Raw genomic sequence first — 72,089 nt, 5'->3', positions numbered from 1 at the left:
TTGGAAAATGCTCCCTTTTCATCACAGTGGGGATACTATTTGTCCTATAATTTTTGTTGAACAGTTGAGTTAAGTATTTGGCCCAGAAAGAAATGTATGTTGTTTTTAAAGAGGGTGTTTGGCAGACCATTTGGACCAGGTGTCCCATCTAATTTCAACTTCTTCAGTATTTTTTCCAAGTGCTTGTCATCTGTTAGGGGCACCTCTTTGTTTGGTCAGATAGACTGTGGTCAGTACGACCCCATGGCTACCTTTCTACGATTTTAATGGCATTGTTTGTCATCCTGAGGACTGGTCTCCAATTATAAGGACACAGACTTTCCTTCTGTTGTTTTTTTTCTCTCCCTTTGGAGCAGTGTTGGGTTGCGTGTACATTGTGTAGATGTGCGACGTCCAGCCTTCCTGTGAGATCCCTGCATTATAATGATGGTCTGAGTCCAGGCTCAGCCTGTCTATCAGACCCCAGAATTCTCTGCTGTTTGTGTCCTTGTTGGACTGGAGTAATTTATTCCATGTTTCCTCTCCCTTTACCTTTTTTGCTTTCCAACATTCTTTACTATATAAAGACCTGATCTGTCGAAGTCCTGTTTTGTCATACTTCTGTTCTTGTTTAGCCTGAGTTGTGATTTTTCTTACTTCTCTTGCTATTTGTTTTTTAAATCCCACAGCTCTTTTGTATACCAGCTCTCCCCTGCCTTGCCTCCTTTTTAAGGGCCTCCGCCCCTCTTGGGATAGACTAAGGGGGTCATTCTGACCCTGGCGGTCACCAACGACCGCGGAAGCACCGCCAACAGGCTGGCGGTGCTTCCTGGGCCATTCTGACCGCGGCGGTAAAGCCGCGGTCAGAAAAGGGGAACCGGCGGTTTCCCAACGGTTTTCCCCTGGCCCAGGGAATCCGCCATGGCGGCGCTGCTTGCAGCGCCGCCATGGGGATTCCGACCCCCTTCCCGCCATCCCGTTCCTGGCGGTTTCTACCGCCAGGAACAGGATGGCAGGAACGGGTGTCGTGGGGCCCCTGGGGGCCCCTGCACTGCCCATGCCACTGGCATGGGCAGTGCAGGGGCCTCCTAACAGGGCCCCATAATGATTTTCAGTGTCTGCTTTGCAGACACTGAAAATCGCGACGGGTGCCACTGCACCCATCGCACCCCAGCAACTCCGCCGGCTCCATTCGGAGCCGGCTTCATCGTTGCTGGGTCTTTCCCGCTGGGCCGGCGGGCGGCCTTTTGGCGGTCGCCCGCCGGCCCAGCGGGAAAGTCAGAATGACCGCCGCGGTCATTTGACCGCCGTGGTCATTTGACCGCGGTGCGGTCTTTTGGCGGACTCCGCCCGGCGGGCGGCGCCCGCCGCCCGCCGGGGTCGGAATGACCCCCTAAATGTCTGGTCGGAAATGTAATAAGTAGCTTCCTTATTAAGTCTAGCGAGTTGTGTAGCTCAGCATCAGCCCCTATGTGTTTTCTACTTGAGTGTGGACCATTCTTCACTGCACCATTTAAGTTGCTTATTATTATAACCAACGGGCAAAGATGCAAGTCCTTTTGTTATGGTTCAGGGCTTGAGCTCGATTTTTAGTGGTTGAAGAAAGTGGTTACTTAGGTGGAGAAGGATGTTTTGGAAGGATTTGACCAAAGGGAGTGAATCTCTGCTAATAAATGTGTAATCGATATTTGAGCGCATCCTTCCAGTTGCGAAAGTTATGTTTGCCAGCTTCTCTTCCTTTACCCCCCTGGTTAGAATATTTAGACCTTGAACTTCCAGCTTCTGTTGTAAACTTAGATCTAGATCATAAGTTAAGTTAAGTTTTCATCTTTTCTGACTGACTGGGGAACAATGCATGCCTTTTGGTGCTAGATTAGATCGGAATCATAATTAGTTATGTTTTATCTGTTCTGACTAAATGCAGGACAATGCATGGTTTTTATACGAGTTTGATGCTGAAGTACCTTGTTACTATGAACCGTGTATCCATCCGGGTTGTGATTTTGCAATGATTTCATTAGACTTACCAAGGTTGTGCTCCTTTCAACCTTCCTAGATTTGCTTGGGTGGATGTAAACATTCGGAAGTAGCGCTTTTTGCCTTTTTATGATTATTTTGGTTCCATGCAGCCACTCTAATCCTAGACAAATATTTTCTTGTTTCAAGCTCAGTTTTGTAGAGATGAACGTGGAAAGCCCCCCTCTTTGGGATGAATGTCGTGTGACGTCCTTACTGCTGTAGTGTCGTGTTCTGTGTAATCTGTAACAGGCATATGATTCAGATTCCACGTTTCTTCTAATAAGGTGATGTTGAACTTCCGAAAGAAATCCATTGTGTCAATGCCATGGTGCATCCTGCCAAACCTGTGTACATTCCATTAGCAGATGTTGATGATATTTGGTTTGGAAAGACTTTCTGGTGTACATTTACTAATAGTAACACATAATATTTACCACGTGTGGGAATCGCATATTCACAGTAATTTAAGATGAATGAAAAAGTGACATACCTTCAGATATATGGAGCTTCCAAACCGGCTCCTGATTTAGGCTCTGATCTCACACTCCCAGGCTTTGTTAGGGCTGTTTTGTCCAGTAAGGAGTATCATGGTGAAGGGCACATGCAGAGCCCTGGGTCAGTACTGAGCGGCTGCTGCAAGTGAGTGGTGATGGTGTTAGCCCTCTCATGACTTCAGCTGGTGATGCACTCTTGTGCAATGGTCTATTGAGAGAACTGTAGCACTCTTCTGGTCACTTCTTGAGTGAGAGGGAAAGCGTGACTGGAGAGGTGTCAAGGTGGCATAACCAGAGCTACAGTCTATTGATGCAGTACTGAAGGCAGAATGGTGTAAACTGGGCAAACTGGAGAAGCACCAAAGACCCCTGGATTGGTTGGGGATTCTGCCTCATCCTCCAATGCTTGGCGTTGCTGCCGTAAGCCTGCTCTAAGGTAGCCCATTGTTTCTCATGTGGGCCCTGTGTGATGGAGCGTGGTGTGTTGTGCATCACCGTCGATGGATAGTGAGATGAATCCTAAAACTGCAGAGTAGGAATGCACTGTCCTTCCAGGGACGCAAAGTTGAGGGGAGCGGGAAACACACATTTTACAGCCTCCCTTTCTCTTTCGGATGAATCACAAAGGACACTGTTTGTATCAGAGAGACATCTCCGACTCGCAAAGTATTTTGATGGCACTGTAACTTCTGATTTTGTTACTGTAAAGATTGCTATTTTGTGAATCAAAGGTTGTCATAAAATCACTTTGTACATTCTGCCACTAAGTGCACAGCCAAACTGGGCACTTTACATAGCACAATTTTGAGTCCTCTAGATATTCAGACCAGTGAGTCTGGCAATAAAGAGCACTGATTGAAGCTAGCATACGCATCCAGAGTTTTAGTTGGCACACCAATATTCTGATGAGCCTTTTTCAGGTTTATAAGATAGATGCCCTAAAGTGAAATGCCTAATTAATATCTGATTCTTAGCTAATTATGACTTTAGTTTGCTTTGCATGTGTTCTTTGTGCTTATTTGACAGCATAGAGGCCCATTTAACTAGGGTGCATGCTTCCTAAAAAGGTGAATGCCATACAAAGCTGAATTCATAATGTGGGCAGTGTGTGCTATAAGGGGCCAACTTGTACCCCTTTGCCCGTAACAACAAGGCGGAGATGACTGTCATTTCCACTTCCACTAGGACATGGTTTGGCGCTTATTGCACTTGCTGGCGCCACAGCACCATAGTTGTTTATAATAACCCGTAAGAAATTAGTGAGGTGGCACCACTGGCCAACACCCCACTCTGAAAATCGTTCCAGCACCGCAGATGCTCTTTTCTTAGGTGGCCAGAGCTGTCACTAAACTGTGGGCTCTGCAGCATCAAGAAGTTGGAAGTACAACTATCTTGGAAAGAAACGCTAAGCATTGGGATCACTCTAACAGAACTGTAAAAGAAACATTGTGTACTTTTCTGCGAATAAATTATGTGTGTATATCAGACCAGATTCGTTTCAGGACAGATAGTGGGCATTATATCTTAAGAAAGACGCGCTAAGTGAGTGGATTTTTTTTTTTTGGACTAATTACAAATACCCCAGTTAATTGGAAGGCAGTGCTTAATTTGAGCCGGTGGTTGCTTTTCTGCATCAGGCATTTACCGAGAGCAAAAGACACATATGGTAAAGGCGGATGGAAGAGAAAGACCGAGAAGAGCACAAAGGGGGAAAGTTCAGAGTGAGCTGAAGGAACAGGGCGTGGCTGTATATGGATTAAAGAGGCCCGAGATAGCTTTAGGATTAGTCTGCCTCAGTATTACGTGCTCGCACATTTCAATGCAGCAGCCGCGTGTTTCAGAGGAAACCTCTGAGCACCGGCACGTTTTTAGTTACAAAGAAACCACTGTTGGAAGGTCTGTTTTTACTGCAGACAAAGAATGAAAAATAGTAAATAGAGCAACTTTTGTTAAAACCTCAAAAAGGCATACCTTTCTGTGCATAGATTTTAAGCGTCCATTTATTCTAATAGTAGTGCATTGATATGTTTTTTGCCATTTGACTGGCCACCATCTTGGAAAGGTATGCGTTCTATTGTGTAAAATCAGAGATGTTGCTAATACTGTCACTTATTCGATATTTCCAGTATTCTGGCTTGAAGTGATGCCACCTGCAGATGCACCACCACTGAAATGTTAAAGGCGTGCATGGACATGGCTGGCGTTTTGTCCCCTACCCATCTGCTCCTTGCCTATATTCTGCTCCCTCTCCCCTCCTTATGTCCAGTTATGACCTCTATCCCAAGGTATTTGCTTCCTGCCACACTCTATGGTAACTTACCATAACCAACTGTACATATTTCATACATTCCGATTCTTCTATTCCTTAGCGAGCTGATGAAAGTACCTTTTATTATGCACTTTAATGCAGCCCACAAATGCTGACCCGAATGCATTAAAACTTGGGTAGTGTCCGATGTGCACTTACCAAGGTCAGATATATTTTTTCAGTCTGATTAAATTACTCACGCTTGAAGGTACATCAAATGCCCAGATAATCAAACAGCATCAGTTGACTTCTTCAGTCTTGGCGTCCCTAATGCAAAAAAAGTATGAGCTCCTGTGTGTTGCCGACAAAAGATCATTAGTTTTGGCTTTTGGGTTCTAATTTCTTGTTTTTTTAGTTTGTATGAATTACACATGCCTTGAAACAGGTGAAGCAGCAAATTTTCTTTTCAGGCCAATAGCATAGCGCTGCATGTGGGAAGCAGTATCTCCTACATTCCGGAATAAGTAAAAATTCAGGTTTTTAATACCGAGATAGAAAAGGATGGGAGTCAGGACGGATCCCCTTCCCAGCTCTCGATCAAAAGTGACCAGCTTGGTACCTTCCCCTTTATACCATAATCAAGATTGAGTTGCTGTACACTGTACTATGAAAAGCTTAAGGTCATATTCATTCCTTCTAATGTAAGTCTCCTCAAACTATATTTTTACCTGCTGAATCGATCCCTCAGTATAAATTAAAAAAACTGCCTACATTTCCGTCTTTCTATTGTGGACATATTTCAAGGCTGGCAAGTGCAGGGCCCAATAATGGTCAGCAATAACCTCCCTGCTCCTAAAGCCAACAGAAGATGATCAATATTTCAGCCTCGTACAATCAATGTGCAATGTTCAATTTACAATGTTCAGTGTACAATTGGCAATCTTGTCCTCATGCGTCCAGTAATTAAACAGGTTAATAATTTGTCAGAAAAGACAAAGGTACACAGTTCCAAACAATGGGTTCTGTACAGGTTCAAGAAAGTGAACAATGGATCCTGAAAATCTATTTGATTTACAACAACTCACCAGATGGTGACATGTTTAATCATCGGGCTCTTGCTCCTCGTCAGGCCCCTCATGGGGGCTCTTTGCCGGGGATCTTTTAAATATAGAAACGCCGGTTGGTGAGTGTCAGAATATGGGATTGGTATACAGATGTGTGAGGATAAAAATGGCTAGAGGTCTAGAGAGGTAATTTTTAATTAAACAACGACCCCTGTCATGATTAAAAACCAAGTGTGGGTAATAATTAGAAATAATGTCTAATGCACCCTAAAAAAAACAAGAATTAAGGTAGAGTCAGCAGTCCCTAGATTCAGGGAAAGCGAAGAGAAAGTAAAGAAATCACTATACTACTCCTACAACGGTCAACATGTTTCTCGCAAATAATGTCAATTAAGATCAGTGCGATTCGTCAGGACCAAAACTTACCTAATCCACATGTTATAACCCAATTAGGAATCTAATCATGTCACAGGAACCCTCCTTGTATTAAAGGATGGGCCCCATCAGGATACCGGCGAGCATCAGTAGTCCAGGCTGGTATAATGAACCCGTGCTCTTGGACCACCAAGTGGTTCGGCACCTACCCCCTGCTCCGCATTCCAGGGCCCATCCTTTAATACAAGGGGGGTTCCTTTTCTATTGCAATGAAACCTCTGGCTGTGTGGACCAAGGTTGACTTCTTGATCCGGGGGCTCAAGTGGTACCCAGGTGCCGCTGACAGAATATCTGTACGCGGGCAATGTTCTTGTTTGTCTAGAGGACCCTCAGAAGTCTGGCTCTGTGATCCTCATGATACTCCAGGTTTTCAGTGGCTTTTCTGGCCTCAAGATCAACAAATCCATAATATACCCCATAAAGTGCCTGCAATCAGCCCTAGAATAGACAGTTGACATACAGATTCTCCCCAGTGGCTTCAAATACCTAGGAGTTTACATTACGACGAACTGCAAATGACATGGACTATGAATATACAACCCCAGTTAGATGCCATTATGCACAATTTAAAGTTCTGGGTGACTCTCCCATTGTCTATTCTAGGCTGGTCCATGATATACAAGATGGTGGTCTGGTCGCCTTCTCTACCACCAACAAAACCACCCCTTTCCTCTGATTCGTTTATTTTTCAATTGATTGGGCATGACTCTGCGGAGTTTCCTGTGGAACTACCAGTGACCCTGAATTACCCAGGCCATCTGCTTCAAATTGGCCTACAAACGGTAAACACCAGCACTGGGCCTCTGGTTATATTGCAGGGCCTCTCACCTAATCATTATCAACGAATGGTGGTTCAACTCCTCAGGTGACCTGGCGTTCACATCAGAGAGGTGGGCGATGGGAGACACATCACTGTTGCAGTTGCTCTATGGGAGGGTGCTCTGGAATCTTTCCCTCTGGCCACAAGGGTGGTGCTCAGAATCTGGAAAGAGGCAAACAGGGCTCAGGGATGGCAGGGGTGATTGACCAAGGAAGCTTTCCCTTTCGGCCACAACAGTATTTAAACAAGTGTCACCTCTACATGACTTTAAATTCTGTGGCACCATTGGCTTACCAAACTGGGTGAAGTCATATCAGGGGTAACAATGAAGTACTTTACAGATTTCCACACTGAATTTGACTCACCTCAGTCAACTCTATTGATATTTGTGGCTCAAGCATGCTCTGACACCATATTTGAAGAACCTGGTGGATCTGCAGGACTTTAGGCCCATGAAAGCTAAGGTACTAGTGAATCAGCTGACTTCACATAAGATATCAAACATGTATCACTCACTGATAAACAACTCAGAAGACATGTTTGATTGTCTGAGGGTTGCATGGTCAGAAGATCTGGGTTCATTGACAGATGATTAGTGAAGAGAGGCACAGGCCTCTCTCCCTCGAAGCAGCCATTGCCTTCCAGTTCTGAATCTTCCAACTGAAATATCTACAAATAATATACTACACAAGGGACAAACTGTGGAAAATGGGGATATAGACACACTGAACTGTCTGAAATGTAGGATTTCAAGGGGGAACTGACTGTTCAGTGTATGGGCATGCACAAGTTTGTGCCTTTTTGGGAGGGGGTGCTTTCATGCTTTGGGAGGGTCCTGGGGTGAAGAATCCCTAGTGACCTCCTCAAGCTAATTCTGCTATATGTGACAGTCGATACAGAATGCACACAATACCAAGCCACATTGCTTTGGTTGAGATTAGTGGTGGTGAAGAGGGACATAGCCAAGGATTAGGAAAAGCTGATCCCACATATACTAAAATGCTGGAGGAGAAGCTTAGACAGATGCATGACTCTGGGGTTTCCCAGTCTAAATGGCAAAGGGACTGCCCACACAAACATTTACAAATATCTGATTGGTACCACAACAGGGTTCCACATAGACCTGAGGGGTACTATCCCAAACCTCGGGTTAAGAGGTTAGAACATGTGATAACTAGACACCTGTGTGGGAGGGGACGAAGGGAACAATTGAATGCAGGTGAAAATAAAGTCAGTTATGCTGTGAACAAATTCTCATCTGATGGATACCGTTATATTATTATGGCTGAATTTAGGATTTTGTAAACTTTGATGCCTTGTTGACTGTTAAATCTGTAATAAAATCAATGAAATGTTAAAGGAAATTAGGTTACTGGTTGAGGGGGTGAAAGTCCCCTAAAGCAGCAACCACAGTTCTTGTCAGGGTGAAACACAAGCAAACCCCAAATTAACCTGTGCTTAACGCTCTGGTGGCTTGGCACAAAGCAGTCAGGATTAACTTAGAGGCAATATGTAAAGGATTTATGCAGCACTTCAAACCATAAGAAAGTGAAAATACAACACATGGAAAACCCCACTCCAAATTAGAAAGTGAGAGAAAAATATAACAAGTTATTTGAGACTAAAATGATAAAGATCCAAGCAGTAGAAACGGAGATATGCAATTTTTATTTTTGGGGAAACATAGTGCCTAGGAGCACAAAGCGCCAATGTGGTTACCTGTTCGCATTGTACCAGGACAAAGTCACGAGTTCAAGCTGACAGTGATAAAGCACGGGGTCCCATTCAGGTCAGCTGAAAAAAGTATCTTAAATCCAGGTTGCAGAGTGTTATGAGGTCCTGCGTCAGGGGCAGGGGCTGTTTTGAAGAAAGTGTGAGCTTGTGATACAAAATCCTACATTGCTGATGAAGATGCAGTTGATTTGGGCTTGTGATGCAAAGGTTTGCGTTGAGGATGTGTCGGGCTGCAGCCGTTTAGGGGAACCTACAGTCTGCCATGCAAAGTCCTATGTTGTTGTCGAGGATGCAGTCAACGAGGGGTTTGCAATGTGAAGGCCTGCGTCGAGGATGCATCTTGCAGCAGCAGTTCTGAGAAAGCTGTGAGCTGCAATGGGAGTTCCTGCCTCGGGGATACATCTTGCAGAGGCCGTTCCGATGAGGAGTTGTGAGGAGATCTGTTAGTTCTGCCCACAGGACCACAGCTGGGCTGGCAGAATACTGTCAGGCCCACTTCCAAGGTTCTAGGACTGGGTGGCAGCATTTTGTGGAGTAGGACTCCTAGCAAGCAGAGTCCAGGTGCAGGATTCAAGGTGTTTGGAGCCCTTTCTGTCCCTGGAGCCAGCTGATAAGGAGGCCAGTCGACTAGCCCTTGGTGTCACTCTGGTGGTCCTGGTTTCAAGATGCAGATCCAGTCTTTGTCACTCAGATGGCATGGCAGCAGGGCAACAGAGTACCAGTCCTTCTGGTAGAGCAGCACATTAGTTCTCCTGAGTCTTCCAGAGGTCTAAAGGCGTACTGAAGAGTTGAGTCTGAGGGTCCATTATTATTACCTGGTGCCTACTTTGAAGCAGGAGAATATCTGGAGGTTTCCACCCCCCAAGGATTTTTCTGTCTACCTTCTCTGGCCCCAGCTTGTCTCATGTCACAAAAGACCAGGGTTCGCCCTTTCGGAAAGTGCTTTAGCAGAACCTTTGTGATGTTTAAGTGTGGTAGGTGACAGCTCCTTACCCTCATCAAGTCAGAGATAGCCTATCCTGCCAACACCTTTCCCCTTTTTCTCACTATCTGGGAGCAATACACAAAGACCAACTGCCAGCTACACCATGACATGTGACCTAAGATACAGACTGCAGGCACCCAATGGTTAAGGCATTTTCAGAATTGTGACTTAAAACACAACTTTCCCATTAAAGACATTTTTAAATTACAGTTTTTTAGACACCAAACCCAAAATTTCTACATGCTCCCAATTTTAGCTCATATTAAATGTAATAACATAACCCAATATTGTCCTTGCACTAGTGAAAACAAATGGAAACGTTTTTCACTCTCAGGAATGTTTTTCACTACCATTCCAACTTTTTAAATATACTGTACCCTATCCTATGGGCTAATGGGGGTCTACCCTAGTGCCAAGTCGAAATGGCAGTTTAAAACTACATGCACAGACTGCAAACATAGGCCTGCAAAATGTTGTAAAGGCTTCTTAGGTGGGTGGCACAATTAGTGCCGCAGGCCCACTAGAATCCTTTAATTTACTGGCCCTGGGTACACGCAGTACCACTTTACTAAGGATTTACAAGTACATTAAATCAGGTGTAAGCCAATTTTACCATGTTTTAGAGAGAGAGCACAAGCACTTTAGCACTACTTAACAGTGGTAAAGTGTGCAGAGTCCTAAAACCAGCAAAAACAAAGTCAACAAACACTGGACAGAGGAAGACTAAGAGTTGAGGGCAAACCACACCAAAGATGTCAGGTCCAATAAATGTGTAATAAAAAAACATCCAAGCACTACTAAAAAACAACAGTTCAGGATAGACCGGGACCTAAGCAAAATTTCAAGCTGACCGCAAACGAGCGGAGATCAGATACTCCAAGCGGGTTTTCACAGTCAAAGGTTTATCTTCAGACTTAGGGCCTGATTTAAGATTTCAGCGGAGGAGTCACAACAGTGACAAATATCCCGTCTGCTGAAATCTACATCATATAGGAAACAAAGGGATTTTTATTTCGGCAGACAGGATATCAGTCATCATTGTGATGGAGTAACCCCTCTGCCGAAATCTAAATCACACCATTAGTCTCCAACTGCTGGGAAAGCCTATACTGTCAGATTAGTAGCCCCAGTTTCTTATGGCAGGCTTCTGTGTTCCGTGTCTCTTTCCATCTGGGCCTCCTGCAGTGTCTAATCCTCGTTAGTCAGCTGACCTCTTAGTGTCTGGAGTCCTTATGCATTTTGTGTCACTGAAGCAGGCAAACAGGAGACCAACAACTTAACCACTGGAGAGCAGTTCCAGTCTCTTGGTTCCAGCAGGATTCAGGGATCATTGAGTCCTAATGTGAGTCCTCTTGATCCAATAAGAGCCATGAGTTAGATGCCAGAATTTTACTTTCAGCAGGACTGTCTTCTTCAGATGTAGTCTTCCCAGGTCCACAAAAGTTCTGAGAACGTGATGGCGGTGCTGTCAGATTTATTCTGTGCACTAGCCAGTAATTGGAGAACTTCTACTACCCTATTCTCCCAATTATTTTGTAATTCGACACCTTTTTTGCAGCATTTCCTCTGCTTTACCTTAAAATTACCCAGAGGGCCTTGTTTCAAAATGGCAGGCTGTTGTGTTTCAGTTCTCTGTGCTATTCTAAAGAATGTATGTGTCTTGACATTCTGGAGGTGGCAGTTACTGGCTTCTCTCGGGTGTGGCTGGACACTAGGTCGTGTTGTCCCAATAAACTTGTACTTGGACATCTATACCTGGTGGATATCGTCTTTACTCACCACATTTTTGGCGAAGAGGAGTATAACAGCATGACCTAGGTCAGCCTGGAATACCTGATTCCTGTCATCTCCCAACGGATTCAGAGCGGATTGTGGACGGACCTCACAGCTGATGGTGGGGGCACTGTCGAGTGGTTCGAGATTGTCTTTTGTTTCCAGGCCTGCTCCCTTGTACGTTGGTGGAGAGTGGAGTGAGACAACATCGATTTGGCACCCGCTGCGCTCGTCTGGTGTTAGCTCTTTCACCTTACTAGCAGTGCGAGCGCACTTCTCTGAGAAGAGAAAGAGGCGGTGGCACCCGTTTGCTGCTGCGGTCGCTCCGGCGTTAGCGCTTTCACCTTACTGGCGGTGCCAGCGCACTTCCCTGAGAGGAGGAAGAGGCGGTGCTTTCAGTCTCTCTGCGCTCTGACTGGATAAGCGCTGCCTTCGGTCTCTTTGCGCTCTGACTGGATGAGCGTTGGGAGCCCATTTCTTCAGAAGGAGGAAGGGGGCGGTACAATTTCTCTGTTGCTCCAATGTCAACGCCCTGACTCGAAGGGCGTGGAGAGCGCGTTCTACTAGAGAGGAGGAAGGGGTGGTGCTGCTACAGCGACGGAGTGTTCACGCGCTGTTTTTTTTGTCCCTTCTCCTGGAGTAAAGGAGGGGCGTTTACTACGAAGTTCGTGTATTACTTTTTGGTGCCATTTGTCAGTTTCTGTACCGGCTATCTACGCACTCTCCTTTTGGGACTCACTATCAGTTATTCAATTCTTACTTTGTTCGTTTAGCAGTTTTTTTTTCTGTTGTATCATTCTGCTTTCTGTGCAGTTTAGTAGTACAAATTCAGACATTTCTCAGTGACTTATACAGTACTGTTACAATGGCTGCCCAGACCCACATTTCACCACCACCATAATTTTTACCACTTCCAGGAGCACCTACTCTTTCTTGGGAAGATTGGGTAGAGATGATTGATAATTATATAACTGCTTTGGATGGACAAGGTTTTCGTCACAAAGGAAAAAGGCTATCCTATTGAGCACTTTGGGGTGTGAGGGTCAACTAATTTTTAAATACTTACCTCCTGTTTTGGGGCCCAATGGTCAACCTATGGATGATGTATTCAAGGAAGCCATTAAGAGGTTGGAAAACAGATTTGCCAAAAAGACTAATCTTGTATTGGCTAGGTATAAATTTTATACTCAACCTCAGGACCATCATGAGTCCATTGACGACTGTGTCGAGGTTGAGGGAGTTGTCTGTCAAGTGTAGGTTTGGGACCATGACACAGGAATTAATCCGGGACCAACTCATTGTCCAGGTCAGCAATAGGAAGATTCAGGAGAGGTTATGGGCAGCAAAAAACCCTACGTTACAGGAAGCAGTTGACTTAGCAAAAGTGATTGAAGAATCACAACGCTGTATAAATGTATTTGAAAGGAAAGAAAAATCTGTGGATGTTATGGTTTTGTCAGAGGACTCTATGGGGTCTCACCAAGAAATAGTGATGGTATCAAAGAAAGGGTTGTCTGCAAAGAGAAAGGGGAAGGAGTGTTCTCATTGTGGGAGTGCTTATCATTCGGCGGACTCCAAGAAGTGTTTTGCCATTAATAAGGAGTGTTGCAAGTGCGGCCGAAGGGGGCATTATGCTTGTGTATGGAGGGAGATTGGGAAATGTACTAAAGATGTTAAATTGAGTATAAATATTGTAGGAGAATACTGTGAAGCCCCTTGTGAAGACAGGATACTTGTGGTGGGGGGTGGGCAAAGCATGATGGAGAATCAGAGTGAACGTAGATATTCTAGGCCTTCAGCTCTTTTCTCTATCGGTAAGGTTGAAATTAACCTTATGGCAAACTCTGGTTCATTATACACCATAATCCCTAGGAGCCTCTTTAGATGTCATTGGAAGAATGAGCAATTGTTTCCTAAGGGTATTTCCCTGGGTGGGTATCAAGGAGTGGAAATTCAGTTGCTGGGTTACATGCTTAAAGAAATTCAATTTGGTGACAGGAAAGTCTTTGGGAAAATGTATGTAGCAGTTGAGGGTCCACCTATTTTGGGATGGATGCATCAATTCGATCTCAACATAGTCATTAGTCCAAGAGCATCCAATCAAATTCTAGTGGTAGAAGATATGCAATTGGAGGACATTTTGGAGGGAGCCAAAGATGTTTTTAAAAAAACATTGGGATGCCTAAAGGGCTATGTGCATAAAATAATGTTGAGAGATGATGCTCACCCAAGTCAACGCAAAGTACGCAAGATACCATTTGTTGTGAAGGATGAGGTCAAAAGAGTAATCAACAATATGTTGTCCGAAGGTACTATTGAACCCATTGTGGTTTCTCCTTGGATTTCTTCTGTGGTCATTACACGCAAATCTGATGGGAAGGTGAGGTTATGTGTGGACTTGAGGTCTGTAAATCAAAATATTGTGGTGGACACTTACCCTCTTCCTAATATTAATGAGTTGTTAACTGCTGTAAAAAATGGTAGGTATTTCTCTAAATTAGATTTGAGGAATGCCTATCATCAGATTAGGCTCCATCCGGATTCTAAGCACATTACAGCATTTGTCACTCCAGAAGGCACCTTTCAATTTACCCGTATGCCTTTTGGTCTGGCATCTGCTGCAAGTGTTTTTCAACGTAAGATGGCAAAGATTTTTGGTGATCTTAAAGATGTGTTATTTTTTTAGGATGACATACTTGTTCTGGGTGAGACTGTTGCTGAACATAATGTCACACTGAGGAAGGTTCTCAAGGCCATTGGAGAAGCAAGGTTGAGTTCGAATCAAGAGAAATGCACCTTTTTGGTGGAGGAAATTGACTACTTAGGGTACTCCATTTCAGAGGGGAGCATTAAACCAAAAAAAAAAAAGTCTTTTAGAAGCCATTAGGTTGGCACCTGCACCAGTTGATAAGGAGCAACTAAGGTCCTTTTTGGGTCTGGTAGAATACTATTCCAAATTTGTGGACAAACTTGCAGGCAAAACAGAAGATTTACAGAAATTGTAGAGGAAGGGGAGTACATTTTGTTGGACTACTGAGCAATCTATTTGCTTTGACAAAATCAAGAATTAAATTTGTGACGCTGGAATTCTAACTGCTTTTGACATTAATTTGCATTCTATTCTAATAGTGGATGCGAGTGGTACTGGTTTAGGGGCAGTGTTATTGCAAATGCATGGCAGTCAAGAAAAAACTGTTGCATTTGCTTCTCGAACCTTGACTGACGGAATGCAACTATTCGGTAATTGAACGTAAAGCCTTAGCTGCTGTTTGGGGCGCAGAGTATTTCAGAACGTATTTGTGGGGTCTGGAGTTTGTATTGAGGAGCGATCATAAGCCTTTAATAAAGATATTGTCTGCTGGAGGTGCGGGTAAAGGGTCAGCAAGGTTAGCCAGACTTTCTGCAAGGTTACAGGAGTATGTGTATCATGTTGAGTATGTACAAGGTTGGAAGAATGTCCAAGCTGATTGTTTGTCAAGACTGGCCCTTGACTGGGAGAGGGTTGATGCTCAATCGGTAAAGAGTAGTGATTCAGGGGATGCTGTGGCGTCTGTTCTTGATGTGGTTGAGTGGGGTTTAGGAACACAGGAACAATGGGTGAGTGAGATGGTTGCGGATGCTTGTCTCAAGCATGTTTTTAAATTGGTATCTGAGGGAGCTAGAAGAGAGAGTTCTCTTCCATTGTCGGTGAGACTGTTTCTTGGTGTGTTGGTTGAATTGTCATGTTGTGGAGACAGTGTATTGATGCGGGGTGAACTGTTTATTCCACCCTGTGGGTTAAGGTTCAAATTGTTTTCTTTAGCACATGAATGTCATTTGGGTCAAGGGATGACGAGTAGGAGGTTAAAGGAGTTTTTTTGGTGGCCTGGTTTGGATGTTCAATTTAAAGGTTGGGTGGAACAGTGTAGACTGTGTAAGGAGAGTGAGAAAAGGTTGAAAGTTGGAGTAGGCAAGGTTGATGGCCACATTGAAGATCCTGGGAGGACCTGGAATACCATTTGTTTGGATTTTATTGGTCCTTTGTCAGAACTCCTGCTTCAGATGCGGTTTGCTGTAGTTCTGGTCGATGTGCATTCAAGATGGTGGGTGGTTACATTTGTGTGACATGTGACCACGAACACAACCATAAAGGTTTTAAAAGAGGTTTTTCTGGAGGAGGGCTTTCCTGCGGCTTTGATTACTGATAATGGTACCCAATTAACTTCAAGTGAGTTGTGTTCATTTAAAAAAAATTGTGGGGTGAGAAATTCAAGGACCTCTCTATATTATCCTCAAGGCAATGGAATTGTGGAGAGGATCAATAGATTGATCAAGGGGACAGTACAGTTGGCTCTTGCCAATCATTGTTGTGTGAGGAAAATGATGGTTGACATAGTGAAGGCCTATCGTACCACGATTCACAGTGTTACCGGAAAGTCTCCTTTTCAAGTGATGAGGGGACGATCAGTAGGTTCGAAGTTGATTCCCTCATGGCTTCAAGAGTGGGTTGTGTCTGGTTGTGAAAAGGTTGTGATCTTGCAGAATACTCATAAATTGAATGTAGGAGATGGTGTCAAGGTCAGGTCTGGAAGGGTCAAGGGGGGGGGGTCAAGATTTAGAGGACCCTTTCGTGTGAAGAAGGTGGGAAAGTTCCAGATTGAAATGGAAGGAGGGGAGAAGTGGAATGTGAGAAATGTGGCACTGTATCAGAGAGGTGGTGTGTGTGCCCGGAGGGAAGAGGTGGAAGGTTGTTCTGGTTTATTTTTTATGGGTGATGAGAGAAAACCGGACGTTGATGCCGGAACGTTTGATTCTGGTGCAAGTGAGGAAGCTCATGAAGTGTCTGGGGAAGATGAAGTGCAAGATGCACGCGCACTTCAGGTGGAGACAGTCCCACATAAACATCCTGTGAGGGTACACAAACTTCCGAATTACTTGGATGATTATGTTATGAAGTAACCTTCACGCTTAATTTTATTCTTTTTGTTTTTGTTCGTTTTATGTTCCATTTTCATGTCTGTTTCATCTATTTTATGTGAAGAGAAGAGGATATGTTGTGTTTCAGTTCTCTGTGCTATTCTAAAGAATGCATGTGTCTTGACATCCTGGAGGTGGCAGTTACTGGCTTCTCTCCGGTGTGGCTGGACGTTAGGTTGTGTTGTCCCGATTAACTTGTACTTGGACATCTATACCTGATGGATATTGTCTTTACTCACCACATTGGCCTAGAGCCCATCAAGGGCCCTGTCTTCAGCTCCTCAGTCACTTCCCTATCTGGCAAGGTCAAGCCCCCTATTCCTGCTACAGTAGCTGGAGTAGAACTGTCTAGGAGAGTCCTGGTGATGAATAGAAGAAGCCCTCTTTATTAATCTGTGTCAAAATAGGTTGTGCTAAATATATTTTTTGTTTTGCTACTGTTCCTTGTCAATCCATTTGGCTAACTCCTGCTAAGTGGTCAGCAGCTAACGCCCGTTGGCCTTTCTTGGATGCAAAGGCAAATCATTGTCTTCTGATCCACGGTGTTTAAATCTCCCAGCTAAATATGTGTACTCCAGCTATGGAGGTGTGATAATTGGCAGAACTGGTTTTCCCCTCTACTGCGAATGAAGAGGGGCTGTCTAGGAGGGTCCTGGGATTTAAAAAGAGAACCTTTCACCTGCAAATCCAAATCAAAAGAGGTCGTGATTATGCTTCTCTTTGCTCCAACAACTGTTAATGTCTACCCAGTATAGGTAATCCCTGTTACATTTTCAGCAATTATTTTTCCTGGACCCAGAGGCAATCATCCTCTCAGTCAGAGTTGTCAACTTTCCTAGTCAAGGATGTGTACTCCAGCTCTGAAGGTATGATGATTGACATAACTGGTTTTAAGCATGCTTTAGCCCAGGCAGCCTAAAATACTAGAGTAAAAGAGTTATTTTCTTAAGTTATTCACAATCTGATTTCACCATTAAGTCAGAATTTAAAAACTAAGCAGGTAATAACTTTGAAGCACTCTTCTAGCCATTTTCTATGTAAAGGTGAAAATAGGACTTAATGCCACCTAAGACTATTATGAAAAAAGTAATGCCAGGCCTACAAATTTTTGAAGTTTTATTTCAGTGTGAGTGCACACTAACTTTAATACATAGTGTGCCCTATTTTTATATATTTGCACCCTGCCCAGTAGGTTGATAAAGCAATTTTAGGGATGACTTATGCACATAAAGAAATAAGCTTATCTATATGACAAAGGGATTTCCCCCTGTCATGTGGCACAGCAGCACATTTAAACTACAACCTAGTTAAATATATTTTTATCATATATGTAGGTGGTGCAAATATACACTGCAGCCCACGTGATATTACATTTTTCATGCCATAGGTGCGCTAAAGACGCCATTTTCAATAGACGTACCAGGAAGTTAAATAGGCTAAATATGCAGTTCCAGAACACAGCACATGATTTAGAGGGAAGCACATGCATTTTACTACTGTTTGGCAGCAGTAAAGTGCTCAGAGTTCTAAAGCCAACGAAAATAGGGTACAGAAAAAGAGAAAAATCTCGAGTGACCGTGCAGAAAAGCTAAATTTGCTATAAGGCACATCACTCATGCAATCTGTAAACATATATGAAAATGTAACTCTTACAAAACCCAGTGCTCATTTCTGTGCCAGCAAAGCCTCCTCACTAATCTGCCACAAAATGTTGAGAGCCTGTTAAGGTAGTACACCCTGAGGCATGGCTTGGCGGCAGCCAAGATCGCCGCACTGTAGGAGCGCTCTGATCACCGCACATAATGAACCCCGCTATATCCGTACATGATTCGACAACATCAGCACTGAAGAACCTGCCCTAAAGCAGTAGAAGTGATGCCCCAGTAAACTCTGTGGGTGCGGGGTCCCGCTGGCTGGCCGGTGGCTGTGGAGGAGGAGCGGACTGGAGAGAAACAGCCGCTGGCGCAAGCGAGAGAGGGGTGCTGGCGAACCGTGGGCCCGCTGGAGGAAGACCGGAGGCGGTATCTGGCACCCGTGAGACAGGAGTGCTCATGAGCCACAGGCCCGCTGGAGGAAGACCAGGGGGGTGCCGACAAGTGAGGAGTGGGGGCCTGGGAGTGAGTCACTCGGCCCCCCGGGCAGCGTTTGCAGTGGCCGCTGAGGGGCGGGGTGCCCTCACAGCTGCACAGGAGGTCAACGGCCAGTCGGAGGGGCGTGGCATGCCTGGTGGGCCACTGGAAGGAGATTGGGAGGCAGCAGTTGGCACTGGACCGGAGCACGTGGTCTGGGTCAGGAGCCTGGGAGCACGTCGCTCATCTCTAGGGCTGAGCTAGCAGTGGCCGGTGAGGAGCAGGTCACCCTCGCAGCCGGGGTGAAAAAATAAAAAAACAAGAAGGGTCCAACAGCAGGCGAAGGAGGTGGGCCCCCCCAGATCCTTCTCCTCCCCCCAATGTGGTGTGTTGGGGGGGGAGGAATGCAAGGGGTGTACCATTGTAGCCCGGGGGCACAGCGAAGCCTATAAGACAGCACGGAGCACGAGCGGGCCGCGCTGGGAGAAAGGCCAGGCCCGCCAAGACAAGCGGCGAGCAATAGGAGGTAGGTCTGACTCACTGGGACGGGTAGTGCAGGTCGGACATCACGCCTCGGCCGAACTGTGGGCCTGGGAGGTAGAGGTAGCAGCATGGAGAATTAGCACATGGCGTGTGATGGTAGACCGCGGCTGGGCTTGAAGACAGAGAGAAGGCAAATAGGGAAACGTCGATCTCTTGGGCGGAACTGTGACAGCGACCAAAACCAGCGGGTGGGGCCCGATCCAGCGGGTGAGGCCTGATGGGAGACGGAGAGAGTGTCAAGCCGGGGGGACCGTTGTGGGGCAGCAGGAGGTGGAAAAATGGTGAAACCAAAGTGCCATCCCAATGCACAGTCAAATAAAATGGACAAGTATACGGTGGCGAAGCTACAGGCGACAAGTGAGGGGGATGGGGAGCAGCCTAGAGATGCAGAGCCCTCATTGGGAGCCATTATGGATTCCATTCGAGATTTCAAGAGCTCGCTACAACCAAAATTGGATGCTGTGACACTGGATGTAAATCTCCTGCGACCAAACAGCTGAAACACATATTCACCTATTGCAATCTACAACCAAAAAGTTGGAAGACCAGGTTCAATCCCTAACGAAACAACAGGCTCAAATGGCAGCCCAACTAGAAGATCAGGAAGGCAGGGTGAGGGGAAACAATATACGTGTGGTGGGGGGTCCCGGAGGGGCCAGCTGTGGACCTGTTTTTGGAGGACTTGATAACCAACCACCTACAACCGAAATGTTTCTCTATTGAGCGGGTGCACAGGGTGCTGGTGCCGCCGCTGCGGCCGGGGGCCCAGCTGAGAGCTATCATAGATCAAGTATTTAACCAAAGAGACAGAGATTCCATTCTGCAAACAGCCCGGTCTAAGGGGGACCTCCTATGCGAGGGCACCACTGTGAGGTTTTTCCCAGACTTTGCACTGCAAGTTCAACATCAGTGATGGAGCTTTGATGAGGTCAAGAAGGCCCTGAGAGCAAAAGACATCAAATACATGATGCTTATTCTGGCCATACTAAGGGTTGTGATGGAGGGCAAGTCTTGGTTCTTCGTTACGCCGGCAGAGGCCTGGGACTGGATCAGAGGCTGGCGCAAAGGGGGGAAACGTACCCCGAAAAGTGTTACATCAGCCAGGACCTCTGACCAACAAGCTAGGGTCGCGAGGGTGCATTCGGCACCGTCCACATCCGACCTGAACACCACGGAGGATCGGGAAAATCGCCGAGTTGGACAACAGGAAACAGAGATTGATCTGGCAGAAACTGAGTCACGACATGCGGGGGCCGAAGAGTGACTCTACGCTGAAGACAAGGCAGACGGTTTGAGACATAATTGGCTCGGGGTGGTGGTATGCAATGAGGGAGGATTGCCAGGGGGCAGGTCCCCTATTATGAGCAAATTGGTGATTATTTGGTAGTCAGGTAGAGCCAATGTTTGAATACTAAGGAGAACAAGGGGTATAGGGTTCGCGCACCCACTTTCTTAACTCCGATTAGTGCCACCAGCCAGTCCTTTACTAGTTAGATCGTTCTAGGGTGACAGGCGCTCTGCAAGTTGGGGAGGTGGGCAAGTTTGGGCCCACAATGCAGGGTAGCAGTGTGGGGGTATAGGGTGTGGGGGCAGGGTGGAGTTGGGGTGTGTTTCCCGGGACAGTTCCCGTCCCAGTAGAGGCCTATGGTTTTAGCTCAGAAACAAGACACTTACAGGGTAGAGGCAGGGTCAAGTCTCTGGAGGGGGCGATACACAGGAACACGACATGCCACAACAGACCAAAACAGAGGTCCAGATTATGACCTGGAAGGTCAATGGCCTTGGCAATAAAATTAAGTGCACTGTAGTCCTACAATACATTCGGCTCATTTGAAAGGGAACAGATACAAGGCACTAGATCGAATGGGCTACTCCCCGTTTGTACATGCAGGTTACACAACTAATTTGAGGGGGATTGGAATAATGGTCAGCGCAAAGGTGGCATATACTCCGGGTGACATGCGTGCAGACCCCTTAGGTAGGTTCGTACTGCAGACAGGCACCTGGGAGGTTCAAACGATAAACATCTGCTCACTTTATGTGCCTCCCGGGATGCAAAGGGACACGTTCCAAGAGTTGAGAGGAGAGTTACTGCGCCTGCCCAGGGGCATCCTGATCCTGGGTGGAGATATGAATGATATCATGGATGTGAGTAGGGACAGGCTGTCTGGGCCCAAGGGTGTGGGGAGAGAGTCCCCTTAGGAAGTTTGTGGAAGCATTGGGCCTGGTGGATCTCTGGAGGGAGCATAACCCGGTGGGGAACCAATATACGTACTTTTTCACAGCACACAACAGTTTCCACGAATAGACTACATTTTTACGCTCTATTCCTGGGGGGGCAGTTCAGTGGGGTGACTCATCTTGCAAGGGGGATTTTGGATCACTCCCCAGTGGCGGTGGTACTCTGGGGTCCGAAGAGGGTTCAGGGGCTGCCTCCGAGGTTGGACCATTGGCACTTCCTGGATCCGGAATTCAGGGATAAAGTGAGAGAATAGACCACTCTGTACTTCCAAGAAAATGACGGGTCGGTGGCATCACCAGTCACCCCATAGGAGGCGTACAAAGCAGTGATCCGGGGCCAGGTGCAGGCGCTGATAGGAGGAATGAAAAAGGAACAACAGATCAAAGTAGCGGGTCTGGAAGCAGAGATCAGGACACTCAAGAGGGTAGTTGTGCAGGCCGGTCAACCGTGTACGGAACAATGTCACCAACTTAGACTTCGCCAGCAAGAGTTGAGGGACTTGGCAGAAGGCAGGGAAAGGGCAAATGCGCTTGCAGGTCAGCAACGGCTCTACGATGTGGGAGATAAGGCCAGCAAATTAATAGCCTGGCTTGAAAGGAGACACATGAGGAGGAACTGGGTGGTGACAGTCCGAGATGCGGAGGGGCAGGAGTGCAGGACCAGTGGGGACATTGCTGAGGCCTTTGCTGACTATTATGAGCGGCTGTACGAGGCCAGGTTCGAGTACTCTGGAGGGGAATGTGCAGAGCTCCTGGAGGATGTGTCCCTGTGGACCATCACAACTGAGGACTGCGATGAGCTGGAGGGGGAGTAGTCGGAGGAGGAGGTCCGGAAAGGCCGCCAGGCCCAATGGTATCCCGGTCGAACTATACAAGTGTACAGTTAAAGAGGCGGCAAAATGGATGTGCAAATGTTCAGGACAGCAAGGATATCAGGGATCCTACCATGGGATCAGAGATTAGCCACTATAGTGGTAATCCCAAAGAAAGTGAAGACCCCGAGGCCTGCGGTTTCGTACAGGCTCATCTTGCTATTAAATGTGGAGATTAAGGTCTTGGCATAGATCCTGGCCAACAGGCTGTGGAAGGGGATTACAAAACCGATTCACCCGGATCAGGCAGGGTTTATGCCCCAGCGGGGGACTAAGCTCAACCTCCATCGCCTGTATGGGGTCCTGCACATGACCAATGAAGCAGACCATGAGGACGCGGTAGTGCTGGCGTTGGATGCCAGAATGGCATTTGACAGTTTAGAATGGCCATATTTATTTGTGTCCTTGGACAAGATGGGATTTGGCCCTGGATTTTGCGAATGGGTGCGGCTCCTATACCAGTCCCCCCTGGCACGGGTGAATGGGTCAATATCTCACCAGTTTGCCCTCTGCAGGGGGACGAGATAGGGATGTCCCTTGTCCCCTATGATTTTCGCACTGGGGCTAGAGCTGCTAGCGGTTTGGATACTGAAGGATTCTTTGGTATCTGGGATAGTAGGGAAGGGGGGATGGGAGGAGCCAATCTCCTTGTATGCAGACGATATTCTGCTCTATGCGTCGAGACCGAGAGTGATGGTGGACAGGCTGCTCCATATCTTCAAAATATTTGGTAGTTACTCGGGATACCAAATCAACTGGGACAACTCGTTGGTCTACCCACTCACGGGGGCGCCCGGGAGCTGCCTACGTGGTGTGTCACCCCAGTGGCGACGGAAGGGTGTCGTTACCTAGGTATTTATGTAATGCGCGATGTGCCCAGGTTCCTGGAGGAAAACCTGCTGGTACAGCTGAGGCACCTCCAGGCGGATGTCTTGCATAGGAGGGGGCCCCCAGTCTCTCTGATGGGACGTGCTGTGCTCCTCAAGACGATGGTCCTACTGCGGCTTCAGTATTGTCTGCAAAATACCCCATATGAGGTGCCACCCGGAGTGTTTCAGAATATTAACAGTGAATTGAGGAAGCTGCTGTGGGACGGGGGTAGCTCGCGCATCTCCCCAACTAAACTCCAGAGGCGAGTGTTCGAGGGAGGCATGGCGGTCCCGGATATACATACGTATTACTGGGCAGCTCAATTGTCCATGGTCAATGACTGGGTGTTCGCAGCAGGAGACGACCCAGCATTTCGGGTGGATAGAGAGGCAATGGGACCTCGGGGCTTTCATACGCTATTGTATGGGGCAAACGGTTGGGTCAACTGCCGTTTCATATGCAGTCAGTGGTTAAATCCTGGAGGGCGGGCAATAGATTTTTAGGATGGGAAGGGAAACTAAAAAATAGAAAGCCACTTTGGTCCAGTGCACTGTTGCAAGAGGTGGGGAAACTACAGGGATTTAAGAAGTGGGAGCTCATCGGGATAGAGTATCTGGGTTCTACACAGAGCATATCACTCCAGAACACTATTGCATAAGAAGGGTCGCACTGACTCCGACAGATGTGCCAGGGGATGCGACGCGGCAGGTTCCTTCTTCCACACATGTGGGGATGCCCAGTGATTCAGTAATATTGGGAGAGGGTGATTCAAATTTTGGGTACGGTAACTGGACTGCACACAACCCTAAAGGCAAAATGGTTGCTATTGGGCATTACGGGTGATAAGGGGTGGCCCAGACAAGTGAAGATTTGGCTAAAATTGGCAGCCAGAGTGGCTAAGCGAAATATTGCACGGGAATGGGGGCGAGGGACCCTCCACGAATTACAGCCAAAGAGTGGAAAAATGGATGTGTGAAGAAATATGAAAAAATATGGTCAAAATGGGAGGCATATAGAGACACAGTTAAATAGCTAGGAAGGCGGGATTATCTTCTGGGCTCTCAGGAAGGAAGGGGCAACAAGGGGGACTTGGTGTGACAGAAGAGATGATTTAAGATCAATGGTCACGTAATGTTGGTCAATGGCCGTATGTTATTGTATACCTTGATTGCGCTGCCATGCCTATGTAATTGATATAGGTTCCAATGTATGCTGAGCTTTGTTTACAATAAAAAGAGTATTAAAAAAATGATAGTACACACATGACCCCTACATTTTCCATAAAGGAAACACTCAAACAAGGCAACAGCACTGCAAAGGCATAACACTGGAAGTTGTGCAGTATAAAACACTACAACACTGGCAAGACTTTGATAAAAGGAAACTGGTAGGTGAATTATTACCTTGTTTATTTATAAAAATAAGTTATATAATGTTGAATGGGGATCTAGTGCATCATAGAACAACACCAAGAAGATTTGGGCACCTGTTAAGAAAGGCGGGGAAAAGGCTCACTCACAGTCATGAGACAGGATGTAATATAGAGTAGATAGTTATATTACAGTACAAGCATCCAGAACATGGTGTCCCTAAATTATTAGACACATATTTTAAAATCAAATTCCATAGATTTATTTAGTGGCATGATTTCTGTGAGCGTTAAGTTATTGCTTAATATATTAGTATGGGCTGCCTACTGCATTTTTCTGACCAAGATGTCTGAAGACACAGAGGACATTGTTCTATCATTTCCCAAAGAACATTTAGAACAAGACTGTATATGGTTATAATAAGGGGGAGTTTTTTTTAAAAAAATGTATCAATAAAGAACCAATAGTTCCCGATTTGAAAGAGAAGTGCGGCAGAGCCAGAGGGTGCATTGGATGGGTGCTGCCTTCTGGAGTTAGAGTGCCTTCTTGTGAAAGAAAATCAGTAGCTCTGAGTGTATGTGAATTCAAAATCATGTCCATAAAAGTAGATACAAGACATTGAAACTGAGATTCATGAAGGGAGTATCATCTTCTGAGCTAACTAGATTATGACTTTTTGCTTTAGAGTGCCAAGTAGAAAAGCGTGGCTGTCCACCTTGAAAACAGGAAGGCTTAAATAACTATGTATATCATAGGTGTACAAAATGGCTGTGCGTCAAACAACGTGGCAAATGCTCATATGATATAGAATAAACATAAAATAGCACAAAAAAATCACCAGGGTGTAGGCCAATGGTCTGCGTGGTGGTCTGGAGGAACTGTCAAGCACGACTGCAATGTGGAGTTGTAATGCTGAGGTGATAAAGTCCCCCTTGAGGTTGTGGTGAGAGGCATGCCCCCACAACAGTGTGAAAAGCAGCAGGGAAGGCAGCTCCATTACTAATGTGACTAGAGAAGATGGCAGATAGTGGTTTCGTCTAATGACAGATGTGAGAACAATGATGCTGGGCCTTGACTGTATTCTGCAAGGAACTTGGATCTCCTCGAGACTCGCATTCTGGCATACCTGAGACCAACATGAATTGTTGCAATGAAGACTGACCTACTGGGGTTAAGCCCGACTGCGGAACGACCCATGTGAGGTACTTATAAGATTGGTGAAGGATGACAAAGATTCATGATGCCTTATGAGGCCCTGAGGACCGCAGTGCAAGACAACTTTCCCAAAACAAAAGAGATACAGACATGAAGATGAGAGTCAAGACACCAATGTGATCAACCTGCTAAGGAGCATACAGAAATAACTGGGGCCCTAAACTCCAATATAAAAAATTGGAAAAGGTGGAGTGATCCACATCCGCAGTGGAGGCGCTTTCTCTGAAGATGAAATCCAGTATGGATGAAGTAGAAATGGCAACAACCTCACGTGGCACAAAGGGGCAGTATTTGGTAGGCAAAACATAAGCCATGGAGGATCAAGCCTAGAAGCATACATATTCAGGGACATGGAGGTAAATGCCATTATTGTCTTAGAAACCAAAAGGGAGGTACTAGAAAGTGCATGGAGTGCTTATGTTTGCTATGGCACCCTTATGGGCCCTGAAACATTGATTCTGTAAATAAAGGGTATATTTTCTGTGGGGGTGTTACATCTGAATATCGTGCTACCATATTATTGTGGCCAAAATAGTAATAACTAAAATATTGACAAGGTTTAAATGCCTATAGGTAATCTCAGGTTACATTACTTAACTCCATATCTATGTACCTTGGCTATTTATTTTTTTGTATCATCTATCACATTAGTTATATAAACTTTCCATCTCGATATTTTGTGCTTGATATTGTGGCCACAATATTATTATAGTTTGATGTTTCAGGAGCTGATAGTTTGGTGGAACACTTTATACAAATACCACATACATATAAACGTACATTCATATATATTCTTAGTATTACAGCCTACAGAAAGGGACTTTGGTCCAACCACCTTATGCCATTGCTCATCAAGCCTGTCATTGATGCTTTATTTTAGTCCTCAAGACATCATACGTTGAGTGGAAGATTGTCAGCCCCTTCAGCTATTGATGTGTTGACAATGTCAGGAGCATTTTGTATTAGCATAAATAGACTGAGATTCAGAGTATGGCTTGTCAGACAGTGAGAGTGGTAGAGTTTTGTCTGCTTACTGTTTGATTCTGCATCGAAGCCGAGACATAATTTTTAATTCCGCTCACAGAATTGGTGATATTTGATGAGTAATGCGTAGTTTCCTCAAAATTCCACCAATCGCCACATAGTGTCATTGTTTTTCATTTGAGCAGTGCAATGACAGTGGGAACAAAGTGAGGCTCTAGAATGGGAATTGGCAACAAGATATGGGTGGTCATTACAACCCTGGCGGACGGTGTTAAAGCGGCGGTAACACCGCCAACAGGCCGGCAGTAAAATTTTTGGAACTATGACCGTGGCGGAAACCGCCAACAAAGACAGCCACTTTAACACTCCGACCACCACGGCGGTACAGACAAACAGCGCGGCGGTCACCACCAACAGACAGGCGGAGGACAATGTACCGCCCACAGTATCACAACCTACCAATCCGCCACCTTTTCCGGGGCGGATTCACCGCGGATAAAAACACGGCGGAAACAGCCATTTTAAAGGGAAAACGCTCACCTCTACACATCCCATGAGGAATCAGGACACCATGGAGCCGGAACTCCATATTCTCCCTGGGATAGTCTTCCTGCTCCTATACGAGGATCATCAACGCCGGCGGCGAAGAGCACGGTGAGTACTGCACCTACGACATACGGGAGGGGGGAGGCAAAAACACAGGGATACACACAACCAACATCCCAACCCCCACCCCGACCCTCACCCACTATAACACATACACCAATGCTCATCTATACATAACAGTAACACCCCCAACCCGCCCAGAAGAATGCAAAGACAAAAGGAAATTAGTGGAACCATTGTAATATATCAAAATACAGTCAGCAAATATATACAGATATATATATACACATTAAACAAAATATACACCATGATTAGTAGTGCAGGTAATGCACCATTCATTGTCCGTGGACCACTGGGCCCAAAATGCATGGGCGAGGCCCACACAAGATACCTGATCAAAACGGAGAGAACACTGCTGGGGCATGAGATAGAAATACAACAGACACCTCAGGGGGAAAGTAAGGGGGGGCACCTCAGCCGGATGAGTGCACCACGCCAGATCCACGAGGGGGCTCCATGCCCATTGATGTATCCTGGGGAGTGCAAAGCCACAGTCTCTCGAGTCTCTACAGTGAGTGGGATGCCCACTGTTACATCCTGGGGAGTGCAAAGCCACAGTCTCTCAAGTCTCTACAGTGGGTGGGTTGCCCATTTTTCATTCCTGGGGAGTGCAAAGCCACAGTCTCTCAAGTCTCTACAGTGGGTGGGTTGCCCACTGTTCAATCCTGGGGAGTGCAAAGCCACAGTCTCTCAAGTGGATAACAGTCTCCACTGGTGCTGGAGGGGGACTGGTGCCCAGAGTGAAGATCACACCCCGTGACAGTCCCAATTGCGTCACTGCCCCTGCTGCAAATGGGCTAGCGGTGCATTCCATGGCGATCTTTGCCCTGTTCAGCGGTCCCTGGCCTGTTCAGTGGTGCTTGTGTTGCCAGTGTCAGACCTGTTCAGCGGTGCATTCCATGGCGGTCTTTGCCCTGTTCAGCGGTCCCTGACCTGTTCAGTGGTGCTTGAGTTGCCAGTGTCAGACCTGTTCAGCGGTGCATTTCATGGCGGTCTTTGCCCTGTTTAGCGGTACCTGGCCTGTTCAGCGGTGCTTGCGTTGCCAGTGTCAGACCTGTTCAGCGGTGCATTCCATGGCGGTATTTGCCCTGTTCAGCGGTCCCTGGCCTGTTCAGCGGTGCTTGCCAAGGCGGTCCTTCATTGCCCAGCAGGGCTGTGGCTGGCGGTCCTTCATGGGGTCAGCTGGGCTGCGGCTTGCGGGGCCCTCCTGGCCAGCTGGGCTGTGGCTGGCGGTGGCCTCCTGGCCAGTGACGATGGGGCTGGCCTCTTGGGCAGTGACTCTGGCGGTGGCCTCCTGGCCAGTGACGATGGGGCTGGCCTCCTGGGCAGTGACTCTGGCGGTGGCCTCCTGGCCAGTGACGATGGGGCTGGCCTCTTGGGCAGTGACTCTGGCGGTGGCCTCCTGGCCAGTGACGATGGGGCTGGCCTCCTGGGCAGTGATTCAGGCGCTGGCCTCCTGGGCAGTGACTCTGGCGGTGGCCTCCTGGGCAGTGACTCTGGCGGTGGCCTCCTGGCCAGTGACGATGGGGCTGGCCTCCTGCGCAGTGACTCTGGCGGTGGGCAGTGACTCTGGCGGTGGCCTCCTGGCCAGTGACGATGGGGCTGGCGGTGGTCTCCTGGGCAGCGGGGATGATGGCGGTCATCTCCGCCGTGCTGCTCCTCCTAGACTTTGGAGATTTCTTTTGCCACTTCCCCACCTTGGGAGGAGTCACAGCTGAGTCTACACTCCCCCTGGGACCCTTGTGAGCGGCTTTGCTGGCTGGAGTCTTCCCCCTCTCCCGCCAGGCACTGTCCAACTTCTGGTGCTTCACGGGGGGGACTGGCTGTGCTCTGGCTCCGTGCCACACTGGCTGGCCTGGTGGCCGTTGCACTCCACATACCTGTAACAACAGGCACCACTGGTCCCGGAGATTCCTTGGCTGAGGTGCTAGTACGGGACCTATGAGTTGGGGGGCAGTGGTGGTGGGAAATAGGTTAAGGGGGGGCCAGGAAAATTTTTGGGGAGACACTGGGACGGGTACATGGAGGGGGTTTGGGAGTGGAGGAAGGGGTGGTGGTTGTAGGAGGTGTACTTTTTGTGGATTTGGGTGTAGGTGCATGGGCTGGAGGCTGTCGTGAGGTGGATGGCTGTTGGGTGGGTGTGTGCCTGCGTTTGTGTATCTTCGAAGGGGGTATAACAGACACACTGGTAGAGGACACAGGGGACGTGTAAATGGTAGTGGGGGTGGTGAGTGCACGTGAGCGGGGTGTGGTGGTGGGTGTGCTGGTGCGGGACGTAGTGGCTGTAGTGGTAGTGCATGCAGGTGTGAATGCAGATGAGACTGGGAGGGAGGAGGGAGACAACGAGGAGGGGGACACAGTGGAGGCAGTGGATGTTGGTGTGTCTGTATGTGTGTGATGCTTTTGTGAGTGCCTGTGGGATGTGTGGTGCTCATGTTTGCCTGAGCTTCCCTTGTGTGGTGAGGTGTGTGCCGGCTGGTCTGATGGTGTGCTTGGGATAGGCAGAGGTACAGGGGATTGGCTCGGGTGGAGGAAGTTGGAGGGGGGAGGCTAGAGACAGGGACAGTGGCTCCCATCAGTGCTGAGGCCAGAGTTTGCAGGGTTCGATGAAGGGCAGCCTGACCAGAATGAATGCCCTCCAGGAATGCATTAGTGTGTTGCAATTCCCTTCCTACACCCTGGATGGCATTCAAAATGGTAGACTGCCCAACAGTGAGGAACCTGAGCAGGTCAATGGCCTCCTCACTGAGGGCAGCAGAGGTGACAGGGGCAGGGGCTGAGGTGCCTGGGGCGAAGGTGATGCCCACCCTCCTGGGTGAGCGGTCACGGGGCACACGCTGAGGGGCTGCTGGGAGGGCGGTGCTGGTAGGGGGGGTGGCGGCTGTATCTGTAGAAGTGGGGGGCACAGATGTTGCCACCACTACAAGGGAGCTCCCATCGGAGGACGAGTCCGTGATGCTGGTTGCAGATCTTGTGTCCGCCTTGGTGCACCCCTCGCCCTCCGTCCCACTGGTGTATTCTGAGTCCGTGGTGTGGCCCTCCATGGCCATGTGGGATGCAGCTCCCTCGTGCTCCGGTGCCACTGTACCTCCGCCAGATGATGCTGATGCACACAAGAACACGGAGACCACAAAAAGGGGGGGGACGACAGAAGAAAGACAGGTTGAGTGCATGGCTTACCGCTACCGTTGGCGGACAATACAGACACAGCAGCCCCTGCACTACGTCGCGCTGTTGGGCTCTACAGATGCAATTCCTGGGATACGGCCCACAAGGCTATGGATGACATCTGCACACATAGATGACACAGGGGCATGAATACCTGTACTTGCCACTCTACAGAGGTGGGGTGGGGTGCCACATGGCCTGCATTACGGAGGGGCCTAGCCTACGGAACTCGCCCTGGCATAGGGAAACCCACAGCCCTCCTCCCCCACCCAGACACCTTCACTGCGCGCAAAGTCCGCTGAATGATGTTGTACTCACCCCCTTGTGTCTGCTGTGATGCCCTCAAGCGCCCATTCAACTCCGGGTAGGCCACCGCCAGGATCCGGAACATCAGGGGGGTCATGGTTCGACGGGCACCCCTCCCACGTTGGAAGCCATCCCCAGCTGAGCCTCCGCCGTATTCTTGCTCCACCGGCGAATGTCCTCCCATCTCTTCCGGCAGTGGGTGCTCCGTCTGTGGTGGACCCCCAGGGTCCGGACGTCCTTGGCGATGGCACGACAAATATCTTTCTTCTGGTGGGCGCTGACCTACATGAAATGTACAGGGGAAGAAGAGAAGTCATTAACAACTGCCCCATCTAAGTGAGTGGCCCATATCCCTACCCATGCCATGTGGCACATGCATTCACATTCCATCATGCATGCAGAACTATGCCCCCTACCTTCTTACAACCATCCATCTCCACACAGGCATAGCCCATACAACATGCTCCCTGTGTACTTACCTGTTGGTCTGGAGGACCGTAGAGTAGCGTGTACTGGGGGAGGACCCCGTCCACGAGCTTCTCCAACTCCTCTGCAGTGAAGGCAGGGGCCCTTTCCCCAGACGCACGAGCCATTGTCTCTTCCAGACCGAGGTCACAGCAGCACTTGCAGTGTAGGTCCTCTCCTGTCGAGGATCAGGTATCGAGTGATTGAACAGATAGAAAATGGCGGTCACGTCCGCGGCTGTGCGTAACATCACCGTCGGCGTACTTCGTCATTGGCTCCTGGGACCCATAGGGTCCAATGTTAACCAATGCAGCATTGCGCCGCAGTCTTCGACCGCCTACCGCGACAGTGTACAACGCCAGCGCAGTTACCTCACATCCCATTGTCCCACTTTACAGGTCAGGCAGCCGCCATTTCAGGGGCCCACATGTCCTAATTACCGACTGCGTCACACATACCTAGGCCTTGTCGCACAACACAAATACAGGCCAGATTTTGTGTATGAATGGTGTTCTGTGTAGACTGTGGGTACATACCTCTGAGTTGTTTGACTCTGTGGTCGCTGTTGTCATCTCTAGGCACCGTCTGCTGGGACATGTGAGGAGATGGCGGAATCCTCCGGTGTACCGACTGCTGGTGGACCTGTCGACAATGGAGGAAAGACATTTGATCATCACCTACAGGTTTGACCGTGCCACTATCCAGGAACTGTGTGCCCAGTTGGAGCCTGACCTGATGTCAGCAATCCGCCATCCCACAGGGATCCCCCCTCAAGTGCAGGTGCTATCAGTGCTCCATTTCCTTGCAAGTGGGTCATTTCAAACAACAGTGGCCATGGCATCAGGGATGTCCCAGCCTATGTTTTCCAACGTGTTGTCCAGAGTGTTGTCTGCCCTTCTGAAACACATGCGGAGCTACATCGTTTTCCCTCAGGTGGTGGATTTGGCTACAGTTAAAGGTGACTTCTATGCCCTTGGACATATCCCCAACATCATCGGTGCCATTGATGGGACCCATGTAGCTCTGGTCCCCCCCCCCCCCCCCCCCACAGGAGTGAACAGGTGTACAGGAACTGGAAGAGTTATCATTCCATGAATGTACAGATGGTATTTTTGGCAGACCAGTACATCTCCCAGGTAAATGCTATGTTCCCTGGTTCAGTGCATGACGCCTACATCCTGCGGAATAGCAGCATCCCTTATGTGATTGGTCAACTCCAGAGGCACCGGGTGTGGCTATTAGGGGACTCTGGTTACCCCAACCTGTCATGGTTACTGACCCCAGTGAGGAATCCCAGGACAAGGGCAGAGGAACGCTACAATGAAGCACATGGGCGGACTAGGAGGGTGATCGAACTGACCTTCAGCCTCCTGAAGGCGAGGTTCAGGTGCCTCCATATGACAGGTGGTTCCCTATTCTACTCACCAAAGAAGGTGTGCCAGATCATCGTGGCCTGCTGTATGCTTCACAACTTGGCTTTGCGACGACAGGTGCCTTTTCTGCAGGAGGATGGTCCAGATGACGGTGTTGTTGCAGCTGTGGGGGCTGTGGACAGTGATGAGGAGGAAGCAGAGGAAGAAGACATTGACAACAGGGACTCAGTTATCCAGCAATATTTCCAGTGACACACAGGTGAGAACACATTCCTGCCTACTACAAGTACTTTCACACTTCTACCTCTATCCTGTCTGTCGATTTCTACCAGTATATGGTAACTGAGTTGTACATTTCCCTTACGGTTCCATAGGTGTGGTTTCCAACGTGTGTCAACTGCTTACATTCCTCAAGGACTTGAGATGTGTGACATAGGTATGTTGACATTACATTTGAAAGAGCATTTTGCCACTGTAATTGCTAATACACATTTTCGAAATCACAGACTGACTCCAGATTGTTTTGTGATTCAAGGGTGTTTATTTAAATACAAAATATTGGAAGGGGTAGTGAAATGGTGAGGGGTGATGGTGGAGGAATGTCCATGGCAGAGTCCAGTCTATTAGTCTCACAGGTGCATTGCCCATATGGGCATATGAAGTGGAGCTGGGGCAGTTTAAATATGGACAGGGTTACAAAGTGGGACAGTGGAATGACAATCAGGGTGGTCTCATTTCTTGGCGGGGGTCTTGGCATCGTGCTCTGTCCTGTTCCTGGATCTCAGGGACTGTTTGCGGGGTGGATCTCCATCTGCAGGGGGTGGGGTGCTGGTGTGGTGGTCCTGTGGCGGTGCCTTCTGTCCACTAGCGCCGGCGGAGATGGTGGGCAGTTCATCGTCCATGCTAGTGTCAGGGGCCCCTTGGAGTGCCAGAGTGTCCCTCCTGGTGTTAAGTATTTCCTTCAGCACCCCAACGATGGTGCCCAGGGCGGAGCTGATGGTTCTGAGTTCCTCCCTGAACCCCAAATACTGTTCCTCCTGCATGCGCTTGGTCTCCTGAAACTTGGCCAGGACCGTTGCCATCGTCTCCTGGGAGTGGTGGTATGCTCCCATGATGGAGGAGAGGTCCTCGTGGAGAGTGGGTTCCCTTGGCCTGTCCGCCCCCTGTCGCACAGCAGCCCTCCCAGTTCCCCTGTGTTCCTGGGCCTCCGTCCCCTGGACCGTGTGCCCACTACCACTGCCCCCAGGTCCCTGTTGTTGTTGGGGTGTTGGGTTATTCTGGGTTCCCTGTAGTGCTGGACACACAGCTGATTGACATGTCCTGGTGACGAAGGTATGGGCCTGCTGGGTGGGTGCTGTGCTGGAGTTACCAGAGGGTGGAAGGTCTGTGGTGGCTTGTGACTGGGTGTGGGTAAACGACTGTCCCGAGGTCCACGATCGTCCAGGCTGGTCATCTGGATCCAGTTGGACAGAGCTGCTGTCATCACTGTTGTCCTCTTCAGTGGGTGGGGTGGAGATGTCTGGACCCTCCTGTCTGGTGACGTTGGGTAGTGGTCCTGCAGGGGTGTAAAAGCATGATTATTGCATCTGTGTGTGTCATGGTGTTCAATGGGTGGGTGACCGTGTACCCCAGTGCTAGCATTCCTGTGGGGGGGCTTGTGTGATGATGGTTGAGGGGGGTGTTATGGGTATGTGCAGTGCCATGCTTTAGGGATGGGTGTCCATGCTGTGTTGCTGCATGCAGGGCTTGGTGTTGGGATGTGTGGTTTGTGATGTTGGGTCATTTGTGAGGAGTTGGAGTGATAGGGGAGGGGGTGAGGGTGGGGATCTGTGATAGCATGCAGGTAGGTTGGGGGATATGAAAGTTAAGATTTGACTTACCAGAGTCCATTCCTCCACCGACTCCTGCGAGGCCCTCAGGATGCAGAATCTCCAAGACCTGCACCTCCCATGTTGTTAGTCGTGGGGGAGGAGGTGGGGGTCCGCCGCCAGTCCGCTGTACCGCGATGTGGTGTCTTGAGACCACGGAACGCACCCTCCCCTGTAGGTCGTTACACCTCTTCCTGATGTCGTCCCGATTTCTTGGGTGCTGTCCCACTGCGTTGACCCTGTCGACTATTTTTCTCCATAGCCCCATCTTCCTTGCAATTGAGGTGTGCTGCACCTGTTCTCCAAATAGCTGTGGCTCTACCCGGACGATTTCCTCCACCATGACCCTGAGCTCCTCCTCCGAGAACCTGGGGTGTCTTTGCCGTGCCATGGGGTGGTGTAGGTGATGTGTGGGGTGGTGTATGTGGTGATAAGTGTGGTGATGTGTAGTGGTGTGTGGTGTTTTGTGCGTGGAAGTAGTGTGGGTGATGGTGTTGAGTGCCTGTGGCTGCTAGTTTGTGGATGGTGGTGTCTCTCTCTGGCCTTCTTTCTGAATTTTTGGTCGTGGGGGTTTGTGGGTGATGTGGGTGTGTGTTTTATATTGTAATGGGTGTGTGGGAGTGGTGTGTGTATATGTATCAGCTGTGTGTATTTCGAATTGTCCAATGTGGTGGTGTTTTGGAGATGTGTGTGTATTTTGAGCGCGGCGGTGTGTACCGCCAATGGAATACCGTGGTTGAAAGACCGCCGTGTGGATTCGTGGGTCTTGATAGTGTGGGCGTATTTCTGTTGGCGTGACGGTGGAGGTTTGGGTTTCGCCAGTTTATCACTGACCTTTGGTGTGGCGGTCTTGTGTGGGTGTCTGGATTTTGTCGGATTCCGAGCTGTGGGTCATAATAGCTGTGGCGGAATTCCGCGGACACAGCGGTGTGTTGGCGGTCTTCTACACGGCGGTAAGTGGCTTTTACCACCAATGTTGTAATGACCCCCTTGGTGTCCTCAGCATGATTTCCGGATGCTAGGAGGACTGCGTGACTTATAATACAGGGAGTTGCAGTCAGAGGGCTGCTTTCTACATGAAAAGCTGCAAAATCAACAGGCCGGGTGCTCGTGTACCGTGTGGTGCCATTTGTGTGGATTCTTTAACACGGAATGTGCTACAGCAGCTAAATTTCAGAGCAAGCAGCATGACATGCATTTTTCCACCCATTAGCAGACGTACAGCAGAATTTTGCTGCGTTTTTATGTAAATCTGTGGAATTCCACAGAGCGAAATTAGCTGTGTTCAACCAAGGCCTATTTGCATCCAGAAGGGACAGTGAATGGCAGGCAAAGAAGTCTGCAATCATTTGTGAATGTCTTCTGTGCCTTTCTTGTGCTCTTCTAGTATGGTCCACCCTTAGTACTTTACTGCTGCTTAGAGAAAATGATCGCAGCAGGTAATGTCCATAAAAAGGTGCACTGACACTAACATTACAATTACCATCCCCAACATTACCATAGTACCAGCTACACTCAAATCACTAAGCGTCGCACCACACAGCGGTGACTAGGAATAGAAGGATAGTTACTGGAAGCTGTCATTGCTGTCACTGGGTTCCTCCGCTGCTATTTGTTTAGTGAGCAGCGTTACCTTGTTTTATTTGCCCTTGCTGGCAGTCTAGCTCCCCTGCCATCCCGTGGGCCTTGGAAGACAACGAATGGCACTGTGGGTGGCCCAAGCTGTGCGAGGTTGGCTATGCACCATGAGAAAATATTATTGTAACAGGGCATGTACCTGGTCGTGAAATCGACCTCTCCTCTTTTCTGTTTTGCCTGGATTTTGGATGTTAGTAAGTGGATTTAGGACAATTTGCTACCATGTAAAAAGGAAGAGAATAAGAGTGAGTAGCACAAATTGTAAAGTCATGACCCATATCAGTGCATACTGTGATAAACAGGCATATATAGACAGAAACATCTATGGATCATCTCATAACTTTGTTATTTGTCAAGCCTGGTATAGCTTCTGGCTTTATCCCACTGGCTGCAAGCCTGGAGCACTTATGCGTACTTAAAAGTGAGCGTGGATGAAGTGTGTCCTACACGGGAAGAGTTAGGTTGAATGTATGAAGGTCCTAAAGGGTGCTGGTGTGGTTTCAATCATGCGGAGGGCTCCTTCATCGACAGGGTACCTCCACTTGGTGCAATGTTATGGGGTTTTGAAGATGGCAGGGTAGACAGAGTTGCTTTTGCTTTTCAGTTTAAAATAGTGCAAACTCGGCCGGTAAGCATTGGAGCGCTTTACAGCTGGATATTCCGGAGGGGTGGCTGACACAGGTTTTGCACATTGAATTCTATGGCCTACCAGGGAGGCAGCAGAGCGTGCTTCTCCCATGTCCTGCCAAGTGCCAGGCAATGTAGAGTGAAACTAACACAACTTAGAATATTTCGCGTATTATTTGAGCTCCAGTAACAGCCTAAAAGCCCCTAGCAAGGGCCTCTTCATTTGGGCACTGGGGATTGTGGGCGCACGTGTGCAGAGTGCTGTACAGAGCAGTGGCCAACAGTACAGTGGTGCAGAGCAGAATTGAGTGGTGAAGTGGGAAATGGTGTAGAGTGGCGTATAGTGCAGTGGCATAAAGTGTGGCAGAGTAGACTCTAGAGTATAGTGGCATGGAGTGCAGTGGTGCATAGTAGCTGGCATAGAGTGCAGTGGTATAGACTAGAGTGGTGCAGAGTAGAGTAGAAAAGCATGACGTAGACTGCAATGGCAAGAGTGGTGCAGGGTGGAGTTGAGTGGTGTAGATTGCAGTGGTATACAGTAGATTGTTTCAGAGTGGAGTGAAGTGGTGCAGAGTAAAGTGGAGTGGTGCAGTATAAAGTACAGTGGTGTGGAGATGAGTAGTGTAGAGTGCAGTGATGAAGTGTAGAGTACAGTGCCATGGAGTGCAGTGGTGAAGAGTAGACTAGAGTGGCATAGAGTGAAGTTCTATAAAGTGCACTGGGGCAGAGATGAGTGGTGCAGAGTAGAGTGCATTGCCATAGAGTGCAGTGGTGCAGAGTAGCAGAGTGCAGTGGCAGAAAGTGCAGTCTTGAAGAGTAGAGTCTTTTAGGGTGCAGTGGTGTAGAGTGTATTGGCGTAGAGTGTTGTAGAGAGCAGTGGCATACAGTTCAGTGTTGCAGATTAGAATAGTGGCGTAGAGTGCAGTGATGTAGTGCGCAATAGTGTAGAGTGGCACAGCATTCAGTGGTGTAGAGTCCAGTGGCGGAGACTGCAGCCTTGCAGAGTAGAGTTTCAGAGTGCAGTGGTGGAAAGTGTACTGGTGTACAGTAGAGTGCTGTAGAGAGCAGCAGCCTACAGTACAGTGCTGCAGAGCAGCACAGAATGGTGTAGAGCAAAATGGTGCAGAGTGGTGTAAAGTGTTGCAGAGTAGACGCTAGAGTACAGTGACAGAGCGCAGAGGTGCAGCGTAGTTGGCATACAGTGCATTGGTTTTGAGTAAAGTGGTGTAGGGGACATGGGAGAGAATGCAGTGGTTTAGAGTAGAGTTTCTGGGATAGACTAGAGTGGACTGGTATAGAGTGGTGGTGTGGAGCACACTTGTGTAGAGTTGAGTGGTGTGGCGTGACCTAGAGGCTGGAGTTGTGTAGAGTTGCATAGTAAAGTAGAGTGCATTGGCATAGAGAAAAGTGGTGCAGAGTAGAGTACAGAGGTGTAGAGTTAAGTGGTATAGAGTACAATGGCGTAGAGTGCAGTGGCGCAGAGTAGAGTGGCTAAGAGTGCAGTGGTGCAGAGTAGAAGAGTGATTCAGAGTTCAGTGGCTAAGAGCGCAGCAGCCTACAGTGCAATGGCGTAGACTGCAGTGGTGTAGAGTAGTGTATAGTTGTGCACAGTGCAGTGGCTTACAGTGTATAGGTTTTGAATAAAGTGGTGTAGAATGCATTGGCGTAGAGAGGAGTGGCGTTGAGTGGAATACAGTGGAGAAGAGTGCAGTGACAGAAACATGTTTCAGAGTAAAGTGCAGCGGTGTAAAGTGCAAAGGCATAGAGTAGAGTGCAGTATCAGAGTGCAGAGTAGATTACAGTGGCTTAACATTGATTGGCATACAGTGGAGTGGTGCAAAGTGTGGAGTGGTGTAGGGTAGAGTGCACTGGCATAGTGTGGAGTGATGTAGAGTGGAGTGGCACAGAATACACTGGCATAGAGTGGAGTAGACAACAGTGGTACAAAGAAGACTGTAGCGTAGAGTAGCATAGAGATCAGTGGCAGAGTGTAGTGTTGCAAAGTAGACTCTCCTAGAGTGCAGTGGTGTATAGTAGAGTGCATTGGTATAGAGTGCAGTGGAGTAGAGTGGCGCAGAGTAGAGTGGCGTAGAAACAGTGGTGTAGAGAACAGGGGTGTAGAGTAGGACAGAGTATAACTAGCCGCAGTACCATGCATGATTGTCACATAAATCCTCTCACTTTGAAGTCAGAAAAAGGAATTTTGCAAGTGGCTGAGTTTTGACTGATAGCAGGTTGGGATATAGGATGTGGAAAAAATGTTGAGCGGCTTTGTCGTGCCGTGAAGCAGAATAGAGTTTCGCATATCTGTGGATGAGGCATGACTGATTGCATGGGTGAGCGATGTTTAACATGGCTGAGATGGGTGAACTGTGTGAGCAAGTTGGAGAATGAGTGGCTGCACCTCATTGCAGGTGTGAGTAAAAGGATAAGGTTGTGGCTACAATGGATGGAAGGTGGTGCAGATGGCTGGTGTTGCGAATAGCTGAGTATGAATGATACATGTAGCTGGCGATTGGTTCAATTGCAAGGCGTCAAAAGTTTGAAGTAGCAAGCAAGTGATAGGAGTTCTTGAGAGGAAAGGTGTAATGATTTAGCAGTAAATCAGTAGAGGTGAATGACTACTGGACATGCGTGCAATGAAAAAGGGTTTCTGAATGATAAAGAGATACAAAGGCCTGAGTAACGGGGTGAGTGGTGAAGTTAGTGGTTGAGAAGCGAGGTAATTGTGTGGACAATTTATGATGTGTTTGTGCAGTATGTGATAGTGTGAGTGGTTGGTGCCAAGAGCACTGTTTTAACTGCTTGAAGGTAAGTGAGTGACTGGTGCAGTCAGTGCTGTTTCAAGTGTGTCTCATAGTGGCATTTGAAGGGTCGACTGGTATTGCAGGTACGGCATTTGTAGTCTGTGTGCAAATAGATAGTATAGCAGTTGGGTTCTGAATTGTACTGAGGGATGAATAGTAAACGGTGTGGGAGCTGTGAGGAGTTGATTGCAAAGTCTATGTAGGCGGTATGACCAGTTAAATGGGGCGTGAACAGTGTCATGAGTGAACAAATGTTGATCTAATGGTGTGCGCAACACAGTTATTTTCCTTAAGGGCCAGGGACTAATATGGCAGTATGTACTTTTTGAGAACAAAAATATTTTTGCTTTTAGACAATAATTGTTTTAAATTCATATGGGCCTGACAAGATCCCTCACCATGTTTTGCATAAAGCATGGTAAAACAAGAACAGTGACAAAGCCAAAACCTCAGCAATTAATGCAAGACCTTTTAGCTTTGCCATTGGTTGTTTTGGCAGGTGAGTTCCAAACAAACAGTTCTGGTGAAAGCAGTACTGCACAAAATTTAGAAGTTAGACCCAAAATGCATTAGCTATCATTGTACTAATGTACTAGGCCTGGATTCAATCAGTAAACACTTTAATAGGTGAAGGAGTTGGGAAAATGAGTATCGAAGAAGGAAGGAAGCAGACGGGTGGAAATAATTAGTTATGTGCAAGAAGGAAAAACAAATGGGAGGGTGAAGAAGGAGAGGTCTGAAGGCAAACAAACAATGTGAAGAGAACTGGGAAAAGCAGAGACTGGGGAAAGCAGGGATTAAGAGTAGAACATTATGAGATGAAAAGTGGAAAGATGAGGAAAAAAAGTAAATGGAAGGTGAAAAATGACTAACAGTGAGCTCAAACAGAGAGAAAGTGGAAACAGACATAGGACATAGTGAGGGGAGAATGGAGAGAAGAGAAGGAGTGAGGTGAGAAGGAGAGGAAGAAAAGCAGTTAGGGAGAGCGACAAAGAGTACACCTCTTCTTTATTAAATATAAAGTAATTAGATATGTAAAGTTGAGGGGTGACAGGGCTGTATCATTCTTGGGCCTGTCTCATCAATGGATAGCTGTGCTGTGCTATATAAAACAGATAATAGCAATTCTTTGTGTTAAGATTATATGCCATCAAAAGAAGTTTTGTGGCATCTAAATAGGTATTCCTGATGAAAGATAATAAAGTGTCAGTGAGTCTGTCCCGCCTTTGTTGAGATGTGACCATACACCCCCTCTACTCCTGAAGGAATTGCCACATTTGCTGCACTAAATAGGCCTGCCACATGGCAGGTTTTCTACCGGCACCATCAGTATTTTAATGTTCTGGCCAATACAAAGACAAGCTGAATTTTCTAAAACCGGTATTGTTAGCCCTTAGCTGTGTGACCCCCTGACCTGCTTTGGGCCAGGAGTACACTCGGCTCCATCAGCCTGCCTCCATGCCCCTGACCCCGCCGTTTGCTGCAAAAACATTTTGAGGCCCTCCACCACCCGCAGGCACCCGCCTGCGCCTCATCCCTGGTGCCTAGTGGTAGACGTGTCTAGTATACAGTGTATTTCATTTTGTTTCGTTTCCATAGCTCGTATTTAGTTTCTTGTATTTGTTTTTTTCGTTTTCCACACTGTTTGTACCTTAAACTGTGCCCACTTTCTGCTCCGCTTTTTATTTGCGTGCTATATTTGTGACCGTTATCTTTTCCGGCTCTCACCGGTTTCTCTGACACAGCCGCTGCGTCCCCTGCGGCCCCGCCCCCTCACGCCCCCATTGGACACTCACTCCCGCCTCCCAGCTGCTCCTCCCTCCCACCTCCCCTTCTTAATGGCGGCCTGTCCCCCTGGTCCACGCTCCTCCGGCCCCCCCAAACGCCACTACTCCTCCACAGAACTCCTTGCTCTTAACCCAGGCCAGCACCCCGCCTGCACCCAGGCCAACCCCAAACAAACACACGGACCTTTCACATGCCACTCATGCCATTTCTCCTGCACTCACACCAACACCAGCAACACCAACTAGCACCACAACAACACCAAACCCACCAATCACCTCAACTGCATCCCTCCTTAACACACGCTCCATCCACAAGCATGCCATCGAGCTTTGGGACCTGCTCACCAAAACTCTCCTAACATTGCCTTCCTCACTGAAACATGGATGAACTCTTCATCAGAACCCGGCATCACCATAGCCATCCCAGAAGGTTACAAAATCACCCGTAGAGACCGCACCAACAAACCAGGAGGAGGTATCACCTTAATACACAAAAATTCCATCAAAATTTCCACCAACAACACACTAGACAATGCTGAACACCTACACTTTCAAGTACACATTAAGCTAACACCACCCTAAGAGGTACGCTCATCTACAGACCACCAGGACCCCGCCCCCATTCTGTGACACCATCGCCGATACTATCAGCTCCCACACCCTCACCTCCACAGACTACATACTCCTTGGTGACCTTAACTTTCACCTGGAAAGCACCCACAACTGCAACTCCGCGGCCCTCCTGGACAACCTCACGAACCTCAGCCTCAAGCAACTGGTCACCTCACCCACCCACTCAGCGAGACACATGCTAGACGCCATCTTCACCTCCAGCAGCCACATCACCTTCACTCACACCACTGAAATCCACTGGACTGACCACCATTGCGTCCACTTCTCCTTCCTGAAACCCACCACTCACCACCAACAGCACCCTACACCCTACGGCAAGTGAAACAAGATCTCCAAAGAACACCTTATCTCCAACCTCGCACCAATGACCCCAACACCGCCGCCCTCAACCTCACATGATGGCTAGAAACATGCACAGACTCCCTCGCCCCTTTGAAAAAAAACAACAACACCCGCACCATAAAGACCGCCCCCTGTTTCACCACAGAACTTCAGTCTTCCAAACTAGAACGCCGAAAAATTTAGAAAGCCTGGCGCCAAGAACCCTCAATGAGCAACTTCTCCGCCTTCTAAACAGCCATGCGCAAACACCACCAACTCATCCAGACCACCAAACAGTCCTTCTACAAAGAACGCATAGACAACAACACGCACAACAGCAAGGAGCTTTTTGCCATCATCAAAGAACTCACCAAACCCAAATCCTGCACCATCGACCCTCCACACTCCCAAGACCTCTGCAACTCCCTCTCCAACTACTTCCACCGCAAAATCACAGACATACACGACAGCTTCACATCATCAGCACCCACCATCACCACTGATACAACCAACATCACAACACCCTGCCGCACCAACCTACTGAACACCTAGACCCCCACCAAAGATGAAGAAATTGGCAAAACCATGAGCTCCATCCACTCAGGCTCCCCAACAGACCCTTGCCCCCACCACATCTTCACCAAGGCCAGCCAAATCATCACTCCCCATCTCCAGGCCGTCATCAACAGTTACTTCGACACTGCAACCTTCCCAGATATTTGGAAACACGCCGAAGTCAATGCTCTTCTCAAAAAACCCAAAGCAGACCTCACAAACTACCGACCCATCTCTCATCTCCCCTTCCCCGCAAAGGTTGCGGAGAAGATAGTAAACGTACAACTGTCTCGCTTACTAGAAGACAACAACACACTCGACGTCTCCCAATCTGAATTCCGCAAAAAACACACCACCGAGACCACCCTCATCGCCTGCACAGACAACATCAGGACCAGATTGGAAAAGGGTGAGACCGTCGCCCTCATCCTCCTAGACCTGTCTGCAGCTTTTGACACTGTATGCCACCAAACCCTCTGCACACGCTTTTTCGACGTCGGAATTTTCCACAAAGCTCTGGACTGGCTCACCTCTTTCCTCTCCGAAAGATCCCAAAGAGTTCACCTCCATCTTTTACGGTCTACAGCCACCATGATCATCTGTGGGGTCCCGCATTGATCCTCCCTCAGCCCCACCGTCTTCAACATCTACATGGTTCCCCTCACCAACAGCCTCCGCCCCCACGGCATCACCATCATTTCTTACGCTGACGACACCCAGCTCATCATCTCCCTCACTAGGAACCCAGCTACCACCAAGAATAACCTGCACGCCGGACTCCTCGACATCGCCAACTGGATGACAGCAAGCCACCTCAAATTGAACTCAGACAAAACAGAGATCATCATCTTCGGCCCCAACAAGGCAGCATGGAGCAATTCTTGGTGGCCCACCACCCTCGGACCACCCCCACCACCCAACACCCACGCACGCAACCTTGCCATCATACTGGACCCGTCTCTCTCCATGACCCAGCAAATCAACGCCGTATCATCCTCCTGCTTCAACACCCTTCACATGCTTTGCAAGACTTTCAAATGGATTCCTTTAGAAACAAGAAGAACAGTCACCCACGCCCTCATAAGCAGCAGACTGGAATACAGCAACGTCCTCTACGCAGGGACCACAGCCAAGCTTCGAAGAAAATTCCAGGGAATCCAGAACACAGCGGCACGTCTCATCCTCAACCTCCCTTGCCACAAACACATATCCACCCATCTTAGATCCCTACACTGGCTGCCCATCAACAAAAGGATCATTTTCAAAATCCTTGTCCACGCTCACAAAGCCCTCCACGACACTGGACCGGCCAACCTCAACGAACGAGTCAACTTCCACATACCAACTCGACAGCTCCGCTCCGCCGACCTCGCTATAGTGCCCCGCATCCAACGCACCACCTCCGGCGGCAGATCCTTCTCCCACCTGCCCTCCAAAAACTGGAACTCCCTCCCCACCAACCTACGCAAGACCAAGGACCTCCTAACCTACAGAAAGCACCTCAAAACATTGCTTTTCAAGCAGTAACCGCCCCTCACCCAACCTCCCCCAGCACCTTGAGACCCTACCGGGTGAGTAGTGCGCTTAAGAAATGTATTTGATTTGATATTTAATATATACTTTTTTTAAAAAAAGTTAACAGGAAGCACTTTTAAAAGGGTTGCAGAGCTGATTTAAGGATCGCCGAGTGATAATTAAAGTAGTAAAAGACAACAGTCCGGCTACAAATGAATATGTACATTTTTTTTTTAATATCTCTTCTGGGTCTTTGCAGACTTTTACAAGAACAATAAACAGCCGTTATTTTACTCTTAGTCTTGGAAAGGCGGTAACCCTAGCAGTGTCCCAAAGAACGCCCCACATCCATGCAATCTAACTCACAGGTGGTTATTTCCACTTGTCTAAGAAGAAAGCCACAATTTTTAAAGATCAGAGATGAGAGAAAGAGTCATGTGTCCACCCCTATTACTTAAATCACATTTTGGCGCTGCATATCAAAGAATGGCAGGCTCCCCCTTCTAAAACTAAGTGCGACCTTTATGCAAACTCAAAGTGAGGAGGTGGCACAAATCACACCCGCCTCCCATTGTGCCTCTTCCCCCGACCCACCATACAAAAAATACTGGTGAAATTGAGCAATGCTTTCTTCTCTCTTCTCTAGTAAGCTCGGCTTGAATCTGCACAGCATCCGTGCAGCAAAACTTCTCTTCACCTCTCCGTTATACGGCAGGTTACTCAGCTTCTGCTTCCTTTACAATACTGTGGGGTGCGAGAAAAAGATAACGGGCTGCAAGAACATACAGTGTAACTTGGTTGCCACAAAGCACTATTATCAAGTATCTTGTTGCTTTTCTTGGTGAATAACTGGGGTTTTCTGAACACAATGGTGGTTTGGTGGAAGTGTGACTGTAGTAGTTCGAAATCATGAGGGCAGTTGTGTGCACTTGTGATGTTGGTGTATTCTGGCATACAAATGTGTTTGGGTGTGCATAGGGTGGAGCATTTTTATGAAATAGGTTGTGTGGATGTATCAATGGAATGATCAGTATATAATGCTTCTTGTATTAACGCATGATATTGGTTGTATTGGTGTATGATGTTGGTTGTGTGGGAGTATTATGGTGGGTATATGGTATGGGCCTTGTGGCCATAGGATAGTGGGAGTATTCAGCATATGGTGGCATGTAGACATGTGGTAGGTTTTCTGACGTAGGATGGTGGTTGCATGGATGTATGGGAGTGTGTATGTAGCCATATGAAGCTGCTTGTATTGCCATAGGCCACTGCTTGTTTGGCGCTCTGATGGTAAATAGATTGTCATATGATGTTGGTTATTTGTACCTATAATGGAGGATGTGTTGGAGGACAGCGACTGTGTGGACATATGACAGTGTATGCAACTGACAGCGGAGGGTGTGTTTGAAGTATGATGATGGCTGTATGTAAATATAGTGGTGGTTGTGTTTCCCATATGCTAATGGTTGTATGGATAATTGAATCAGTGCAAATATAGAAAAGAGGAGAATGTTGGTTGCTGCTGACTGAGTTGTACACAGCAGGAAAATAGGCAGAACAGGTAGGCCAACATATATACGCTCTAGTACATGAAATGTATTTGTAGTCAGGCCAAAGGCCCACTTCTGCAACTAATTTAGCTGAAATCATTAAGATATGAAAAATATAACAGTGGTCGAGAATAACAGAACCTGAAAAGTTACAGAAGGTATGGAAACAGGCATTTCAGGCAGGCTCGGGTCCAATGAATGGGCAGATGGGCGGCAGGCAATATGGAACTCAGGCCTGCTCCTGGCACTTACATCAAAAGGAGACCGGGGAAAATATTCCCCATCCAAAACCCTGTGCTGGTCAGGAAGCTTCAGACCCAAATCTAAAGTTAATCGAGGAACAGATCATCAGGTTGGTCCCTGGCTCCTCACTACTAAGCCAGCCCTTCATATGTGGGGAAATAGAGTTTAGTCGTGTGCACGGCAGCACGCACAACCAGAAGGCTAGTTGCCAACAGGGCTCAGAAAAATAAAGGTTTTACATTGAAAGTATTTAACAAAAGCCAAATGTAAAACTGCGATTCTTAAAAGAAGGGACCTGTGAGTGTTGACGTCAGCTTGAGTGTGTTGTGACCGCTTTTGTTTTGCTCTGACTTTATCTCTTACAGTTCAAGCAAAGGTTAAACTGCCCAAAATATGAGCAAAACCACCTGGATCTCTTATCTAAGAAGTCACTGCCTGAAACCTAGCTTTCTTTGGCCATCTTGCATGTTCTCGACCCCCTTGCCAAACAGAAAGGGGACGATTGTTTTATCCAGCAAAGGCATCACGCTCGGGGCAGATGACCCCAATTAAGAACATCCACTTCTGAATCTAATAAAATGGAAAAGCGAAAATGGCTCTTGTCTACATAAAAGGTCACTGCTGGGATAGTAATACCTCAACAAAGGCATAACTTTTTACATAACAGGACACACGCCACACTATAAAAAGGGTGTCATATACGTTTCTGCCTTCTTTATTTTGGCTGCATTCCTTGAAATTAGTTACACAAGCCAATCACAGAACCGTGCCCAGCAAGAAATCACCAATTATTTGATTTGAAAAAACTATCTACAGGAGTTCGGATAGCCAGGTCGTAAAACCCCCAAGGAATCACCATCTCTCGCCCCCGAAGGCTCTCACTTAATTGCCCTCGCACTCATACAGTTCGCCAAACATGGCTATCCAACTCCACAACTTCCGGTGCGACCGGAACTGCGCAGGTAAGAAATGTAACCAGTCCTCATAGTCCAACTGCACAACTTCCGGAGAGACGAGTGTATGTTAAGGGTCCAGAAATCCACACCTGGAACGGTGCAAAATAGGGTTTTGGCTGTTTTAGAAGGGCCTGTTTGAGCTGCATTTCGTGCACCAAACGAGTTAGTCACTTGGGAGGTTATTCACCCCACCCTCTTCTCATATTTTTATGATGCATTATGGGACATGTAGTTTCAAATGTAACACCATGTAACCAATATAAAATCATGAAAAACGGTGCATGAAAAGCTCAGATGGGAATAACTTAATAGCTGAGTTGTTAAATGTTTTTTAATCTAGTGCCAAAAAGTGATGTTGATAGTTTTTTAAGTATATGCAAGATTTATTTTCTGTACTTTTATATAGCGCAAACTTGCTTTGGGGAAGAAGAACACCTCACAGGATCTTGTTGTGTGTAAAAGGCCCCTTTATTGGAAACAGGTGCACTCACAAAGCAGAAGCCTATCGCCTCACAAAACTAAAGCCTCACTATACATCAATGTTCCTAACAGTCTCTCACCCCTCCCGTCCCCTCCCCTACCCTCCCCCTCCTTTTCTTTTAACCCCATGTCCTTGTAATACCCCATCCATTGTACTGATTTCTTTCTGAATCCGAATGTCACGTTAATAGTCTCCTAATGCCCAACTATTTCTGTCAGAGTTGTCCTGCTGTCGTCCACTCCCTTTCTCACCTGAAGATATCTTGTCGTCCCTCCCTGTTCTCATTGTCCTGCGAAGTGTCACAGTCCCTGCCACCAGGAAAAGGAGAACCTGCTTTCCCTGCCTCCTTCCCATGCTGTTTCCTAGGAGGACCCTCTAGGACTTACTTCATGACTCACAAAACATGGCCTTCATGGTTTCCTTTAATTGGAGCAGGTACAACTCCATGCCCATAAAGGACAGGTGTACACCGTTGCCCCTAAAAATTTCCCGATCCTTGAAACGTAGGTCCACGTGCTCTAAACACGTGATACCATACTTCCCACAAAAGACTTTCATCTCTTTATTAATCTTCCTACGAGCCCTCTCTATAGCTGCTGGTTTCCGTGCCCGTTTCCAGATTCTGCGGGGCACAGAGGCCGTCCAAACCACATGGCAACCATGCCACTGACAATTAATTTCGAGTAAATCCCCTTTCATACCCTTGAGAACATCTAACCCTGTCCGTTGCACTAAGCCTTTCTAACCCAGGTTGATGATCAACATATCAGGACAAAAACCCTGCCCCTTTATCTCCTGCAGGGTCACCAAAAGTTGTTGCCACCTTATCCCTCCTTTAACCATCTATCGCACCCTATATTTTTCCCTGTCCATCCCCAAATTATCCCCAATTGCCGTTCGACTGGCTTGTTATTGGGCCCACTTGACAAAGGAGTGTCCAACGACTCATATAGACAGGAACTGCATCTCCGGCCCCGGTACTGAACCTGCAGCAGGAGAAAAATATGTTACTCAACTATTCCATCAAACCAGAGACCCCTTACTGACATACTGCTTGCAAGCTCCCGATTTCCACCTCCCTAGAGTCATTATCCGTCTGTAATTCAGTCCCCTACACCCTGCCTTCGTCGCCATACCTATCCTAAAAGAATGCATGCCAAATCTAGCTGCATCTTGCCCCACGTGCCTCAAACCCGAACGCAGCACTGCTAAAAGCTGATGCGCAGATACTCTTGTACCCTTCCTGTGCAGAACCCCCCCCCCCCACAGCAGAACAGCTCTGTCTTAAGTCCCAACCGAACCGAATCGGACATACCGTGGACACTGGATAGGTCACCAATACCACCTGAGTTCCAAGTCCCTGCTGATCCGTTTTCGAACTACCGATCCTCGCAACCAACGTATTCCCCTGAAACTCTACGTCATCCCACTTCACCCCTGTCCTCTTCCAAGAACCCAGCAGCTCTGACACTCTAAATGCACCAAAAAACATCCAGGAATTAGTGTGCGTAAAAGCAGGCATTCAAATGCATCATAACAAATGCCCCCTAAAACGTGTGTTACCCTCTTCAATAGTTCTAAGGTCAAAGGCTGCCTCCCTGCCTTCTTCTTTTGCCCAACCATCCAATATACGCTGGCCCAGTTCACCCGCCGTCGGTGAGTACCCACATAAGAGTTTACGCATAAACGCAAAGCCTGCTAGTTTTCCTGAGATGGTGATCCGTGACTGTCGTCTCTCCACCAACTCCATAATAAAACGTACTACATCCTCCAAGTTGCCCCTCTCGTCCTCTCTTCGACAAGCTCCAGACCGCATAAACTCCCGCCAAGCCTGAATGTACGCCTGCTGTGTAGAAGAAACCAAGAGTTCACCACCAATCGCAGCATCCACTCTCTCCTACGGCCATAAGGCCACCGGCATCCGTGTCCTGCACAAGGTCTCGCCTGCAACCAGCCCATGGAATCTCTCCCTCTGTGAACGAGGCAAAGCATCCGCAGTGTCATTGTTCACGCCTGGAACGTGCCTGGCTTTAAAATTAATATCGCTGCGCAAGCAGTGAAGCACAAAAACTCGCAGCAATTGCAGCACCTGAGCCTCCCGAGCCGATTGCCTATTTAAGACTTGTACCACCCCTAGGTTGTCAACCCTGAAAAGCACCTTGTGATGTTCAAGTAAGTACCCCCATATGCACACCGCAACTACTAAGGGAAAAAATTCAAGAAAGGCGATGCTCCGTCCACCACCAGCCCACGCCGCCGGCCACGTCTCCGCACAGTATTTTCCCTGCCAGTACTATCCAAAGCCAGAACCACCTGCCGCATCCGAAAAGATTTGAACATTCCAGTCATAAACCTGCCACGTCTTGAGGGGAATCCCTTTGAATTGCTCAAGGAAACCACACCACATCCTCAAATCCTCCTTTACTCCAATGCAAAGCCGAACATGATGATGCGGTATCTGCCGGCCCGCCAAGGCCATCCGTAAGCGCCTGCAGAATGTCCGTCCCGCCCTCATTAACCTACAAGCAAAATTGAGATGGCCCAACAATACTTTAATGTCCCTGACTGTCACCTTGTTCCTTCTTACCATGTCCTTGACTATCATAATCGTCGTCACCTTCTTTTCCATGTGCAACCGCGTCACCATCAGGGTAGTATCCAGTTCAATGCCTAAAAATGTCAATGCCGTGCAGGTCCCCACTGTCTTTTCAGGGGCCAGGGGCACACCCAGGTCCCCCATAATGTCCCTAAATTGCCAAAGGACGACCGCACAGTGGTCCGATCTCGCCGGTGCCACACAAAAAGGAATCATCCAAATAATGCGTCACTGCCTTATGTCCTGTTATGGCAGAAAAAATCCATTGTAAGCAAGTGCTAAAACAATCAAAACAATGAGTATGAAATAGAACATCCCATAGGGAGAGCCTTGTCAACGTACCAATTGCTATTAAATTGAATGCCCAACAGTTCAAAATCTCTGGGATGTACCGGAAGGAGTCGAAAGGCAGACTTGATATCTGTCTTGGCCATCAGCGCCCCTCTCCCAAACGCTTCTACCATATCAATAGCTACATCCACCGACGCATGTGAAACTTTCGTCAATTCCTCTGGTATGAAATCGTTAACAGAAGACCCCTCTGGCCAAGACAAATGGCGAATAAGCCGAAATTGGCCAGGCTCTTTTTTGGGAACAACGCCAATAGGGGAGACCATAAGATTCTCCAACGGCCAGTCTGAAAAAGGACCTTCCATATATCCTTCCACCACTTCTTTGTCTAATTTCTGCTGTACAATGTCTTCCTTCCCTTGTTCAGATTTCAGATTGTCTGCCTACCGCCATATGCGCGGGCCCTCATAAGCCAACGAAAAACCCTCCAAAAACCAAGAAATAAAACCTGTGCTGCCTTCCTGTCACCATATCTTTCCAGCCAAAGCCGTACCCTGTCCAACTTAACATGAGTACAAGCTTTCTCCCATAGGACCCTGTTCGCTTTTGTATCAGCCGTTATTCTGACTCCGTGAGCTTGCTCCTCCTGAAAATTGACCCTGTCATGACCCAGACCCCACTTGTGTTGCAGGGGCATAACAGTGAACAAGCGCATGCCGCCCCGCACAGCGTTAGCACTCGTGACGGAACTTGCAATATTCTTGGGTGCACATACCCTTGTTATAGTCCCAGCATGCTCCTGACTGCGCCTATCCGGTCCCTCCTGATACTCCTTTTGCATTTGCGCCCTCCCCACCCTGGGTGGTGCGCTCCCGAAGGGGACGATATGTAATGGGCAGCCCAGTAGCCGAGAAGACTGTTTTACCGAATTTGGCGGGCCCCATTGTGTGCTGCCAGAGGTCCGTGTCGATCTCCCCCCACTTTACCTCCTCGTCGGCTGCCATCCTTGCCCTAAACTTCTCATCATATTGAACCTAGGTGTAACCCCCGTAATTCAAAAAAGCCTTCCTGATGACGTCCATATACTTCAAGAGCGCTACGGCCCTTTTGGGAAAACGCTTGCAATAAACACTGGTGTATATTAAGAAGGCAGCCATCCAATTCTCAATATTGACAGGTGTAGGAGGCTGGCCTGGCTTATAGATGGCACCTAGTGGTACTTACACCTTGTGCCAGGTCCAGTTATACCTTATTAGTAGAATAGAGGTGTTCTAGCAGCTTAGGCTAATAGAGGTAGCTATAGCAGAGCAGCTTAGGCTGAACTAGGAGACATGGAAAGCTCCTACTATACCACTTGTATCATACAGCACTATATCATAAGAAAACACAATACTCAGAGTTACTAAAAATAAAGGTACTTTATTTTAGTGACAATATGCCAAAAGTATCTCAGAGGATACCCTCCCTTAGGAGGTAAGTAATATACACAAATTATATGTACACAAACTAAAAACAGGTAAGTAACAGTTAGAAAAGTAGTGCAAACAATGTAGAATCACAATAGGATGCATTAGGTAGAAATAGGCCTAGGGGCAACACAAACCATATACTCCAAAAGTGGAATGCGAACCACGAATGGACCCCAGGCCTAGCGTAGGCTGTAGAGGGTCGCTGGGACTGTTAGAAAACACTAAGGGTGTCCAAGATACCCAAACCCAAGACCCTGAAAAGTAGGAGTAAAGTTACCCTACTTCCCCACATAGACAGTAAAGTCGAGATAGGGGATTCTGCAAGGACAACAACTGCCAGCAAAACACTGAAGACATATTCCTGGACCCGAGGACCTGTAAAGGAAGTGGACCAAGTCCAAGAGTCATGCAAGTGTCCAGGGGGGCAGGAGCCCACTAAACCCCGGATGAAGGTGCAAAAGGGCTGGCTCCAGTTGGAAGAAGCCGAGGATTCTGCAACAACGGAAGGTGCCAGGAACTTTTGCTTAGGTCAGAAGATGTCCAACAGCGTGCTGGAGGATGCAGAGTTGTTTCCACACAGAAAGACCTCAAACAAGCCTTGCTAGCTGCAAGAGTTGCAGTTGAGGATTTTGGGTGCTGCTGGGGCCCAGGAAGGACCAGGAGGTCGCCCCTTGGAGGAGGAGACAGAGGGGGTGCTCAGCAACTCAGAGAGTCCCCACAGAAGCAGGCAGCACCAGCAGAAGTACCAGAACAGGCACTTAGAAGATCTGAGGACAGTGGTCAACTCAGAGTCACAAAGGAGGGTCCCACGACATCGGAGTCCAACTCAGCGAGTTGGGCAATGCAGGACGGAGTGCTGGGGACCTGGGCTAGGCTGTGCACAAAGGAAGTCTTGGAAAAGTGCACAGAAGCCCGAGCAGCTGCAGATCACACAGTACACAGGATTACTGTCTGGCATGAAGAGGCAAGGAATTACCTCCACCATATTTGGACAGAAGGGCCACTGGACTGTGGGAGACACTTAGACCCAGCTCCTGTGTTCCAGGGACCACGCTCGTCAGGATGAGAGGGGACGCAGAGGACCGGTGATGCAGAAGTTCGGTGCCTGCGTTAGCAGGGGGAAGATTCCGTCGACCCACAGGAGATTTCTTCTTGGCTTCCAGTGCAGGGTGAAGGCAGACAGCCCTCAGAGCATGCACCACCAGGAAACAGTCGAGAAAGCCGGCAGGATGAGGCGCTACAATGTTGCTGGTAGTCTTCTTGCTACTTTGTTGCAGTTATGCAGGCGTCCTGGAGCAGTCAGCCGTCGATCCTTGGCAGAAGTTGAAGAGGGAAGTGCAGAGGAACTCTGGTTAGCTTTTGCACTAATTATCTGGTGAGATGCCCACAGGAGAGCCCTAAATTGCCCACAGAGGAGGATTGGCTACTGAGAAAGGTAAGCACCTATCAGGAGGGGTCTCTGACGTCACCTGCTGGGACTGGCCACTCAGAGCTGTCCATTGTGCCCTCACACCTCTGCATCCAAATTGGCAGAGGTCTGGAACACACTGGAGGAGCTCTGGGCACCTCCCCTGGGCGTTGCTGGTCAGGGGAGTGGTCACTCCCCTTTCCTTTGTCCAGGTTTGCGCCAGAGCAGGGCTGGGGGGATCCCTGAACTGGTGTAGACTGGCTTATGCAGAGAGGGCATCATCTGTGCCCTTTAAAGCATTTCCAGAGGCCAGGAGAGGCTACTCCTCCCAGGCCCTTCACACCTATTTCCAAAGGGAGAGGGTGTAACACCCTCTCTCAGAGGAAATCCTTTGTTCTGCCTTCCTGGGACCAGACTGCCCAGGCCCGGGGGGGGGGCAGAAACCTGTCTGAGGGGTTGGCAGCAGCAGTAGCTGCAGCGGAGACCCCGGAAAGGCAGTTTGGCAGTACCCAGACTCTGTGCTGGAGACCCGGGAATGCATGGAATACTCCCCCCAATACCAATACCAGAATGGTATTGGTGTGACAATTCTATGATCCTAGACATGTTACATGGCCATGTTCGGAGTTACCATTGTGACGCTACATATAGCTATTGACCCATATGCAGTGCATGCATGTAATGGTGATCCCGCACTCACAAAGTCTGGGGAATTTGCCCTGAACAATGTGGGGGCACCTTGGCTAGTGCCAGGGTGCCCACACACTAAGCAACTTTGCACCTAACCTTCACCAAGTGAGGGTTAGACATATAGGTGACCTATAAGTTACCTAAGTGCAGTGTGAATTGGCTGTGAAATAACGTGGACGTGATTTTACTCAGGCTGCAGTGGCAGTCCTGTATAATAATTGTCTGAGCTCCCCATGGGTGGCAAAAGAAATGCTGCAGCCCATAGGGATCTCCTGGAACCCCAATGCCCTGGGTACCCAGGTACCATATACTAGGGAATTATAAGGGTGTTCCAGTGTGCCAATGAGAATTGGTAAAATTAGTCACTAGCCTGCAGTGACAATTTTAAAAGCAGAGAGAGCTTAAACACTGAGGTTCTGGTTAGCAGAGCCTCAGTGATACAGTTAGGCACCACACAGGGAACACATATAGGCCACAAACTTATGAGCACTGGGGTCCTGGCTAGCAGGATCCCAGTGACACATATCAAACACACTGACAACATAGGGTTTTCACTATGAGCACTGGGCCCTGGCTAGCAGGATCCCAGTGAGACAGTAAAAACACCCGACATATAATATACTCACAAACAGGCCAAAAGTGGGGGTAACAAGGCTAGAAAGAGGATACCTTCCTACACAACCCCCCCCCCAAACGAAGGACAATAAGGCTAATCTTGGCCAGTTGAGTCTTTATTTTCTAAGTGGTGATACGTGGAGAATAGCTCTGTAATAGATTGGTTACTCCCTTAATCATCCACTATATGGTTACTTCCCTGTGGGGATGTGAACCATCCTGTTTGAAAATATAACTTCACATTGCTGGCTAGCTAAAAAAATTCAGTGTTCCTATTAGTATGTTTTAGTTTAGAGCAGTGGGGATTGTCCACTGGATCTATATCAAAGGATGAGAATGCCAGACAGGGATGCTGTCTCAGTAAAGCCATAGCTGGGCAAAAACATTGTCCATATGGCTGTAAGAGAGAACAGGTTTGCTGTTTCTCTTGAGTTGGAGCAGGGCAGAGATGCTGTCCTCTAAGCTCCACACTAGGGCAGGGCTGCTGCCCTAAGTGTTGTGAGGCAGTGCAGGTTTGCTGCACTAAAGTTTCTCTGGGAGGGTTGGAGGGATGCTCCATGTTAACTAAAATGGTGCACTTTTTCTTACCAATATTTGTTATCCCACAGAGAGGTATTCTACCTCAGGGAGTACAGCTGTGTTAACTGATGAGTCCCTTGGTACAGGTGCCACCCCAGGAGAGGTTTCTCCCAACACAGGAATGGTATCCTGAATGGCAGGGTGGGTAGGGGATACTTTGATTCCCTTTTCACCTGTTGTTGGAGTAGGAGCCTGAGTTTTCAGGACTTTTTCTCTCCTTTGCTTTTTCATTTCAGCTGAAATGAGAGGAAGCAATTCCTCAGGGATATCCAGCATGGCTGCATGGGTATTAAACCCTACCTCAGCCTAACCTGAGGCCTCTAGGTCATTACCTAAGAGACAGTCTATAGGTAAGCTAGGTGATACTACCACCTGCTTACGTCCAGTAACTCCACCCCGACTAAACTGAATTATAGCTAAGGGCAGGAATTTAGTGGAGTTATAGACATCAATAATCTTGTACTGTTGTCCAATGATGTGTTGTGCAGGAGACACTAGGTTTTCAGTCACCAAAGTGATAACGGCACCTGTGTCCCTGTAGGCCTGAGCCTCAACACCATTTATTGAAACTGTATCCCTGTACGTATCCATTGTAAGGGGACAAGCAGCCAGTGTGGCAAGGTCAATGCCACCAGGTGTGACAGAAACTGTCTTGGGACTGACTACCCCAGTTTCTATGATGGACCCATAAGTGAACCCAACTACACCCTTATTTTGACTCTTGCCAGCAGTCCCACCACTATTACCACTACTGCTAGGGGCACTAGAGTTTGATGTATTAGTGGTGGTAGGCTCAGGGGGTTTACCTGGGCAGGACTTATCCCCTGGCCTATGGCCATTATTTTTACACACATAGCACCAGGGCTCTTTAGTGTGTGTGGATTGTGAAGAAGAGGAAGAAGTTGATTTATCCCCACCCCCGAAGAGTGTTTAGGATTTGAGGAAGCATCTTTAGTTTTACCCTTATCCCCATGCTTATCCTGAGATTTCTCACCATCTTTCTTCTTGCCATCCTTGTCACCTCCTGTATGAACTTTTCTGTTTACTCTTGTTCTGACCCATTTGTCTGCCTTCTTTCCCAATTCTTGGGGAGAGGTCATATCTGAGTCTACCAAGTACTGGTGCAACAAATCTGACACACAATTGTTAAGAATATGCTCTCTCAGGGTCAGATTATACAGGCTTTCATAGTTAGTCACCTTACTGCCACGTAACCAACCCTCCAAGGCCTTCACTTAACAGTCTAAAAAGTCTGTCCAGTCTTGAGAGGACTCTTTTATGGTGTCTCTGAACTTAATCCTGTATTGCTCAGTGGTTAAGCCAAATCCATCCAAGAGTGCATCCTTCAAAACTTTGTAATTATTGGCATCACTTCCTCTGACAGTACGGAGCCTATCCCTACCCTTTCCAGTGAAAGATAGCCACAAGATAGCAGCCCACTGCCTTTGAGGGACCAACTGTACCATACAGGCCCTCTCAAGTGCAGCAAACCATTTGGTAATGTCATCCCCCTCCTTGTAAGGGGGGACTATCTTATGCAGGTTTATGAAATCTTGCTCTCTAACAGGATTACTATCTGAAAGACTGCTGCTGCCACCATGGGGAACTAACCCCATTCTCTGTCTTTCCCTCTCTATATCTAGGGATTCCCTATCTAAGGCCAGCTGCTGCTGTTTAAACTTCAGTCTGGTCTCTCCCAACCTCAGCTTTCTGAGTTCCATTTCCATTAAGTAATCCTGAGGGTGGGAGGCTTGGGAATGTTTGGATACATAGGAAATGTGGGAATTGGCAGAGAGAGACCTGTCCCTAACTGGCTGGACCCTAGTAACCTGGCCTTTAGGAGTGAAAGATGCCCTACTAATGTGTGAACCTCTCCCACTACCAATGTCACTAGGAAGCCTGCTAGAGGGCAGGACTTTGTAACAACCCTCCCCAATCTCTTCAGGGGACTCCTCTGAGTCTGACTGGGTACCTCACCCTCCTACCTCTTCTTCCTGAGATGGGCCAGGCTGGTTCTGGTCACTTTCTAGGAGCAGGTTGAAGATAAATTATTTTGTAGGATTCTAACCAATGTTTAAACCTATTTCTAGTTAGAGACCCCTCAAACGTTTATAGTTTAAACTCTCATAGGTTGCTTGAACAATTTTGGGAATGGGCTCTACTGCAGACATGATAGAAAAGGTTTAAAACAGAGAGAGAAAAAGCTTTAGAACTTTTGAAAGTACAGAGACAAAAAACTTTTTACAACGTTTTGAAAACTTTTAAAAGTTTTCAGAACTTTTCAGAAACTTAGTAGAAAGTTTTAGAGCAGAACAGTAAACTGTTTTGGTTCAATGTACATATATTGAAATATTTGGTATATGTTTTTCTTATGAAAAGCACCAAATGACAAAGTGGTAAAGCAGTTACAAGTACTTATCCCACCGCTGCACCACCAATGTAGGAGGCTGGCCTGGCTTATAGTGGGTACTCCTGGGTCTCCAGCCCGGCGGCCGTCACTATACCGCCGGCGGTATTTGGACCTGGCTTACCGCCGTGGATTTCCAGCGGTTTGAACCGCCACGAAATCCATGGCGGTAAGCACTATCAGTGCCAGGGAATTCCCTCCCTGGCACTGATAGGGGTCTCCCCCACCCCCCACCCCCACCCTGACTCACTCCCCTACCCCCCCACCACCCCCCAAAGGTGGCAGGGCCCCCCTTCCCACCTCAACCCCCAACATCACTTCACCCATACCCACACGACACGCACCCAGGCATCACCTACATACTTACACGCACACACGCCGACATACATGCCTACATCCACACACACAATCATACACGCACACCCACATTCAAACATACACGCGCACATCCATACAGACATACCCCCAGACATACACGCACTCATTCCCATACACACAACACCCCCGCAGGCATACACGCACTCACACACCCCCTCTACATACACACACGCACACCCCCATGCACCCACACAACACACAACACCCACCCTCCCCTCATGGACGATCGACTTACCTGGTCCAACGATCCTCCGGGAGGGGACAGGAGCCATGGGGGCAGCTCAGCCGACACCACACCGCCAACAGAACACCGCCACGGCGAATCACAGGATGTGATTTGCTGGGCGGTGTTCTGTTGGCGTGGCGGTAGAGGTGGAGCAACCTCCACTTCCCCGCCTCCGGCCAGTATGGCTGTTGGCGGCTCTCCGTCCGTAAAAGGACGGAGAGCTGCCAACGGTCATAATAGGCCGAGCGGCAAACCGCCACAAATGGCGGTCTTCCGCACGGCGGTCCCTCTGCGGTCTTCAAAAAAGACCGCCGAGGTCAAAATGACCCCTATATCATAAGAAAACACAATACTCAGAGTTACTAAAAATAAAGGTACTTTATTTTAGTGACAATATGCCAAAAGTATCTCAGAGGATACCCTCCCTTAGGAAGTAAGTAATATACACAAATGATATGTACACAAACCAAAAACAGGTAAGTAACAGTTAAAAAAGTAGTGCAAACAATGTAGAATCACAATAGGGTGCAATAGGTAGAAATAGGCGAAGGACCAGGAGGTCGCCCCTTAGAGGAGGAGACAGAGGGGGCGCTCAACAACTCGGACAGCCCCCACAGAAGCAGGAAGCAGCCACAGAAGTACCAGAACAGACACTTAGAAGATCTGAGGACAGCAGTCTATTCAGAGTCACAAAGGAGGGTCCCACGATGTCGGAGTCCAACTCAGCGAGTTGGGCAATGCAGGACGGAGTGCTGGGGACCTGGGCTAGGCTGTGCACAGAGGAAGTATTGGAAAAGTGCACAGAAGCCTGAGCAGCTGCAGATCACGCAGTACACAGGATTACTGTCTGGCATGGGGAGGCAAGGAATTACCTCCACCAAATTTGGACAGAAGGGCCACTGGACTGTAGGAGACACTAAGACCCAGCTCCTCTGTTCCAGGGACCACGCTCGTCAGGATGAGAGGGGACCCAGAGGACCGGTGATGCAGAAGTTTGGTGCCTGCGTTAGCAGGGGGAAGATTCCGTCGACCCATGGGAGATTTCTTCTTGGCTTCCAGTGCAGGGTGAAGGCAGACAGCCCTCAGAGCATGCACCACCAGGAAACAGTCGAGAAAGCCGGCAGGATGAGGCGCTACAATGTTGCTGGGAGTCTTCTTGCTACTCTGTTGCAGTTATGCAGGCGTCCTGGAGCAGTCAGCGGTCGATCCTTGGCAGAAGTCGAAGAGGGAAGTGCAGAGGAACTCTGGTGAGCTCTTGCATTCGTTATCTGGTGAGATGGCCACAGGAGACACCCTAATTAGCCCACAGAGGAGGATTGGCTACTGAGAAAGGTAAGCACCTAACAGGAGGGGTCTCTGACATCACCTGCTGGCACTGGCTACTCAGAGCTGTCCATTGTGCCCGCCCTCACACCTCTGCATCCAAGATGGCAGAGGTCTGGGACACACTGGAGGAGCTCTGGGCACCTCCCCTGGGAGGTGCTGGTCAGGGGAGTGGTCACTCCCCTTTCCTTTGTCCAGTTTCGCACCAGAGCAGGGCTGGGAGGTTCCCTGAACTGGTGTAGGCTTATGCAGAGAGGGCACCATCTGTGCCCTTTAAAGCATTTCCAGAGGCCAGGAGAGGCTACTCCTCCCAGGCCCTTCACACCTATTTCCAAAGGGAGAGGATGTAACGCCCTCTCTCAGAGGAAATCCTTTGTTCTGCCTTCCTGAGACCAGGCTGCCCAGGCCCCAGGGGGACAGAAACCTGTCTGAGGGGTTGGCAGCAGCAGTAGTTGCAGCGGAGACCCCGGAAAGTTAGTTTGGCAGTACCCAGGCTCTGTGCTGGAGACCCGGGATGCCTGGAAATGTCCCCCCAATACTAGAATGGTATTGGGGTGACAATTCATGATCCTAGACATGTTACATGGCTATGTTTGGAGTTACCATTGTGACGCTACATATAGATATTGACCTATATGTAGTGCACGCGTGTAATGGTGTCCCCGCACTAACAAAGTCCGGGGAATTTGCCCTGAACAATGTGGGGGCACCTTGGCTAGTGCCAGGGTGCCCACACACTAAGTAACCTTGCGCCTAACCTTCACCAAGTGAGGGTTAGACACATAGGTGACTTATAAGTTACTTAAGTGCAGTGTAAAATGGCTGTAAAATAACGTGGACGTTATTTCACTCAGGCTGCAGTGGCGGTCCTGTGTAAGGATTGTCTGAGCTCCCTATGGGTGGCAAAAGAAATGCTGCAACCCATAGGGATCTCCTGAAACCCCAATGCCCTGCGTACCTAGGTACCATATACTAGGGAATTATAAGGGTGTTCCAGTGTGCCAATGAGAATTGGTAAAATTAGTCACTAGCCTGCAGTGACAATTTTAAAAGCAGAGAGAGCATAAACACTGAGGTTCTGGTTAGCAGAGCCTCAGTGATACAGTTAGGCACCACACAGGGAACACATATAGGCCACAAACTTATGAGCACTGGGGTCCTGGTTAGCAGGATCCCAGTGACACATATCAAACACACTGACAACATAGGGTTTTCACTAAGAGCACTGGGTCCTGGCTAGCAGGATCCCAGTGAGACAGTAAAAACACCCTGACATATACTCACAATCAGGCCAAAAGTGGGGGTAACAAGGCTAGAAAGAGGCTACCTTCCTACAACAGGCACCTTCGGTCTCTTAGACAGCTCGTACTCCTTCTCCTTAGAACCCTCCTTGGACTGTACTTTCCTGTGCAGCAACTTTAGCATCTCTACACAGTCACCCTTCCAAATCTTTTCTTTAGTGGCGAGCATTAAATGCTCCCCTAAGGGCTTCGCCGTACCCATATACGGTATTTCTTTGGGCTTTTCATTCCCTGTAGCCGCCGCAATGTCCCCTTTTTGCTCCCCCCACCTTACCATGATGAACCCGTGCCCTGTTTTGTCCTGACCTCCTCCGGCCCGACCCCGACATCTGTGACGTAAACTCCTTTGTGCAGTCGCTCTTGCGTCATACCCACCTTTGCCTCAACAGCCACGAAATTGTCTTAGTGCACACAGCACTGCACTTCTTACCTGGTGCCAAGGACAGAGGCCAGTCCCAAGCTAACCGCCGCAACAGCACAGTTTCTCTGGTGTCCGAAGTAGTAGTCTGAAATGACTGAAACACATCATTAGAAACCCCCCCCGGCTCACCACCAGTCATTCTCCGTATCCTCCCTCAGCTCCCCCTCTTCCACACTGTCCTCATCATAGTCCAGTTCATCAAGCAGCTCCTCAAACTCACCAGGCAGGACGCCCCCCAAATCGCTTGCCTGCTCCATCATCTTACTCGTCGTTCTGTTTGAATAGTCCTGTAGTGACAGGCTAGGTCGTCGCTGCTCTAGGGCCACCGCAATGGGGGTCGCAATACCCACTCCGTCTCGTGGCCTCTTCAGAACTACCATAATTACCCTCCGTTGTCTCCCTCTGCGCCATCCAGCCGGCCGCTCGGGGCCCCGCCTTCACTTCCTCCTGGGGTTCCCGGGCCAACCTTGACCCGCCCAGGTCATGCCATAACCGCTTGCCACCCTGCCAGAAAAAGCCCGAAGTGACGGTGAAACCTGTGCCAATACTGCCAATCTCTCTACTACTATACTCCGAAGTCCCTGCCTCCACTCCCTCTACCTCTTCAAACTCTCGATGTCCCCACTCCCCAAAGTGAGAAACTGCTCCTCCCCCCCCTCGCACCTCCTTGGGCCACCCCCAGCCATAAGTACGACGGGGGGGGCGAACCATCAAAGTAATTCCATCCTCCTCAACCCCCCACCCACCCCCTTCCTCATCGTCACTCCACTCCCCAATATAACCCCCTCCCTGGGGGGCAGGGAACTCACTTGAGGGGACCCCCCACTACTCTCCCCCACCCCCCTCCCTCACACCCCCAACCAAAGGGAACTCACCTTCCCAGTGCCCCCGAGCCTCAGCTTCGTCGAGCTCATCCAAACATGCCAGGAGCCCATGTGCTCCTGACAAGGCATCTGTACCTGCCTGCCCCTGCATCTATGGGGCCCTGCCCCTTCTGGGTTCTCGATCCTGCCTGCCCTGCGATGCCACAACTGTGCTCCCTGTGCGCCGCACAGCGGGCCCCAGCCCGACACCTCGCCCCGCCCTTCTGAAACTCAGGGCCTCTGAGCCACTCCCTCTGGCCAGAAGCCCTGCTCTGCTCACCTTCATCACCGTAGTCAGCCCCAAGGGGCAGGCTGGTAATCCCCCTCCCCGTCGCCGCTGCCTCTCCTCCACTCTCCTGGCCCCTCCCCCCTCCCCTCGGACTCACTGTCACCTTGGAGGAAGAACCGCTGCACGTGGACGAACAAGCAAAAACTGCCGCCGCCACCCCACTCAACACTCGCCTGGCCGGCCGGCCGCATGGGGCCCACAACCCTCTCACGTAGGATATCAAGGTGGAGCGCCGCGTGGACTTTCGCCTCAGACACTATCACGCTGCCGTAACAATACTACTGAATCCTCTGGTAAGCACGCTGAAAGGTAGGTGTCACGCTTTTTATAGCACGCTACCTTCCTCGAAAAACCCCTACCTACTTTACACACACCGCTATATAAAAAAAAAACCTTCTACTGCCTTGCTTATAAATCAGCTACCTTAAACCCAACTACCAAAAGATACTCCAGGAAAAGCTACAAAAGCTACTCTGTTCACCCGGCCACCGTGTCGCACTGACAAAATGGTGGGAACCACTTGAAATGGCAGAATTTTATATTTGCCCTCATAGCCCAAAAGCGCCCAAACGGCGCCAATGGGCCATAACACTTCCCAAAACATCCTGGGGGGGAGACTTCGTACCTCGGCGGTCCCCCCCGGGACCTCCTTAAACGAGCACCAGATTAAATTATGCATGGTCATATTATTTTTCTAGGCAAGGGGATATTAAATGATTTGCACAGAATCGTGGGATGTTGAGCTGATGCATTGACCCAAACCTGGTAAGGCCCATCTTTTGTGTTGGTTCTGCAACAGTCCTTGTTGGCACCCATCACCGATGACCGCCTTTATGAAGTCCTAGTTGGCATCTACTCAGGGGGTTCATGTTTTGGAAGTGGGAAATGCACCTTATGAGAGGCAGAGCGTGTCAGCATCTGAATGTTACCGCAAAGAGGATTCCTGACACAGCAACTGCACTATCAGCGCTGCTCAGGATGATTTTATTATTTTATTTAGCGCTTTTTTGCCTAATAAATTGATATAAATGTAAATTATATAAAAAATAATGTACATTGTTAGGACACAAATAACACACAGGTCTAAATAAAAGAACGCACTGCACAGATAAGCCACTGGCAGATAAACCTAGTCTCTCCATAAGTTGATGTAATACCTGTTTGAATGTTTTAACCGGCAAATACACACTTTCTTTGTAAGCTGCTGATTAAGTATAACTTTTAAAAATCTAGGATTTTGCTCCAAAATGCCAGGGTCTGATTATCACCCACCACCATGTGAGTGCTCTATCCTTCTTTTATTTCCACGACTACTGTGGAAAAGAAAAGACATTCAATAATTTTCAAAATCATTTGAAAAGGACTTGCGTTTAGGGATACGAAGTAAAGCCACTCCCTGTGTAAAAAAACGCTGCCATGTAAGATACTCCTTGTATACTTATTATGACTCACAAGGTACTGCACCACGAAATAACTCCTGATAATCATATTTGCATTTAGTAACACACTTGGTAATCACACACTCACCTTCAAATCATCAGAAACAATCTTGCTTGGTAAAGTAATTAGAGAATAATTTTCAAATCATTCTCAAGCCCTCAGGAACATGACCATCCAGTGACGTAATCTGGGTGTCATTTTAAAGTCATCCTCAGATCATCAGGCGTTATTTCTAAAGTTTGCTAATGACTTAAGGAGGCTGATGACCTCTGATGGCATGAAAACGACTTCTGAGGTAGTTGGATGATCACCCAGTGACTCCGGGATGGCTTCTAACGTAATCCTGTTTGATCAGGGTGGGCCTAATGCACGCTGCTGCTCAGGCTGGGTTGTGTGTTGCTACTAATCATGCCAGTACATGCCTGCGAACAGGGCCTCGCCTCAGGGCCCCCTACCATGCCACACACTACAGGAGCTGAAGTGAGGCTCGTCTCTGAGAGACACCTGGCAGTTTAGCTTTGTAGTCAGTGGCTTCCGACATCTCTGCCCTTTCACACTAGGGCGTTTGTCCCTACTGACCCGATGCAGATACTCTTTGAAGGAGAGAATTGTAGAAAGCTGCTCCTGGCTCAGCATGCCACCCTTCTAGACTCGCCCCTTTCCCTGTCAGCCTGTAGACAAAAGTGGTCCTTTCAAAATGATCGGCACATCAGCAGAGCGATTAGCTGGCAACCTGGGTTTATATGAGGAGGAGGTCTGGTTACAGCTGGCTGTGCAGTTCAAAAAGCAGATTTATACCAGGTCATGGATAAAGAACTCGGGCGACTTTTCTAGACTCACTTCAGTTACAATGGCTGCCAAGTGGCTGTGCTAGGTTTGACACCTTCAACTAGGTATGTACAAGGGTGTTCAACTACTGCCACTTGGTGGTTTGGCTATTTAAACTCAAATTCCTAAAAGAATAGCGAAACTACAAGCCTCAGAATGCAATGGCTGCGGACTGACCAGTCAGAACTAGCAACAAGTGTCACAATAATACCCACTTCCAGCTACACACTGTTAATTCAAAATAGGTTGAGATTATTCACAACATGAAATGAAGCGCCAGGAAATTACTTAGCTGCTGTGAATGATATGCAATCCATATTGTCTTCCTATTTTCAAACTTCACAGTCAGTGATACCAAAGCAATGCAGGGTCTACAGGACTTTGCGACAAGATGCTGAACACATAGGGGCAGAGTTATGAAAAGTGGCGCTACACTTATTGCAGCACCACTTTTCTTGCGTCCCTTAGCGTCCCCCAACGGCACCATGTGTGCGCTGTATTTAATATATGCCACATCATGACAGTAGTCAGGGGTACTAGCGTCATAATTTTTGACGCTATTCCAGCGCTTTGCAGGATTAGCATCAGAAATGTCGACGCTAATCCTGAAAAGCACCCAGTTACCCATTGAAAACAATGTAAGCCTCCTTTAACGCCCGATCTCAGCAGGCTTTAAAAATGCTGCTAAAAATGACGCAAAGAAATCTCTTAGATTTCTTGAAGCCATTTTTTTTGGCCCCCCCTAACACCGGAATGCTCTCTTGCATACATTATGCCAGGCGCAGGCATAATGTGGCACAAGAGGTTACAAAGTGGCACAATGCAAGCATTGCGTCACTTTGTAAATATGGCGCAGCATTTTTGGCCTTCCAATGCCACATTAGAGTAAAAAAAATTAAGCCATTGTGGCGTTGCAATGACTCTAGCCCTCTTAAATCTGGGCCATGTTTTTTAGGCAGGTGATGGTGGCAGGCGCCCTTCATGGAAATTTTGCCACTTGGGGGACTCCTCAAGAGTCCGCACTTAAGTTCATTTTTGTTATCAGTATAAATTCTACTGCTGTTAAGGCAAGTCCTCAGCTGAGGGATGGTGAATATTCCAGGAGGGAAAAAAAGTCTGCTACATTGGATGAAATGTTACTGTTTGGGTCTCTGACTCCCTTTGACAAGACAGTGGGGGTCATTACAACCCTGGCGGTCTTTGACCTCCAGGGTTGTTTTGGCAGATTTCACCACCAGCAGGCTGGAGGTGAAATCCTTGGTATTACGACCCCAGCGGAAGCACCGCAGTCGCACCACCGGGACCTTCGGTTTCCCGCCACTTTAGTCCAGGCAGGAGTAATCCTCCAGGGCAGCGCTGCTTGCAGCGCTGCCCAGGTGATTACAAGTTCCCCTCCCACCAGCCTTTTCATGGTGGTTTGCACCTGAAAGGGGAGTCACGGGGCCCCTGGGGGCCCCTGCACTGCCCATGCCACTGGCTATGCAGACAGTGAAAAGCGCGACGGGAGCAACTGCACCCGTCACACAGCCGCAACACCGCTGGCTCCATTTGGAGCCGGCTCCTGTGTTGTGGCCAAGATCCCTGCTGGGCCGGCGGGCGGAAACCAGGTTTCCGCCAGCCGGCCCAGCGGGGATCTCATAATGGCCGTGGCGCGAGTGCGGCTGCATTGGCGGCCGCCCGGCGGTGGTCGTAATAACCCCCAGTGTCACTTAAAGTATCACACATGAGACTGAGAAACATCACACATCACCATTGTCCAAATAGATAAATGTCACATAGACTAGAGCCTTGGCAGCCCTGTGCCGAGACACACTGTCATGCTGAAACGCACCTTCTCGTCCCATACATGCCAACAGACCTGATTCAGGCAGGAGATTCCTGACTTTTAAAGCCAAAAACTGCTTTATTTTAGGTGTCTGCCACCTAAACGTGGTTCTACTTCAATGTTTTTCAAAGTAAAAATAAATTCCCCCAATACCTTTTCCTCTATCTCTCTCTTTCCTGTTTTGAAATGTTGGCATTTGTGTAGTCCTCCTGTTGGCTCTGCAGCTCCTTGACCCACCCTTTATTTCCTGCATATGGGCCAGGCTGCTGGCAGTGAGCTCAGCAGCCTGGTGAGCAGGGCCGGACTGGGAACCTAAAGCAGCCTTGGCAATTTTGTCCGACCTGCTCCCAGGTGGTTTTGGGTGCAAATGCAAAGCACTGATGTCTTTGTTACTGAGGGCCGATCTTGCAGCACAGCTGCAAAACCACCTCCTAGTAACAAAACCGGCACCCACTGCTAAAAAAACATCCCCACCCTTCCAGTCTCCTAGGAAAACACCAGATGCCTGCTACCTCAAGGCCGGCCCAGCTGGTGAGGATTGTGTGTTCTTTAGTTTGGATTTCTGCACTGCTCAAAAAGTCATGCTATGGGCGTGCTTCAGGCTTATCCTGCGGGGGCCTGGTGGCAGTAAAGGAGAGAGAAGCTAGTGTAGAGAGGTATGGTCAAGCATTGCAGGGGGAGGAGGTGTTGGTAGTGACCAGTGCGACTTGAGATTCTTAGTTCACCTTCCTCCGTACTCAATTCTCTTATACAACTTTCCCTATTCTTACTCCAGTCCAGAGGCATATTAACCAAAAATCCCTTGATTTTATTTGGATTTTCTTATTTCCTCATTGCACTAGATTCTGCTTGCTATCTGTACTATATAATCCCAGTGGGTTTCTGGAAACTTACAGGAACTTTCATATGGTCACAACAAGAATTCAGGAAATAGGGTGCCATGGGTCTCTTTTCAGCCAGAAACAAGCTGTCACAAGTTACTTCAAGACTCCACAATTACCTTTATCCTATTCTTTGAATATAACTCGTAATACCTCTCTTTTTTCTCTATTAATCAAATCGGATTGTAAAACGAACAGCTGGACCTAAAAGGTTTGAAAGAGGGGTTACTCTATCACAACGGTGACGGACATCCTATCTGCCGAAATATAAATCCCATAGGATATAATGGTATTTATATTTCAGCAGCTGAGATAGCCGGCACCCTTCCTGATGGACTAACTCCTCTGCCAAACTCTAAATCAGGCCCCTAGTTCCAGCCCACTTACCCATAAAACCCAAAGTAAATTGCTAGGGGTGTGGCAGGGCCTAAAGGATCAAGAAACATTGTCATTTAATTAGTGCATCTCATTTTGGAAATATACTCAGTGGAGTTCTAAGAAAATCATTAAACGGTCAAGATGGCAAATAAAAATTAAGAAACAGGAATATTGTCCTAAAGACACAAATCTCTTTGAAGGGACAAAAAGGTAAGGGAGGGGCGACGAAAGTCCTTACATATTGGTTCACTCGTCAGACATCCTCAAATGCAACCTTTGTTTTCCAAATAGATGAGAAAAAATGGTTAAATAACACTCACTGATTGTAAATGCAGGAGAAAATTCTTCAACTCCTGTATTTCAACGTTTGTGTAATAGCTCAAGATTATTACAGGCTGTTACCGGTACTGAACCCCTCATACCTGAAATGGTTTGTAATAAGACTATACTAGTGGGAAATACTGAAAAAGAAAAGGTAATCATTTTCTTTTCCCTGACTTCTTTGGATTCCACCTTGTCAGATATCAATCTGGAACTTCTTGTCCACTCAATAATGAAAATAGATGGTGACGGAGATGTTAGGACTCTGATAACAGTCCACTCCCTAATGGAGACTTTAGCACTCTTAGGTAGTAGTCTATTTCCTATGGAGGATCTATTTAATATGCCTGTTCAGAACAAGATCACTAATTCTCACTTACCCGTAGAACATGTCCATTTATCAGACATCCTTCATGTGCTGCAGGGCATCCTGGACTGTATTCTGAAACGTTTGGAAAAACAGCTTTCAGCTCTGACCATATTATGGAAACACTGTTGAAGGACCTGTTATGCTCTAAACGAGGTTGACAAACCTTTGCGTCCATGCAAAGGAATGAACTAGAAATAGGGGATAAAACATGTGCATCAAGCTTTAAACAGTGTAACTAATTTAGCCACACATTGAAAACCCAAGTCAAAAATCAAGTTGAAGAGTTTTATTATAGGTTAACACCCAGGTTAATGTAAATAAATCTCAAGAACAGATACAAAAGTTACAAAATAGCAATGGGGTAAACGAAGCAACAGAAAAAGTGTAGATAAATCAACATAAGACAAACAATGAACTCTGAAATAGCTATACAAAACATTAACAGATAATTTAATGCCCAAAGAACAAGCGCTGGTCCAATCTATTTCACATTAGTGTAACTAAATTTAATTAGTGCTGTGGGCAATTGGAATCTCCTAACAGGACCTAAAGAATGAATATGCCCGACCTACAGGACATGAGGACAAAGGGTAAAAAGCAAATAGAGAAACAGATCATTTAGAAAAATATCAGCAGGTGCAAAAAGAAGACAACTAATCAAGGTAAAAAGCAGGCAAAAAGTGAAGGCATATTAGAAGCTCAGTCAAGAGTCTTCTTAGAGAATCAAGTGCAAGCCAAAGCCACACTTCAGCAAGCATGGGGAATTGTAAAGTTAGAGGTCTGTACCTCTGCAAGTCCAAGTGGAACTAGCCTATAATCAATTCGTAAATATCTTAGTTAAAGTCACAAATTCGATTACGTAACGCCTCCTCTGATCATCCCATTCTGGTGTCATCTTCTCTAGTTTCACGGTGTATCTTGTAACAAGTCCTTGCGTTGCTAAGACAGTCCTGGGAAGGTAGTTGTCCTTGTTCTTCTGTTCAATGATTGCAACATGTATGTACAAGAGTAGTCACTTATTCTCTTGATCTCTCTATGTACCTTTCCGAGGTTGCTTTCTCAAGCTTTTTATATGAATAAGACAATATCATATCTATTTCCAAACTTACATTTCTCAGTGTAGCTTCCTGCAATGGAAGGCCATGTTAGCAGAAATTGGAAAACTGTTTCTCACGTTTTAGAAATCACTGGCCTAGCAATGCTAAACAAGAAAATACTTCAATGCACATTTAACTCATTTTATACTGTGAAAAATTAAATTATGCTACAAAATCAATAGTACCATGTCAGTTTAAACTTCATGTTACAGTTGATGCAAAACAAAATACCTTGTTAGCACATGTAATCAAATATAACGGAGAACTACATTTCTACATTGTTAATCAACAATATTTGGTGTACATGTAAAATAAACTGTTATCATTTTAATGGCAAACACTCTGTAAGTACATGAGAGTGGTTATATGATCATAACAAATGATTACATTACAATTAATAAGGTTATTCCACACATTTTTCTCTTCTATCCCTACAGTGAATGTACTCCACTATAAGATTAGAATGCACCACCTTACATTAATGTACTATAGTTTTGTACAGTTAGTCTGATAATAGAGTAACATATAGAAGAGCATTGTGACAACAGGGATGCAAGCTTAGTCCTATAAACAAAGAAATAATTACTATGGGCCTGATTACGACTTTGGTGGATGGGATACTCCGTCACAAATGTGATGGATATTCCGTCTGCCATTTTACAAGTTCTATAGGATATAATGGAACTTGTAATACGGTAGACGGGATATCCGTCACGTTGGTGACAGAGTATCCCATCCGCCAAGATTGTAATCAGGCCCTATAACTGTTATGACCAAAACTCCTGCACATATGTCTTTGCATCTACTACATTTGTTTCTAGGCTCTGTAACTTATCTAATTTCAGACCTTTCAACAATATGCAGCAACAGCAACAGCAATTCTCTCTTTCAGCCTTTTCTTTTGATCAAAGAAAAGACAAATACTGTCCTTTCAATAAAACTTCAAATATTAATGGCAATATCTTTGTTTAGTCTTTCTCAGTGGTACTCCATGTACTTCTAAAGTGGCAACCCTATAATGAATTCTGCATACTCAGATCTGAATACTCTTCTCTATTCTCTACAAACTATAAATGGTCTCTAATAAATGCACAATTCAAAGTCACTAATAATCACAACCAAAAAATAATGTCTCAGTCTATAAAGTGGCATAAAAAGTTCAAAGCTCAGTTCTGCTACATGAATTAGTTCAAAAAGCTTCAGCGAGATTCAAATTTTTACAACAAAAGCATCAAAATGTTCTCCTCTAGTCATTTGCTGCAAAGTATGCCCATTCAGGTGCAGCGTACCTCTGACAGGGTACTCCTGCTCTCTTTGCTCTGCAGACTACTGGCCCTCCACCATCAATGTCACTTTGTCTAGAGTCCTACCCTGCTCTCTTTGCTCTGCAGACTACTGGCCCTCCACCATCAATGTCACTTTGTCTAGAGTCCTACCCTGCTCTCTTTGCTCTGCAGACTACTGGCCCTCCACCATCAATGTCACTTTGTCTAGAGTCCTCTGTCTCTTCTGGAATAGTTTGTGGAATTCACAATTTGGGCACAGTCTGTTCTCTTGACCATCGATCTCCAAGAACAACCCATTTTGCTACAGCACTAGGTCCTTCATAAGAAACCGAGTTTTGAGCAGTCAACCTTTCTTGTCTCATCCCTTCTGTACGAATACTAGCTGTTGACACACTCAGACCCCACTCCGACCGCACATCTGCTGTTTCAGTCACTTGCTTATCCCCAACAACTTGACTACCCTGCTCCCTTTGACTCACTGTAACCGACCCTTCATGGACAGGTGCTGTTTCATCAAGGGGACCCTTATGAGTGTAGGCTGCATGTACCCAGTTAGCTGTAAAATGTAGAGGTCTCACTGTCTTAATTACTAGAATAATCTGGAAAAGTCCCTTCCACCAAGGTTCTAAGCACATCTGAACGTGCTTTTTCATCATCACCCAGTCACCTGGCCACAGGTGATGGCAGAGGTCCTGCTGTGGCTGTATTTTGACTTCTCCAACCAGATGAGACACAGAACAAACCACATCAGCCAGCTCTTTGCAGTAATCAAGGACCATGTCATCTGTAAGGTTCGCAAGCATATTTGCAGGCATAGCTGGTAATGTCATGGCTCGTCCCATAAGGATTTCGTGGGGCGTGAGGCTTGTCTTTCTGTCTGGAGTAAAGGGAAGACTTATCAACAGAGAGGCAACGCATCAGGCCATTTCAACGAGGTGGAAACAAATACCTTTTCCAATCTAAATTTCAAAGTACCATTGACTTGCTCAACAAGACCTGAAGCCTCAGGTCTGTAACTGCAATGAAGTCTCTGTTCGACTTGCAATGCTGCACACAATAGTTTCAGGACCTCACTATTAAAGTGAATTCCTCACTCTGACTCAAAAGAAGTCGGGAACCCAAAACGTGAAATCAGTTCTCTCAACAACAGCTTTTCTACAGTGAAGCTGTCATTTCT

Source organism: Pleurodeles waltl, chromosome 5, assembly GCF_031143425.1.
Source record: "Pleurodeles waltl isolate 20211129_DDA chromosome 5, aPleWal1.hap1.20221129, whole genome shotgun sequence".
NCBI lineage: Eukaryota > Metazoa > Chordata > Amphibia > Caudata > Salamandridae > Pleurodeles > Pleurodeles waltl.
Note: the sequence above shows the minus strand (reverse complement) of the source record.